We start from the raw sequence: 72,089 nt of genomic DNA, 5'->3' as shown, positions 1-72,089 counted from the left end.
CTCCGGTCATGGATATCAAGAATAACCCCTCAAGTTCAGCAGGATCAATTAAAAAACTTGAAGTGCACCTGTTCCTTCAAGAAAGGAAGAAATTCGCAGCCACTCGACAACTAATAATAACTTAAGGGATATGGCTTGCAAGAGATTAAAACTTCATAAAGGATGCAATTTTAGATGTTTTAAAGCATGTAATCCCAAAGAATTTTATAGATATAAGAATTCTATAACCACATTGAGATGATTAAAAGAACAAGAATAAATTATTATCTTCAGTAAGTGTACCAGTGTAGAAGATGCTCAGTATTCTACACAAATGTTCAAGGGTAAAGTTCTTCAATGGTGGAACACCCTGATTCAAACAGAAAGTAGATAAGTAATATATAATTTGAATTAGGAAACTTTCAAAAGTCTCATTCTACATAAATTTTGTCAAATCCACAAGAAGAAACAAATTTAAACTCAACCATGGAACCAAAAGGTTATTGGTATCAATCTCAAGGAATATAATATGAAGTTCCTTGAATATTTCCAATCAACTCCACATCTAGATGATTTAGAAAACAATAAAGTGATTCAATACATACATGGGATACCAAAAGGAATAAGAGATATAGTAAGATCCCATATGCCCCAAGCAACCTTGTCGGCCATGGAATTGGCCAGATTTTTTCTCAACATTATAATAAGAAAGCTGGAAAAGAAAGAGAAAATTAATGATAAAAAGAAAGGGCAAAAGCAAAGAACATGAAGAAAATCAAGAAGGAGACGGAGAATTCATTTAAATTTACAAAACCAATATATCAGAATTATGATAAAAGACATCTTGGAGAATGTTGGAAATATATCAAAAATAATTCCCCAATCACATGTACCTTCTGTAAGAGAATCAATTATTCTGAAGATGACTACAAAAGGAAAGCAGTTACATGTTTCAAATGTGGAGAGAAAGGACATTTCAAAACATATTGTCCGAAAAAAATGATAGGCAACGAAAGTAAAAGCAGAAATAGAATGCGGATACACTTGAAGTATCAGACAATCAGGAGTAGAAGAAGACAAGAATGTGCCATACGAAGATTCAAAATTTTAAGGCTTTGTGAAACAACTAGTAGTGTAGTTAACTCTTGTAAATAGTTTGTAAACTCGTTTTCAGACGAGATGTTTTGTAAACAGAGAAGGGTATTTAAATCCTTAAGATATATGAAAGAGTATTAGCATATAGATTGTGCCTTTACACAAAAGCGTTTGTATTCTTTGTAGAGAAAACGAGATGGTAAATCTCAAATTCCCACAAATATTTAGAATAATTGTTTGATTATGGCCTATCATCTCAAAGGACGAACAAAAGGAATGATTTTGACATTCATGACAAAACATGATACACCTCAGTATTTACATGCCGAATAAGCGATTAACCATTTATTGCGTATCGCACAAACGAATAACCAAACGGGTCTAGTTATGACCCGGATATCCTGTGGGGAATCAATAAGTGGGATATGCATTTAATATAAGTCAACCTATTGATATTACGACCTTAGTACAATAGCAAACCAGTTAAACGAAAGCATATTGGTTTAACTACCCGCTTTGATTTTAAACGTGAAAGATAGTTACGAAACAAGCATTGTATCATCTATTAAGCTGAAAAAGACTTACAAAACACTTATTTGGGAATTGGGATGTTTAAGTGATCCGTGAAAATATTTTCGATTTTTACAAACAAATAGTATGTTTTTCTAAATTTACAAGACATTGGCCGTAAAACACTTGTTTTCGTGCTGTTCGTCGTACCCGATATATTTTACGCGCCAAAAAAACCAAACCCAAAATAAATTTGGACTTGACATTTCACGTTCGGGCATGCAAAACATGATTAATGGGCCAAAATGGGGCCACCGGAGGGCCACAAAGGGCCGGAATATGAACCACCCCCCCCCCCCCCCACCACAACCTTTCTTTATAAATTTGTTTATACATAGATATTTTGTGAAAAAATTCCAGACCCTTTCCTCCCTTACCTGCTGTTCTTCACATCCCATGGCCAAACCCTAAGGTAAACACTTAATTTTTTATCATTTTGACTAGTTTTACATATGATTTTTACATGAAAATGAAACCTTGATTATTAAAAATCACTTCTAACCATGCATTGTAACATTCGTTATTTTTTAAATGTAAAAACTCGACCTGTTTTAAATTTTAGTTTCATAAATTTTTATCTATTATTTTTTTTTCGTTGCGCGTATGCAAATCTATTTTGTAAGTTCATGAATTGTTTTTATAACGATCAAGCATATGCATTTTAACCAGTCAGGTATATTTCTACCTTCTTTTGGTCACAACTAAACCTCGAGGACTAGTTATGCCAATTGAACAAACTCGCTTTCTTCTCCCTACCCTAACTCGTCACCTACATAGCCCCCCCTTCTTGTGAATTAATCTACAATCAAGCCGGGATATTTGGGATTTGGTATAATTGTTTGACCCTTAACCATCACGCTACGACCTATATGGTAGTATTGAGTAATTGACAGCTACTATTGAACGATTTCATTCAATTTCGTATTAACTCGGACCGCAGCTAAAATTGGTCTAATTCACCTATAAAAACAGGATTAAAATGCAATTAATCTTGCACGCACTTTCACACCAACCTCTCAATCATGAACCCTAACGTAATTTCAGTAAACGAAGTCGTCCAAGTCGGTTATAATAAGGAACTCGAGCCGCAGAACCCTAGGTCAACGTCTGTCTTCAATTCGTTAAGATTTACGGTATTTGTTATATGCTCATAATTCATATTTAATCGACGAACAATAACCCTAACGGAATTTAACCAATCAAAGAACCAATTCGGATTTTTAGGGTTTAATGATGATTTGGGGAAGAACATGAACTATTGTGTATATAATTATTCGTTTGCATCTCTTTCACATGTTAGAAACCTGCCCTAGTGGTAGGTGCATACTCATTTGACACTTTGAACCGGCCTGGGGCGCGGGTCCGAGTACCCAGGCCCGGTTTTTAATTTTTATATTTTTAAAATTCATTTTTAATCAAATTTTGTTTTTATTACATTAGATAATTATTATTTTGATAAACTGTAACAACCTGTTTTTTGGTAAAAGAATAATAAAAAATGTATATGAAACTTATATTTTGTATATAACGAGTAACTGACGAGTAAAAAGGACTATCTGAGACATGAGGTAGTGAGACAAACAATTAGTAATATGAGATATTGTTTAGTAATAATAAAATATATTATATTTGACCTTGCTCCGTTTTTAATGAGAGTTAGGTCGAAACGTAGAGAAAATTAAGCCCATTCTAACGACATAATTGTAATCTTATAAAACGCTATATTTTAAAAGTTATAAAAGAAAAATGAAATTTAAGCTAAACTAATTATAGTAATAACAATATATAATAATACTCTATATGAAAATAAAATGATCCGTTTGAGAAATGGGTGCATGACAGTTGTGAAATAATAATAATATATTATAATAGTAATAACAATATAACATAAAATTTTGAAAATATAACCATAGTACACGTGTGCATTGGTGAGACATGTATTCTTGTTGATATAGATTGATATAGATTGACACATGTGCAAGTTATCATCTGAATAAAGGCGGCCAAAATCTTTGTATAAATAGTTAACTAAATTCAAATTTGTAACTTCACATTCCTACTTCTCCTGTAGAAGAAAACCGGCCATAAGGTATGTTTATTTTCTTTATTTAATAAATTAACTTTATAGTATTTAATTATTATATACTAGGGTAAGTTAACAAATCGGAGTTTACTCGTAGTGATTAAAGTCATACCCCTTTATTATTATTATTATTTTTATTATTATTATACTTTTGTAAATTAAACATGGAGTCTACGTTTATGAAAATAATAATATAATATTATAATCATAATATGATAAAGATTGTGAATATTTACTCTAGTCTTCATAAAAAATTAAACTAACAGTAGAGTCGGTTAGTGGCTCTACAAATACAAAATTGTCTTCAAGTTATAGTTACATATAATCTTTTCAAACATTCTCTAGCAACGCAGTAAGGTATTATTTTCCTCTTACTTTTATTTAATTTTAATTAATTAATAATTTAATAAATATAATAAATACTTGAATATTAATTTATTAGAAATAGTTGAGAGAGTTGGGGTAAACTGTATGAGTAAAACCTACACTCTTTCAATATTTTAACAATAAAATTTCTGACGACTTAAAGAGTAGTAACCCATAAGAGTAGGGCGTATGGTCTAAACATGTCTAGTACGTGCACAACTAGATTTGTGGGGTGATATGACGACTTTGGTCATAAATGGTAAAGATGAACCATGAATTGTAAATTAGTGGGGTATGGTTGTTAAAACCATAGCACTGTCTGGACTTGAATAGTTGTGCACAATAATGACAGTTGTTGTGTGAAGCGCCTCTGAGTACTAGAAATTACTTTCCGGACATGGATAAGTAAACAAATATATTAAATCATAGATTTAAGTTGAATTGGGAAGAGCCAAAGTAACTAAAGAAAGTTTGTTCAGGTGAGTTACTTAAACTACTTTCAAAACTCTGATACATGCTCATAAAACTATTTGGAATGTGATTGATCATGCATTTGAATGTCGCATATGGTGTGGCACCCAAGGTGTTATATATATTATAATGATCATCATATTTTCTCGAGGGGACATGCACTTTATACTGCAGCAGACTTGCGTAAAGTCTGTATGTGCGAATATATAATGCTGACCCGACTTTAACGTGAAGCGGGCGGGTTATAATTATGGCATGACATGCATTGAGCTCATACTTGATCAATAAAATTGTTTTAGTATCAGTTTATTAAATTCGTCTGTTTATGTGACTCACCAGCTGTGTGCTGACATATTTTTATCCCGAGCATGTATTGCAGGTTGACAAGGAAGGGAGGTTAGCTGCTAAGTGTTGGACGAGTTTGAATGTCTTACTTTTTGTTGTATGATAATCGTTAGACATGCAACAAATGTTTTAGTTTTTATATAAGATTATATTTCTGCTGTAAGTCTGTGACAAGTTGGTATCAGAGCCGTAGGTTTTAGCGAATTAGGTATCTAATGGAATACCTAGGCTTTAACCAGAATACCTTAGAGGCAAAAATGATGACTGTGGTATCTAGACTTGGTTATTCTTGAGTATGAATAATGAAACCTACACGGAAGTCAACCTAAGGTTATCCAAGGAAAGAATGTGAAGGTGTGTCAAACTCTCTATGATAGAGGTATAATATGGTAGTTGGGAGTATCATGGGGTGTATCATAGATTGTTTTCATGCCTGGCCAGTATGAAGGTTAATGAATGGCACTGCCATGATCTCGCAAATATTATATTGTACTGAAATCAACAGTTAATAGGCAGGAAAAGGAAAATGCATATATTATTGCCTTAGTTGAAATCCTAGAGTACTTTAACTGGTAGAACGTATAAGGCCTAAATTGAATATCCAAGGCATGTGATTTGGATAACCGAGTGAAAAAAAATAAGCATATCCGATACCCAATAAAGGATCATTGTTAAAAAAAAATTTGGAGATTTGATGTGAAGGTAACCATCTAAGATCAGTGTATCCGCATAACCATGAGAACAATATAAAACTAGTTTTGGATTCGATCCAGAGACAAATTGTAGTAGAAGTAGGAAAGACGTTCGAAGCTAACTTTCTCTTTCTGGCTAGATTATAGAACTCTCTTAGGAGTTTGGACTTAATCAAGAGGCACAAAGGTGTATCTATAAAAAAACGTTGGAAAAGGTCAATGACACATCAAGAATCGATATGATCAACCAAGAGCACACATAGGACTTCTTGTCAAGTAAACCATTGTAGAGTAAGGAAGAAATGGATCCCTTAGAAGGTCAAAGGTAGATTGACACAATGAAACGATGAAGTGGTATTTATAGCTAATAAGTTATGTGATAGAGCTAAAGATTTATGGAAGGTCTTGAAACAACTCCAACCTAAGGAAGTAATCTAGGGAATGTAATTCCTATGAGGAAAATACATTTAGGAGAATGTTCATATTAGACTCTAATTTATGTTAGGTAGGAAAGACTGGACCTACGGTACCATAATATATAAATCCAGTAAGATGTTGCTACAACTTTTAATAACCGGGATACATGAATAAGGAATATCCCGAGTTCAGGAAGCAAGGTGAAAAAGTTGCTTAAAGATTTAAGGACACGAGGAAGTGAAGTGTATCTAGGCTCTGAAACAAATGGCAACAGATTTTCCAACCCTGAATTCTTCGTAAAAGGTAAATTAGCAACTTAAATAGAAGCGAAGGTTGCTAGTGTTAGAAATTTCATAGTAACTAAGATATATCGAAATTGTCGGTTGTTTATCAAATGAGAAACGAATTTTAATTGTGATGTGATCATTCGACACAATCCTTTGGATGGACTGGCTGCTCTCCTATCACATGACAATCCTCTTCAATGGAAAGATTGTGAAAAATTTATTATCCACTAGAAAGAAGATTTGCGGTTATTGAGTGATGAAGAACCAGATTATTCGTTGCTCGATAACAAAGGTAAGAAACCATGTTCCGATGGTGAGATACTTTTCGATTTTTTCTATATCAAAATCCTAGGCATTCCAACCGAGCGAGAGAGAGAGAGAGAGAGAGAGATCTAGTTTAAGATCAACTTAATTCCTAGCTTATCTGATTAAGACTCCGTATTATTTGGCACCAACAGATATTTCATAACTTCAAGAGCTATTATAAGGTAAGGGATTTATATGCCTAAGTGTGTCCTCAAAGGGTGTACACATCCTATTTTTTAAGAATAAATATAATAGTATGCGAATGCGGACAACTACAAAGAGTTCAACAAGATGACCCTCAAGAATAAGTATCCTTGACCTAGAACTGATGAATTGTTCGACCAATTGTGTAACGATTCCGGCAAATTCAGGTATACCCTAGCCGGTATATACTATTTACGTGTTATTTAATACTGAATATATGAATTATAAAGTGTTTATACGAGTATATAAGATTCACAGTACGAATTATACTCGAATGTACAGCTAGTCGTATTGGAATTACGATTAACCGATGAACGGTTATTGAAACCCGAACGAATCGGGGATTACATTATAGACGAAATATATAATGTTTAGTGATGTTTACGAAGTATTAAAGCTTCGGGATAAGTGAATTAAAGCACAGAAAAGAGTTTTCGATTTAATGGTACGTCGGTACGTTAAACGAAACCTTTAATATCAAACCAAGCAAGAGACGATCGATCAAGCCGAAAAAGATGCACAATTACCGACAATATGATGTGTTAAGTCAATAAATGTCATGGTTTAAGTTTTTAAAGTTTTTAAATCGGTTTTATATAAATTTTATTTTTAAGCCGAAAAACGACCGTTTTGGCCTCGTTTTAAGCCGAATTAAACGTTTAACCGAAAAACGAACTGAACCAGATTATCCACAACATTATCCGGATTACACAATCTGAATGTGTGGCTAGTATTGAAGGTGTGGGCCCCACCCCCACACCTTATGTAGTCCGATCGGACCAAGGGCATCCCCCTTGGCTCCCATTTTTCTTTTTTCTATCATCCTACTCTCAAAACTCTCTCCATCCTCCACACATTCAACCAAAAACCCTTGATTTTTAACAAGATTCACAAGGTATAAACATGTTGTTATGATTGAAACTTGGTTTTTATTCCATAATCTTGATAAAATGAGGTTTCAATTGAAAAATGGGTGAGATGAAACCGATTCTTACATGATCAAGGGATGTATACAAGTTATACAAGGGATCTTGGTCCAAGAAAGGAGTTAAAAGAGTCAAAAACGAATTTTTACGGTTAAAATCTTTGTTTTGATGTCTTAACCGAAACCATGAAAGAAATGGCTTGATTGTGGGTGTAACTTGCTTGGTGTGGTGTTATTGTGCTTGTAGGTGTTATATCTAGTTGCTAGCAAAGGCTAGAAAGCAAGATCTTGATACAAGTGATAATTTGGCAGACCTATTCACCAAACCACTTGACAGAACCATGTTCAACTTTCTTCTGAAAGCCATGGGAATGAACAACTCTGATGAGATCTGATTAAGGATGTGTGCCTAGTTGTGTACCTCTATGTGCTAACTGATTATATTGTTAGAGGTTACACATAATGAATGTTAAGTGAATATGCTTGATTATGTTACTTGATATGTTAACTGTTATGTGCTTTAACTGATTATGAGTGCAAAGTTTGACATGATTGATATGCTTACATGTTTATCAGTTGATGTGCATTTGTGATGTTTGAATAAGTGTTCTTGTTATGATTTACTTGTTAGAGTAAGCTTATCTGACACCGTTATCACACCGGCAAGGCTAACGTCGTAGCCGATGCATTGAGTAGGAAGGATCGGGTTAAGCCATTGCGAGTGCGAGCACTGGAAATGATAGTCCAGTCGAACCTTTCGGACCTGGTTCGAGTCGCTCAACGCGAAGCGTTGAAAGAGGAACAATTGGAAAAAGAGGGACTTTACGGTAACGAGAAGAATTTCGAACAGCGCGTGGACGAAATTCTCTATTTCAAAAATCGGATTTGGATCCCGACCCTCCATGACCTTCGAGAATTAATCATGGACGAAGCGCATAAATCGAAATATTCCATACATCCGGGATCGGATAAGATGTACAAGGATGTGAAGGAGTTCTACTGGTGGCCGGGTATGAAAAAGGATATAGCCACATACGTTGGCAAGTGTACGACGTGTGCGAGGGTTAAGGCGGAGCACCAGAAACCCTCGGGGTTGTTACAACAACCGGAAATTCCCGAATGGAAATGGGAGCAAATCACGATGGATTTTGTGACACATCTCCCTAAGACGTCCCGTGGACACGATGCAATTTGGGTAATCGTGGATCGATTAACCAAGTCGGCACATTTTATTCCGATTAGAAATAATTATAACACCGAGAGACTTGCGCAGATTTATATAAATGAAATTGTGTCTCGTCATGGGATACCCATCTCAATCATCTCCGATCGAGATAGCCATTTCACCTCCAATCTTTGGCAAGCTGTACAAGAAGCGCTGGGAACGCGTATTGATCTAAGCACAGCTTACCACCCTCAGACCGACGGTCAGTCTGAGAGGACCATTCAAACACTGGAGGATTTGCTTCGTGCATGCGTACTGGATTTTAAGGGAAATTGGGATCAACATCTCCCACTCGTTGAATTTTCCTATAATAACAGTTACCATAGCAGTATAAAGGCAGCACCTTACGAAGCATTGTATGAAAGGAATTGCCGATCACCACTCTGCTGGACTGAAGTGGGCAACACACAGGTTATTAGATCAGATCTGGTCCAGGAAACGACCAGCAAAATCCTTGAAATTAAAAATAATCTGAAGGCCGCACGGGATCGGCAGAAGAGTTATGCCGATACCCGTAGAAAACCGTTATCATTTGAGAAAGGTGATAAAGTGTATTTGAAAGTATCACCTTGGAAAGGAGTAGTCAGATTTGGAAAGGCGGGGAAGTTAGCCCCTAGATACATTGGACCATTCGACATTACTGCAAAAATCGGTCCTGTAGCATACCGATTAGAACTGCCGGATGAACTGAGTGCAGTTCACAACGTGTTTCACGTATCGAATTTGAAAAGATGTCTGGCGGATGAGACATCGGTGTTACCTTTAGAGGGTGTCCAAATAAATGATAAGCTCAACATCGTAGAGGAGCCCCTAGAAATAGTAGACGGAAAATCAAGCAACTTAGACACAATAAGATTTCATTGGTCAAAGTTAGATGGAATTCGCAACGAGGCCCAGAATATACATGGGAACGAAAGGACGAATTTCGGAAGAAATACCCCCACCTATTTCCTCAAAAGGAAGTAGTGACGCGTAAAATTTCGAGGACGAAATTTTTGTAACGGGGGGAGAATGTAACGATTCCGGCAAATTCAGGTATACCCTAGCCGGTATATACTATTTACGTGTTATTTAATACTGAATATATGAATTATAAAGTGTTTATACGAGTATATAAGTTTCACAGTACGAATTATACTCGAATGTACAGCTAGTCGTATTGGAATTACGATTAACCGATGAACGGTTATTGAAACCCGAACGAATCGGGGATTACATTATAGACGAAATATATAATGTTTAGTGATGTTTACGAAGTATTAAAGCTTCGGGATAAGTGAATTAAAGCACAGAAAAGAGTTTTCGATTTAATGGTACGTCGGTACGTTAAACGAAACCTTTAATATCAAACCAAGCAAGAGACGATCGATCAAGCCGAAAAAGATGCACAATTACCGACAATATGATGTGTTAAGTCAATAAATGTCATGGTTTAAGTTTTTAAAGTTTTTAAATCGGTTTTATATAAATTTTATTTTTAAGCCGAAAAACGACCGTTTTGGCCTCGTTTTAAGCCGAATTAAACGTTTAACCGAAAAACGAACTGAACCAGATTATCCACAACATTATCCGGATTACACAATCTGAATGTGTGGCTAGTATTGAAGGTGTGGGCCCCACCCCCACACCTTATGTAGTCCGATCGGACCAAGGGCATCCCCCTTGGCTCCCATTTTTCTTTTTTCTATCATCCTACTCTCAAAACTCTCTCCATCCTCCACACATTCAACCAAAAACCCTTGATTTTTAACAAGATTCACAAGGTATAAACATGTTGTTATGATTGAAACTTGGTTTTTATTCCATAATCTTGAGAAAATGAGGTTTCAAATGAAAAATGGGTGAGATGAAACCGATTCTTACATGATCAAGGGATGTATACAAGTTATACAAGGGATCTTGGTCCAAGAAAGGAGTTAAAAGAGTCAAAAACGAATTTTTACGGTTAAAATCTTTGTTTTGATGTCTTAACCGAAACCATGAAAGAAATGGCTTGATTGTGGGTGTAACTTGCTTGGTGTGGTGTTATTGTGCTTGTAGGTGTTATATCTAGTTGCTAGCAAAGGCTAGAAAGCAAGATCTTGGCGATCTAAAGCTAGAAACACAAGGTAGTTCGGTTTTTCGTATGATTTTTACGATTTGGACAGATTGTGATAAACTTAGAGTTGAGTCATGAAATTTCACAGAGATGATCTACACATGAAAATATGAGATCTGTGAAAATTTGGTAATTTTTGGTAAAGGATGAATATTTGGTGAATTTAATGCTCGGTTTTGGCTAAAAATGGTGAAAAATATCTAAACATCATGAAAAATTCTGGAAAAATTCAGATAAGCTTTTTATAACATATAAAAGTCACACACAAAATTTCAGGACCATTGGAGAAGTCTAAGAAGGCTTTTCGGTAAAACGAGTTCTAGGGTTTTCTAGCTCGGTTTTGGTGAAAATGGCATGAAAAATGAGACTTTGGTTCTGGGAAAATTACAGGGAACTATGTGGATGGCAGGGGTCATCCCAGAAAAATTTGGGATTTTTCTAAGGTCGTTTGGTATTTTCGACATATTTGGTGTTTAAATGACGGTTAAAAATAGATAAATAAATGTTAAATATAGAAATTAATTCTGGAAATATTTTTATAAAATTCCTTACTGTCAAAAACTGATTTGTGCGAAATTTCAAGATCCGAGACTAAGCGGATATTTATTTGTGCTAAAAAGAACATAAAAACAAATTTTTAAAGCTTAAAACGCGTAAACCGGTAAAGTTCGCCTAAGCGAGCTGACCGGTGTATAAAAACCTTAAAAATGGACTATTTTCATGAAACTAAGTTAATCAAGTAAAAATAAATCATCCGAAAATAATTCGGATGATTTGGGTATTTTTACCCGATTTAGCAGTTTCCGGTGTATTAAAGACGGAAACGGGCCCCGCGGCCAAACGGGGTGTCTAAACCGAGCTCTAATTTCACCACTATAATTAAAATATCAGTAACAACTATTTTCGGGTCGTATGTGACCAAACTCATTTTTGAAAACATAAAGACGGATAACCGTGCTAGGCACGCAAAACGAGAAAACAAACTAATGGTAGTTTTGACTAAAGAACTCTAAGTGATATCACAATCTAAGTCCTGAGAAGTGTTTCGGGGTTAACATTGTTCCCGGATCGTGTACGGCACTGGGTTAACAGTGTCCCCAGACGTACCGGTTAACACGAATTTAAGTTATATTAATAGAAATTGTGTAGTAACGACTTAGGGATCGTATTATAGATCCGGACCGGTAGCCACGCACAGTATTACATCTTTACTCACGAAAAGGTGAGTTTCACGAGCCCCTTTTTACTGAACTGTTTTAAATATTTTCCCGGGGCGGAAAGCATGTTTTTATCAAAGTGTTTAAGTACATGCCGATCGCATGGAAATGAATGTATTTATATAATGTTTATTGTACGGGAATCGTACGGTAATGTATTAAGATGGTAATTGTCTGAGTTGCTAATATTGTAAGGCCCGAAACAGTGTTCTGGGTTAACAGTGTCTCCAGAGGTTATAAAATGTGTTTCTGGGTTAACAGTGTCCCCAGAGGTTATTAAATGTGTTTCTGGGTTAACAGTGTCCCCAGAGGTTATTAAATGTGTTTCTGGGTTAACAGTGTCCCCAGTGGTTATTAAATGTGTTTCTGGGTTAACAGTGTCCCCAGTGGTTATTAGATGTGTTTCTGGGTTAACAGAGGTTTCACTTGTAGGCTCAGCATAATTACATCGCTAAATTATGATTACTATAGTGAATTGTCATGGTTTATTTAAATTAGTGAAACTCACCAACTATTCGTAGTTGACCCGTTTTCTTTACATGCTTTTTAGGTACACCCAAATTGGAATGAGTGATACATGCTTGATGATGTGTGCTATTTTGTGGAAGCTTAAGGGTTTATATTTTGTATTAAACATGTTAACGTACTATCGGTAAAACTTATGTGATAACGCCTAGACGGTAACGAAACTCGGAACAATGTAATACGTTTAAATTAATGTAGTGGTGTTTTCTTTATAAGCAATGCTGTTGATATCAGATGTGTCTGTTGCATCCCGTTTACGTTTCCGCTGCGGTTACGGGGTGTTACAAATTGCAACGTTCTAGTTGATTTTCAAAAAAATCGAATTGAAATCAGGACACCAACAAGTAAAGGTAAAAGAAGAGAAATTCTTACTGCATTGTAAAAAATGATAAGTTATACGCGTTATTTTTTCAAATGTATCTTTGTCTTCGAGAAATGCAAATTTTAGGCCATGTTATAAATATAGAATGCATTCCAAACATTGAAGGGAAGATTGACAAAGACTAGTTCTAACATCACCTGAAGGAGCATAAGAATTTGTAGTATATTTCGATGCCTCAAGACTTGGGTTAGGATGTGTCTTAAGCAAAGGGGAATGGCAGTAGCATATGCCCCAAATTTAGTCTTGACATCTTCACGCTAAAGAATCTAAAACACAAGGTGATAATGAAAGAAGTTCAACTATTGAACTAGAATGACTAAGTAATTAAAAATTACGCTCGATGAATATGGATTTTAAGGACTTGTGAAGTCAAGAAATTGGTTGTTGACGTGACACCCAAGTCAAGGTATTTCGTTTATTTGGGTGCTACGAAAATATGTGACATTACCTATCGAATAATTATTGATGATTTGGCTTGAAAAGAGACATTACAAAGATATGGAAAACTTTATTCATGCCTACAAGTAAAGGCTGAACATCAAGGACCCTATACTAAGTTATAATCATTTAGAATAATCGTATGAAAATAGGAACACGTAACCATGTACTTAGTAACAAAACTAGCAAAAACCATAATAAAGAAATAACGCTAGATGAGTCATAGTAAATAGGTTGAAAAATAGTGTCAATTTTTAGCCATTAAGGAAATGTGTACCTTAAAGAAAATGGATGAGCTATTTATGAATGAGTCTCAAAACACATGGTGCTGGTGTCTATAATATCGAGATACTAAAGTCACTTCAAGATTCCAAAGGAAGTTTCAAGAAAATATATATGTGTATTTATAGGCATTAAGTTGTTAGATGGTACAACTTATCATCCACAACTTGATAATCAAAATAAGAGAACGATTAAGACTCTCGCATATGCTAAGGTCATGTATTATTGACTTAGGAGTAGCATTCCTATCTGCCGCTGGTGTAATTTTATATAACAATGCCCACATGAGGTTGCTACGATATGAAATGCTATATGGACAGAAATATAAAGCACCCATATGTTGTGATAGGATTGGTCCGAAAGAACTCAATAGTAACGAGATTGTTAAAGTTGCTATAGAAAAGATCAAACAAATAAGGGCTATTGTAGAACAAATCACTTGGGACAGACAAAAGTTGTACACTAATAACGAAGAAGACAAATCGAATTTCAGGTGAGAGATTCCGTGTTGTTAAAGGTGTCTCCATAAAAGGGCATAATCAGATTCAGGAAGTAAGACAACTTAAACTCACGATACACTAACCCGTTTTAAGAACATCAGATTAATAGTAGTAGCATATTGTTAGACCTACTAGATGAATTAAAGTTTATGTAAGCCTAAAATGGTCTTGAAGGACAAGATAGGGGAATTACAACTTGTTGATGTCTACCTTTTATTAAACAAGAAATTTCGAGGACGAAATTTTTATAAGGTGAAAAGATTTGTAACAACCTGTTTTATGGTAAAAAAATAATAAAAATGTATATGAAACTTATATTTTATATATATTAAACGAGTAACAGACAAGTAAAAAGGACTATCTGAGACATGAGGTATAGAGAAAAACAATTAGTAATATGAGATATTGTTTAGTAATAATAAAATATATTATATTTGACCTTGCTCCGTTTTTAATGAAAGTTTGGTCGAAACATAGAGAAAATTAAGCCCGTTGTAACGACATAATTGTAATCTTATAAAACGCTATATTTTAAAAGTTATAAAAGAAAAATGAAATTTGAGCTAAACTAATTATAGTAATAACAATGTATAATAATACTCTATATGAAAATAAAATGATCCGTTTGAGAAATGGGCGCATGCCAGTTGTGAAATAATAATAATAAAAATAATATATTATAATAGTAATAACAATATAACATAAAATTTTGAAATTAAAACCATAGTACATGTGTGCATTGGTGAGACATGTATTCTTGTTGATATAGATTGAGATATGCTTTTTTTTTTAATCCAACCTTTATGTGCAAGTTATCATCTGAATAAAGGCGGCCAAAATCTTTGTATAAATAGTTAACTAAATTCAAATTTGTAACTTCACATTCCTACTTCTCCTGTAGAAGAAATCCGGCCATAAGGTATGTTTATTTTATTTGTTTAATAAATTAACTTTATAGTATTTAATTATTATATACTAGGGGTAAGTTAACAAATCGGAGTTTACTCGTAGAAATAAAAGTCATACCCCTTTATTATTATTATTATTATTATTATTATTATTATTATTATTATTATATACTTTTGTAAATTAAACATGGAGTCTACGTTTATAAAAATAATAATATAATATTATAATCATAATATGATAAAGATTGTGAATATTTACTCTAGTCTTCATAAAAATTGAACCAACAGTAGAGTTGGTTAGTGGCTCTACAAGTAAAAAATTGTCTTCAAGTTATAGTTACATATAATCTTTTCAAACATTCTCTAGCAATGCAGTAAGGTACTATTTTCCTCTTATTTTTATTTTATTTTAATTAATTAATAATTAAATAAATATAATAAATACTTGAATAATAATATATTAGAAATAGTTGAGAGACTTGGGGTAAACTATACGAGTAAACCTACACTCTTTCAATATTTTAACAATAAAATTTCCAACGACTTAAAGAGTAGTAACCCATAAGAGTAGGGCGTATGGTCTAAACATGTCTAGTTCGTGCACAACTAGATTTGTGGTGTGATGTGACCATTTTGGTCATGAATGGTTAAGATGAACCATGAATTGTAAATTAGTGGGTATGGTTGTTAAAACCATAGCAGTTGTGCACAATAATGACAGTTGTTGTGTGAAGCACCTCTGAGTACTAGAAATTACTCTCCGGACATGGATAAGTAAACTAGTATATTAAATCATAGATTTAAGTTGAATTGGGAAGAGCCAAAGTAACTAAAGAAAGTTTGTTCAGGTGAGTTACTTAAACTTTTTTGAAAACTTTAATACATGCTTATAAAACTATTTGGACTGTGATTGATCATGTATTTGCATGGCGCATATGGTGTGACACCCAAGGTGTTATATATATTATAATGATCATTATATATTCCCGAGGGGACATGCACTTTATACAGTAGCAGACGTGCGTAAAGTCTGTATGTGCAAATATATAATGCTGACCTGGCTTTAACGTGAAGCGGGTGGGTAATAATTAGGGTATGACATGCAATGAGCTCATACTTGATCAATAAAATTGTTTAGTATCAGTTTATTAAATGCGTCAGTTTATGTGACTCACCAGCTGTGTGCTGACGTATTTTTATCCTGAGCATGTATTGCACGTTGCCAAGGAGGGGAGGTTAGCTGCTAAGTGTTGGGCAAGTTTGAATGTTTTACTTTTTGTTGTATGATAATCGTTAGACATGCAACAAATGTTTCAGTTTTTATATAAGATTATATTTCCGATATAAGTCTGTGCTGACTGGTTACAGTAAGTGCCCCATCCTGGTTGGGGTGTGACAAGTTGGTATATCAGAGCCGTAGGTTTTAGCGAATTAGGTATCTAATGGAATACCTAGGCTTTAACCAGAATACCTTGGAGTCAAAAATGATGACTTTGGTATCTAGACTTGTTTATCCTTGATTATGAATAAGGAAACCTACACGGAAGTCAACCTAAGGTTATCTAAAGAAAGAATGTGAAAGGTGTGTCGAACTCTGTATGATAGAGGTATAATACGGTAGTTGGGAGTATCATGGGGTGTAACATTATTGCTTTCATGCTTGGCCAGTGTGAAGGTTAAAGAATGGCACAGCCATGATCTCGCAAATATTATATTGTACTGAAATCGATAGTTAATAGGCAGGAAAAGAAAAATGCATAGATAATTATGCATATATTATTGCCTTAGTTGAAATCCTAGAGTACTTTAACTGGTAGAACGGTATAAGGCCTAAATTGAATATCCAAAGCATGTGATTTGGATAACCGAGTGAAACAAATAAGCATATCCGATACCCAATAAAGGATCATTGTTAAAAAGAAAATTTGGAGATTTGATGTGAAGGTAAACATCTAAGATCAGTGTCTCCGCATAACCATGAGAACAATATAAAACTAGTTTCGGATTTGATCCAGAGACAAATTGTAGTAAAAGTAGGAAAAATGTTCGAAGCTAACATTCCCTTTCTGGCTAGATTATAGAACTCTCTTAGGAGTTTGGACTTAATCGAGAGGCACAAAGGTGTATCTATAAAAAAAACGTTGGAAAAGGTCAGTGATACATCAAGAATCGATATGATCAACCAAGTGCACACATAAGGACTTCTTGTCAAGTAAACCATTGTAGTGTAAGGAAGAAATGGATCCCTTAGAAGGTCAAAGGTAGATAGACACAACGGAGACTATCTTTGATACGTGCCTTTGCAATGAAACGATGAAGTGGTATTTACAGCTAATAAGTTATGTAATAGAGCTAAAGATTTATGGAAGGTCTAGAAACAACTCCAACCTAAGGAAGTAATCTAGGGAATGTAATTCCTATGAGGAAAATACGTTTAGGAGAATGTTCATATTAGACTCTGTTTTACGTTAAGTAGGAAAGACTGGACCTATGGTACCACAATATGTAAATCCCGTAAGATGTTGCTACAACTATTAATAACCGGGATATATGAATAAGGAATATCCCGAGTTCAGGAAGCAAGGTGAAGAAGTTGCTTAAAGATTTAAGGACATGAGGAAGTGAAGTTTATCTAGTCTCTAAAACAAATGCAACATATTTTCCAACCCTGAATTCTTCGTAATAGGTAAATTAGCAACTTAAATAGAAGCGAAGGTTGCTAGTGTTAGAAATTTTATAGTAACTAAGATATATCGAAATTGTCGTGTCAGGACCGTGAATCGGGTGAAACCTTCGAAAAGGTTGAAAAGAACACACCGACTCTGTTACTCAAAGGCCTGTTGAATATCCCGGCGGAATCAGGATATCCAACGAGTGGAAACGAAAGAGTGAAAATAACAAACATGAAACAATAATAGGTAATCCATAAAAGCACATTCAAAGACAAAGATTCACTGTATTAAATGAGTCATTAATGAAACAGTGAAAGGAATGTCTAGGGTTTCGTGTATGACGGCGGCGGCGGCGGTGGCTGTACGAGGAAACAAATAGAATATTCCTTTAGAATGTTTCTCGTATTCCGTGTGTGCCAACGTTATCCGAATCCGTGCCCGAAATGGAAACTTAGGACCCCTATTTATAGACCCTGACCTTCCTTTTAGAAGTTACTAATCATTACATAATGAAATACAAAATAATACAAGTGTTGAGTCCTCGAGCAAGGTAACAATCTTGCTCGAGCAAACTCACTATGCTAGGTATGCTTGATGAATGTCCTCGAGCATACTTTACTTAGAATATTTTTAGTGAAGATATTCCCTTCTAGCAGGCTTTATTCCTCTTGACTAATCCATGCATTGTTAGAACTAGTCCATTGAGCAAGCTCATTCTCCTTGATGTCTCCAGTCTTCTTATTTAGCAATCTTTAGCATGCTCGGATGTAAATCCTGCTAAAGTACTGAACTGTGCTTGAAGTCCATGCCTTGATCACGTGACATCTTCTTATTGCATCCATACTTGTCCCCATGTGCTCGATCATCCTGTGCTCGTAACACTTGGTTAAAACTTGTATGATCAAGCTATTTGCTCGATTGGCAATCCATGCTCGATAGAAGAATACTCTTGCTCGTTGAAGTGTAGCTTGCTCGAAGCCTTAACACTTAGCAGAATCAACCATTTAAGGTTCTGAAGACCTTGCTCATAGTAGTCAAACCATGCTCGATCGTCTAGGCTTGCTAGAAGTCCATACTTAGCCATTTTCTGAGGAGGTTGAGAAGATTCCAATCTTCCTTATCAAAAATCCGACTCAACAATCTCCCCCTAGATTGGAACAAGCTTAGATGCACCAAAACATACCTGCATAGAGTTACATAAATATCAGACATCAAAGATATATCATTTATGAACATGTCATTTCATTACATAAGTAGGAATTCTGCCTCTTGGGCATTACACATTAAAGTCTTTACATCAAGTACAACTTTAAACAAAAATTACAAGATAAATAGAAGCAAAAACTAATCATCATTTATCCCTGTTCTGCTATCTTCTCCTCCTGCTCCCTGTATCAGATCTTTCTTTCATTCTTTTGACAAGGGCCGCCCTCTATTTAAACATGTCGAGCTCTACGGCATCAGAGAAGTCATGTGGAAATCTGGCATCAATCAAGTCTTGAAGGTCCTGAGAATGCATAAATTTAAGATCTTCATCATGTCTTATCACTGCAATGGGTATGCCAGACTCATTTCTCAATGAAATTGAATCATTGTGCTAATTGTAAGTTATATACGTGATTCTCCCATATTGTTGCACCAATTAGTTTGGTTCTTGCATCACTTCTCTCATAGCTAAGCATTCTTTTAAAGTCTTTCTTTTATTATGTGAGTTGCTTGCTTGAGACTTTTGTTTCTTTGTATCAAAGAGGGAGAGTTCTGAGATATGCACTTCATTAATCCTTTTGTTTCTTTTCTCCCTCTCTGCCTGGCTTCTTCTCTCTCTTCTTCTGTTGCAAGAATGGGAATCCCCTTTCTGCTTCTTTTATAAATTTTGAGAGATCATTTCTTTGTTGACTAGATGGCTGACTTCTGATTTGATTGTCATGCAATGTCAATTCAGCCATCTTTGTTAATTGTTCTCTTGTAAAATTTCTCAGATCATCTCTGAAGATGATGAGAGTTTCCTCTTGATCTTCTGTTACAACCCTCAAGGTCTTTGACCTTTTATTTTAAGAAGAGATGTGTGGGCAGATTCAAATTTCTTGGTTGCTCGTGCCTCACACTCTCAGATCTTAATGGAGCTCGGCTAGTGCTTATTTGTTGAGTTTTCTTTACTTTATCGAGCCCTTCCTCTACATACCACCTTTTGATTGTTTCATCAGTCTGAGAAATCAATCTTCCCATATATACTCCCTTCTTCTGTAGAGCACTCATCATTTCTGCTTAAACTAATTCATCCCACTTTCTTCTGTCCTCCTCCAATTTTCTTTCTGTCTCCATATACATTCTTTGCTCCCTTTTGTATATCTCAAGAATTTGAGCATGGGGCATTCTATTAAATTCCTCTTCAGTCATACCCTTGTCCATTACTAGTTCCTTTAAGGTTTGGACTCTCTGATGGTCTTGAAACCATTATTTTACCTCAGCTTCTTTCTTCTCAGACTCTTTTCTCTCCTTTTCCATTTGTGCATTCTAATTCTTTTCTCTTTCTTGATCTGCAGGAACCTTTTGACTTTTGTAGGAGTCTTTCACACTTTGAACTTTCTTTTTCAATTCTTCCAGACTAAGTTTGATTAGTGAGCTGTATTCAAAACCGTGAATTTGTAGGAATTGAATATCTTTATGTTTCTCCTTCATGGATTCATATTCCTTGTCATCGTTTGTCTTTCTTCTTTTGTTCACTCTTTCAACCATGCTTGCCATGTCATCTACCAGGGCCCTTTTGTACAATTTATCAATGGAGTCAAAAGATTGTAAATTTAAAAATGCAGGCTTATACCCAGCCTTTATCAGAAATTCTCTTCTTGTTTCCCTTTGTCTCCAACCTTCAGCTTCTTTGGCCATAGCTTCGACAGTCTTTGGAGATATTTCACATCATATTCAAGACTTATCAAGTAAGCTCTATCTTCATTTTCTTGTTTAGCATCCTTTGACCCCTCATCATCTTCATTTTCATCTTCTAAGTCAATTGTTTCTTCGAGATTATGGAGGGCCTCAATCATTGGTTCTTCATTTCTTGCAGATTGAGCCCTTTTCCTTTCTTCAAGCTTCTCCAATCTCCTTCTGTATACCATCATCTTTACTGATTTTTGTCTTTTTGATCTTGGTGTTTCAATCTCACCTGTTTCTTTTCTCTTCAAAGATGATTGAGATGGAGTGGATGTGTCAGGTTGTGTCACTTCAGCTTCTGGCCCTTTAAGTATTACTTCTTCATCAACTGATTTAGATGTCTTAGATTCTTCTGACTCAAGGTCATCTTTATCACAAACTTCATCTATAATTGGTTCAAATGTGTCTGTTAGCAAGAGTTGGCTTTTCTTCCAATGTTCTTGTCTTTGTTCTTCATGAACTCTCCTGGCTGCAGCCACAGTTTCTGGTATGAACTCTTCAGGATGTAAGAGGATGTCAAAATTTGTTCTGAGCATAACTAATTGAGCAATGAATTTGACATAAACATTCCATGGCATCCTTGGTGCCTCATCCTTCTCAGGTTCTTCTCTTAATCCCAGACCAGTTTCTTGTTCATTATCTTTTTCCATCTCAGTATTAACTGGTTCATATTCAGGTTGTTCAAGCTCAGTTTCCAAGGGTTCTTCAGTCTTAGTTGTCACTGGCTCTTCAGCTTGTGTACTTTCTTGTCCATCAACATTCATATTTGCTCTTAGAGCATCCAGTGTGGCCTTTATCGCCTCATCTGCCTCCTTCAACCTCCTCTCATCCTCCTTTTTCTTTTTCCTTCATGTTTATTAGTGCTTCAAGCACTTCTTGAGGTATCTCCTCCTCATCTTCTCTCTCCAAAGACTCCAAATCTTCATTCATTAACTTTATGGCAGTCTTGACAGATTCAGCTTCTTCAACATCAGGATCAATCACATTCTTCTTGTGCAGTAAATCATCAGATTGAACTTTATGTTGGGGTAATGAATGTAAATCATCATCAGTAAGTGCAATCCCCTTTCCCTTTTCTTTTCTTTTAAACATTTCTTCTTCAGTTTCTTCTTCTTCCTTATTCTCCCATTCATCACCAGATTCTCCATCATCATATGCTTGATTTATCATGTTTAAAGCATCAGATGGTCCAACCTCCAAAGCTTCTTCATCAGAACATTCATACATTTCTCCAATCACTTTTAGACTATCTGCACCTTCAGGTTTCTCCCCCTGTTTTGGTGCATCTAAGGTCTTCTTAACCTTAGACTACCCCTCAAGGGTTCGAATTTGTTTTAGAGCTTTAGTCAAAGCAGCCTCCAATGCCGAATTCCTTGTAGCTAATATGGCATTCTGTTCTCTCAACTGGATGTTCTCAAATTCATGCTTGGCATTCTCACAAACGACGTCATAAAGATTAGGGATTAAGGTAGGAGTCTCTTGGGCTGGTTTGAAGTCTGGTTCTGAAAAAGGTTCGGAATCATCGGTTTCTAAAGATGGAACTTGATAAGGTTCAGGTTCTGTGGGAAGTGGTTGTGTTGGATGAGTAGTGGTGGTGGGATGTGTTTCTTTTAATGGAGAGGATGGGGAGGTTTGAAGAGGTATATCTTTAACAGGTTGAGAAACAAGTGTTGTGATGATAGGCTCAGTAAGTGGTGAAGGAATATGAGGGTCAATGACTAGTTCAGAGTCTGAGATGGCTGGTTCAGTGGTAGCTGGTGAGGAAGGGACATCGTCATTTACATCATCTATCTCAATAGAGTCCGTTTCATCGTGGTAAACTTCAGGTGGTGGTGAGTCTGGTGGAGTTATCTTTTCAATGGTATCCACAACATCGGATATAACATTTGCTACAAAAACATCATCATCCATTGGCTCTGTAGCTTCACCCTCAACTGGTTCATTGATTTCTTCACCTATCTCCAAACCTAAAGCATCTCCTGTCTGAGTAGATTGTTCAATCATTTGCACATTTCCCTCAATAACTTCGTGTTCATCATCATTAATACCCAAAACCATGGCATTTCCACCTTCTAGACCATCGTCCCCATCATTGTTTTAATCATTGTCATCATCCTCTTCATCATCACTATTCCCTGGTGTTCTGGGCACATCAATTGCTCCTAGAGCAGGCACAAGCAACCATGGGAGTACATCCCAATCATCATTATCAACAAAGCTGCCTTGAGCATCTTTCATTCTTTTGCATATATTGGGGTCCTGTAGTCTCAAAACTTCTCCCGTTCTCTGAAGATCAGGTAAAGCTCGGTTATTAGGATTTGTAGAAACCTTGGGTACATTAGGAATCTTTGACCATCGTCCTTCTCCGCATCTGCCACTAACCCTTGAAAAATAAGTCTTGAACCGTTAAAGGGTTGCTGATAGAGTATTGCTATTGTGAGAGTCCCAAGCTCTCTACTCAATAAAGTCCAAGTCCCTCTCCTAGGAGATAAGGACTGGATCACAAGATGGATCAAGAACCGGTAGATCAATGGAAAACTCCCTTTTTGAAACTGTCTCTCCTTTATTCCTCCTTGGTAGCCCATAGTCTCTTGAAAGACTCTCAATAACCTTGGGACCAGGTAAAGTGGCCGAGCCTCAAAATTGTCATTAAGGTCTAATGCAGCTCTGATGGAGGCTTCTGTTACCTCAATGTCATGATTTAGAACCGATGCTTCAACTCTCTTCCCGTTTACATCATTGACATATGTTGCAGACCCCCAAAAGTCCGAAATATGGTTCCTGTAGGTTGTGGGGTTTTCAGTTAATTCTACCCTCAGGTTGGAGTTACTCAAAATATTTATCATTTGCTCCAATTCTCGGTTGTCATCATCGATCTCCAACTGAGCGCACATATTATGCCTATTTTCGAATTTGAAAGCCATCAGTTCTGCAAAACAAGAAGATATGTCAGTACACAAATTTGTAGAGCTAATATAGTTGAAGATGAGTAGATGAGTACGGCATCTTCAATAACCTTTTCCGTAGTAATATGCGTACCTGCAAAGACAAGTAAACAATTAGTTCGTAAATCAATTAGAAACCCTAATTTCGAAATCGGTGTGACGATTATCGAATAACGATGTCTTAGCGAAGTCGAAACAGAGCTAATGGCTATATTCGAAGTGTGATCGAGTAAAAATTAGAGTAATCAAGTAAGCGGGAAGTAACACGAGCAAAGGGGTTTGGCAATTAGGTTTAATAGAGGGAAAAAAGTGTGAAAAATTTTCTAAGTCCCCCTTTTATACCTAACGTTTGGGTGGTACAGTACCTCCTTTTGTCGTCTAGTGCACGACAGTTGTCATTTAATTCAAATTTAATGTACCTACCTTGCTCGAGCATACAGCCAAATGAATAGCTGTCTCCCACTGTACTTGAGTACACAGTACAATCCTTGCTCGACATATTTGGAATATAATGCTCTTGAGCACTAGTATACTCGAGACAGTGTGCTCGAATAGACGTGCTCTATGCCTTAGCCAAATGATTAATGATCATTAGATTACATGCTCGAGAATTGAGTCATACTCGAGGTGCAGTATGCTTGAATGTACTTAGCAAAATTTTCTCAATGCATATGCCTGAGACACATAGGTAAGCTATCCCTACTCGACTCTGCAGCATGCTCAGGATACTTAGAAATCTATCAAGACAATGCCTTATGCTCGAATGCCTGAATGCCTGAGGCTGTAGCCTTTGCTCGACTTACTTAGATTTCTACAACTCAATGTGGTCGATTTACCCTGATGCTCGAAAGCCTTAGCATATTAAATCTTTGTGCCTGTACTCGAGCGCACAATCCTAACTCACAAGTTTGCTCGAACTACTTAACAAAATGACCCATTTACTTAAGCTCGAACTTTCATGCCGAAGAACCTAGTACATTTCTATACTCGAAACACTTAAAATGTTTCCTATCCATTAATTCTCTGTACTCGAAGACTTAGATCTTACCACATATTATGCAAACATGCTCGAAACACTTAAATGATTTTGCATATCATAGCAGATGCTCGAAAGTAAGATGCACGCTCGAAACACATAGTCAATTCACACAAGTCACATAGTGTACTCGAAGCAGTGGAACACAAGCAAGCACAGTTTCTTTGCTCGAAACACTTAATTGATTCTTCAATTCAGTTTGAGAATCACAACTATTAAGCCGCCAATCTCAAACATGATCATTCATGTTTTGTGCTCATAATTACAACTTTTCATTAAGGATGATCATTTCAAAACATTGAGTTAAATTGAGCAATTTATTTAAGGTGAAATAAGAGATCAAATTCCAGTAGAACATTCTATTGAAAACAATTTCATAGAAAGATCTCAACATGTGATCAGACTATTTAAGACAAGAGCACACCACTTTATGGTTAGTGTTATTATGACTGATTCAGGATGACAGCAGGTATACTTAGCATAATGGTCATTGCTTTCTGCGATATTTTAAGATTCAATTAGAGCATAAGCTAGGAATGGTAATCACTTTATTTTCAGGTTGCTTCTAATCTCTTCTCAAAGCTTATTTAGCTTTCTCCAAGTCACCCCGAATTGACTTCGACCACCTGATGCCCTGGTCAAAATTGCTTTTTGTATAATTGAGCAGTAATTTATTTATATATTTGTCTTAGATAACAGACTGTAAGGTTGAACGTTGGACTTACATGCCATCCAGACTTACATGCCTTACATTCAGGGTGTTTAGGACTTATTTGGATGCCCCACCCCTGTAGTTCTCTTAGTGCCCCTTAAGTCATGATATCCGTTAACTTATTTCTTTATAGCATTTTCGAGCTTTTTATGCTTTTCAATAACTCAGTTTTTCTTTTCTTTTGAGAAATTTACCCTATAGCAACAATTTATTTCTGCTCAAATACTCAGTAAATATTTTGATAGATCAGAAACACTAACAGGCTCGTGTATGATCGGATAATAACCTTTCTGCCTATCATTCGGAGAGATATGCTAGACAACATACCTTATCTTCCAATGTTTCACCACATCATACTTAGCATATTTAGATTTACATCACATATGACAACTACAGACTATGGAAAGCTACCATACTTTGCCAATGACTGAACTCAAAGCCTTTTGAACATATAATCCATGGGTTAGTTATCTTAAACAGTTTTCTATCATTTCCCAAAGGTTTGATACTATTTCTATCCAAAAGCTTTGAACCTTCTTTAAGGTTTATAACTAGATAATCTTATCATATCTCTTATGGGATTTCACCGAAAATAGTGTGGCTTAATCAAAATTGTTTCACAATTTCAAAAATCATTTCATCTGAAAATTCATTTTAAGGATTGATTTTGAAAGACAGTGATGTCACTTAAGTATATTTAACAAACACACACTTACCTAATGTTAAACACAATCATTCAGATAGCGTAGATCCAATAAATCAACACATAAGTTTGTCGAGCAAGCTCAGAAATTCATCGAGCATGCTCGAAAGTCTACCGAGCAACTTTAAAATACATCATTTTAGTGCTTGTGCTCGAAAGACTTAGCTTTGTACTCGAGCAGAAGACTTGTGCTCGGAATACTTCAAAAGTTTTCCACAACACATGTCCATGCTCGACCATAAGTAACACATCATTTGTGCTCGAGTTACTTGAGAAACCACAAGTATGGTTTGTTTGTGCTCGAAGAACATCAAACACTCCATAAAACACAGAATCATGCTCGAAGGACTTAAATGATTTTCCAATGCAGGTTTCTATGCTCCAGCAACTGAGCTATGATATCTGTGCTCGAAAGACTTAGAATAGTCTAACAAGATCCTTTGCTTGTGCTCAAGGAGCAACAAGCACAATATCAGGCACAGAATCATGCTCGAAGTACTTAGAATCACATAAATACATCATGCAAGCACATATCTAAGTACTAAAAGCTGTAATTAGCAGTTTTAACAAAATTTTCACACAAAGACACTCACATACATGATTTATGCAATTAGAGTAATCAGTTAAGCATAGCAAATCATCATGCAAAATTCAAAGTGAGTAACACAGATAATCAGTAAGCTCATCACTTAAGCACACATCCTAAATCAAACTTCATCAACATTTATCATTCCTAGGCATTTAAATAGAAAATGAAACCTGGTTTTATCTAAGGGATTGTTGAATAAATAAGCCAAATTATCATATGTGTCTACCCTTTTTATTTCCATTAAACCATTTTCCTGACAGTCCCTAATGAAATGATGTTTAATTTTGTTTTTCCCGATAAGGATCGATGAACTTGATATTGATCTACGAAACCGAAAATTCACGGTGAATGTTTCGGTGCGTTTCAGTACTAATCGATGAATGAAAACGACCGAGCACGTACACAAGATGTAAATATTAACTCGTTGAAGCTCGTATATAAATTTCGGCAGAGGTTCGTTACTATTTGTATCTCTTAATAATGAATGAACTCGTTGGAACTTGTCTAACTATGTGTAACTTGTAACTGTCACTATATATACTACAAGCTCATTCGTTAAAACTAACATCCCATTCGTTACATATTATGCAGCCCATTCGTAGTCAACATGCACCCTCATTCGTTAAGTCTACATGATCCCATTCGTTAATCATGTAGTCTTCAGCATCTCATTCGTTGACTTGAGCACTTCAATCATTCCTCATTTACTAGCCATGCATGCATGTACATTCGTTAATCATACATGACATTCACACTCGTTAAGATTTCTTCCATTCATTACCTATTGCATCGACAAAGCGACTTGTCGGTTTAACTCCCAGCACTTGTCACATTTCATGTACTAACAAACTCCCCCTTGAAAATTGCTGGAGTTCATTTAACATTTTGTCTTTGTCGCTTTCAGCTAGTCTTCACGTGTGTCTTTATACATATAATGCCATGAAGAAAATGCACTAACAAACTCCCCCTTGGCTTTAGCTGTACGTCTCCAATCTTTATCAGCAACAAGCTTGTACACACGATCAGCATCTTCACTCCCCCTTAACTAGAAAACTCTGCCATACCATAAATTCACTATCTTGAGAAGATTCAAGGATTGAATAATCATCACTCTCATCATAACTGCAGTCAATCAACACATTCCATCAATAAACTGTAAAGTTTTATCTTGATTTAGCATTTGAACACAAAATAGTATGAACAAGAATGTGTAATGGTGAAAACATTTTTTTAACACGGCAAAAACATTTGAAAATGTATATCGCTTGTCGGAAGATCAAAAATTAATTGGAAAGAAAATCTTTTTGGTTTTACAAAATTTAAGCTAAAACACACAAAATATTTTTAATTTTTCAAAATTTATATCAAAACGCACCTAAAATCTTTTTGCATTTTTCTCAAAATAACGAAAAGAAAATAAAGTAGTAAATGTAAGCAGTACATATTTTTGTGAGAAAGATCGTGACATAGGATCATATTGACTAGTAACGTCCTAGACTACACTTCAATTTCGACATTATTATGCACATAACCCAAAGATGATTGCAAATATAATTATCCACTTTAAAATTTATACAGATCCTTTAGTAACTTTACAATACGTATTAAGGTTCAATTAAGCACAAATCTTATGTATATCCCACCTATCAGACACAATTTTTATATCTCTTATACAGTGAATTACACATGTACGTGTTTCATTTTTCTTTAAATTGATTAGCTGTGACTCATGCAAAAATAATAAAAAGAAAATAAAGCAGTAAGTTAAAAATTTTCCCTTAAGATCGGTATTAATACACACAGATAAGGTTCCATTTTAACAAAATAAAAGGATAAAAATAAATTGAAGTTGCATAAAATCTTAACTCTGAATTCGGATAATCCCGTTTTATCGCGCGGAGAAAGTCCAAGATTTTATACGAAACACCAAGAAAATAAAGCAGAATATTCAAATATTAACCCTCAGGTCGGATAATCTTATCGCGTAGGAGAGGATCCAATATTTGAACAAAAATAAAGAAAAAAATAAGTTGAATTTCTTTGCAAAATTAAAGATAAAACAAAGCAGAATTTTCTTCAAAAATGAACGCATGCACACACAGTAATCTTAAAACCTTTTGATACTTAATACAGATATTAACTATGCATCAAGATGTAACACCACTAGATTTGGTAGGCTTTTAAGTTTATATCTTTTCAGCACTTATACGATCTGTTAAGCCTATCAAACTCATCATGCAATGTAAGGCCCCGAACCCTAGGAACCATAGTTGGTAATCATTCAAAACACTTGTAAAATAGTTAAACTTAAAAACAATCCTTTTCATTAAAATAAGCATCACAGAGTATAATTCGACGGAAAACGTAAATAAGTAAATGAGTACCCAAAACCCAGGAATTTTGCCCAAAATCAACATAATTATCTTTAAATAAAACTTTTAAAAATAAATGTTTAATAATACAATATTCAATTCCCGTATGCCCTTCAACGTCCAAGTAGCTTCGTGCACGTCCAAGAGATAAGGCATCCTCTTCCTAACCTGAAACTCACACTAACATGCACACAAAGTCAGCTTAAGCTGAGTGAGTTCAAGTTTTAAGTAAATGATAGTAGTAGTAATAATTATGATAGTCATACCAAATGTTTAAAAAGTAAAAGGGTGCATCCATCAAATCATCATTACCGAGAACTAAACATCCTCATACATACATATACAAAATGTATATGTAAGCATCCTTTCAATTACATCCCTATATAGATAACAGTTTATATATATATATATATATAATATCCACGTATAACATCAGGGTCGAGCAAATGTACAACCCAAACACGTAACATCAGTGCATGCAAACACAAAGTAGGCATACACAACATTAGTAGTCGAAACGACTACAACATCGCCAAATATAGGCCAAGCAATAATGTATATATATATATATATATATATATATACATATATAACATCCCAAGGCCTACGATATACTAGCAAGCCTATATAAATTCGTTTAAAACATTTCATCGTGTAAGAAAACACTTAGGTGTGCATGCTAGCCCAAAAGTAAAAAGAGTAAAAAGGGCATCATGAACTCACTTGAAGTCAATCAAACAACTGCAATGAGCTAGGAAATCCCTAAGTTCACAATCACAAGCAAGGGCCTGTAAATTATAAACAACGCGTTACTAAACTAGACCGTAAGAACACTCTTGCCTAATGGGCCGTTCAAGCCCAACACTTTGGCCCAAGGCCCAGCAACTTGACCCAAGGCCCAACACTTGGCCCAAGGCCCAACAACTTGGCCCAAGGCCCAACACTTGGCCCAAGGACCAAGGGTAATCAAATCGGGTCGAATACGCGTGTAACAAACCTTAAAACCATTTGTTAAACGAATCAGTCCTAAATTGACCAAATTCCATTTTAAGTCTTTTCATTCATCAAGATTATGTCACCCGAGTTGATAGGGTTGACGGTTCCTTTTTACAACTTTCACTTTAACATTTAAACGAAAATTCGCACACCGCCGACTCGATTGATGAAGCACTAACCAAAACAGCCCCGAGCCTCAAAAAAATAATATTTCCATAGCCCTTAAACCCCCCTATGGCTGTACAAACTGATTCGGTCGGTCACCCGATCAATTAACGCATCAAACTCAACAATTTGCAAATCTACACCCGATAAACCCTAGTTTTCGAACTAAAATCGATTGACCGATCTAAACACCTCCAATGACCACGAAATTTTAATATGATGTAAATTCCATACCTGGGGATCTTTCTATATTGGAAACTAATTTTTATCCATGGGAAGTGGCTCAATTACACCTTGGCCGAAAATCTGTCCAACGAAAAGTTTCGGCAAAATTGAGCACCAAAACGATTAGGGGTGAACAAAAAGAGTGTTGGGGCTTGTAGTACATACCTTGAACTACTTCTAGGAGCTTGGAATTGATCAAAAAGTCATAGCAAAGAAGGGAGGGGGCTGTGCTCTGGGTCCGATCGCTGCTGCTGCTGCATCTAGGGTTTAGGTTTTTTGTTTAGTGTTATATTATAAAAATTTTTCATTCTAGCCCCAGGAAAATAATAATAATGCAACTTGGAAGAAATGTTAAGCGATGAGACGTACTGGGATGACGTAAAGGCTTCTGAGGAACGTCGGATAAATCCCGAGAATTATACATACTCTACAATCCTTAATTCATGAAACTGGAATTAACGGGCGTTACAAGTCCACCCCCCTTACAATGGGATTCGTCCCTGAATCCCGATGCGACAGAAACAACTGCGGATAATGCTTCATCATATCGTCTTCGGACTCCCAAGTGGCCTCAGAACCCCTACGGTGTTTCCACTGCACCTTCACCTGTCTAACCACCTTATTTCTCAAACGCCTCTCCTGACGGTCAAGAATGGCAATCAGTTGTTCAACGTAGTTCAGCTTACTATCGAGTTCGATATCATCAAGGGCACATGGGCCTCTTCATCCGCTAGGAATTTCCTCAGATGGGACACGTGAAACGTAGGATGAATCCCCGCGAGCTCCTCGGGCAATTCCAGCTTATATGCTACCTCACCGACTGGAGTCCTACACCTCCTACCATACAACATCTCAAACGGTGGCATCCCAATCGTGGCGTGATAACTGTTATAATACGAGAACTCTACCAACGGTAAGTGATGGTCCCAACTACCACCAAAGCCGATAACACAAGCCCGCAACATATCCTCGAGAGTCTGAATGGTCCTCTCGGACTGACCATCCGTCTGCTGGTGATAAGCAGTACTGATGAGGAGTTTGGTGCCCATCTCCTCGTGAAACCTTTTCCAAAAACTGGAGGTGAAACACGTATCTCTATCCGAAACAATAGATACCGGCACCCCGTGCCTAGAGACAATCTCACGAATAAACACATCGGCCAGCTGCTCAGAATTAAAAGTATCTTGAATCGGCAATAAATGAGCGCTCTTGGTCAATCTATCCACGATTACCCAAATGGTTTCATAATTACCCCTAGGAGTACGAGGCAATTTAGTCACGAAATCCATAGTAAGATGCTCTCATTTCCACTCAGGTATTTCCAACGACTGAAGTTTCCCAAATGGCTTCTGATGCTCGGCCTTAACTTGTAGACACGTCAAACACTTACTCACGTACTGAGCTACCTCAAATTTCATCGCAGGCCACCAATAATTTGTTTCAAAATGTCAGGTTTGAGAATAAGTTGGTAGGATTTCACACGAATCGGCTTCGATCTCTCCTTCCGGCTTAACGCGTCGGCCACCACGTTAGCCTTACCGGGGTGGTACATAATTTCAAAATCATAATCCTTAATCAACTCCAACCATCGACGTTGGCGCATATTCAGTTCCTTTTGTTCAAAGAAGTATTTTAAACTCTTATGGTCGGTGTAAATAACGCAAGGAACGCCGTACAAATAATGTCTCTACAACTTAAGCGCAAACACCACCGCCGCCAGCTCCAAATCGTGGGTATGATAATTCGCCTCATGAGGCTTCAACTGCCGTGAGGCATAAGCGATAACTCGACCTTGTTGCATCAAAACATACCCTAGCCCCTGATAAGAGGCATCAGAATACACCAACAAATTATCAGTGCCATCAGGTAAAGCTAAGATCGGGGCATGCGTCAATCTGTTCTTCAACTCGAGAAAAGCCTCCTCCTGTTCCGTACCCCAAATGAACTTAACACACTTCTTAGTCAGCTTGGTCAGTGAAGAAGCAATTTTTGAAAAATCGGGAATAAAGCGGCGGTAATACCCCGCTAAACCAAGAAAACTACGGATTTCAGTTGGAGACTTAGGAGACTCCCATTCATTCACGGCTTCCACCTTTGCAGGGTCAACCAGAATACCACTAGGATTAATAACATGGCCCAAGAATTGAACCTGACGTAACCAGAAGGAACACTTAGAAAATTTCGCATACAATTTGTTCTTCCGCAGAGCCTCCAACACTTCCCTGAGATGACCAGCGCGATCGGATTCACTTTTAGAGTACACAAGAATGTCGCCGATGAACACAATAATCGAACGATCGAGCATCGGTCTACACACCCGGTTCATAAGATCCATGAACGCAGCCGGTGCGTTGGTCAAACCGAAAGACATCACCAGAAATTCGTAATGTCCATAACGAGTGCGGAAGGCAGTCTTAGGAATATCTTCCTCCCGAATCTTCAGCTAATGATTCCCGGACCTAAGGTCGATCTTCGAGAACCAATTAGCCCCTTGGAGTTGATCAAATAAGTCGTCGATCCTCGGGAGCGGGTACCGATTTTTAATAGTGAGCTTGTTTAATTCGCGATAGTAAATACACATCCGCATGCTACCGTCCTTCTTTTTAACGAACAGGACCGGGGCACCCCAAGGTGAGATGCTCGGTCGAATAAAGCCCTTATCGAGCAAGTCTTCCAACTGAACCATAAGCTCCTTCATTTCATTAGGCGCTAGGCGGTAGGGAGCTCGGGCAATGGGTTTGGCGCTCGGTACAAGGTCTATCTGGAACTCGACCTCGCGATCCGGCGGCACATCTGACAAATTTTCTTGAAATACATCCGGGAAATCCCGAACAATAGGAACATCACCGACGGTAGGCACCTCGGTATTCACATTCATAGCATAAGCCAGATACGCCCCGCACCCTCGCTGCATCAACTTTCCCGCCTTAAGCATGGATATAATATGTGGCGTCGCAACATTCCGATCACCAAAGACCGTAATTCGAGTCGCATCCGGGGCCCTTAGACGAACGAGTTTCTGACGACAAATGATCTGAGCATCAACATTCGCGAGCCAATCCATCCCGAGCACCAAATCGAAACAACCAAGCGGCATCAAATACAATCGCACCAGAAATCTATAACCAGACAACTCGATGGAACAACCCTGAATAGCCCTAGACACGGACACGGATTTTCCTACAGCAACCTCAACCTCACACACATCGACTACGTGCTCGGATGATTTATTCAACGAGGAACAAAAAGCGGTAGACACAAAAATCCTACTGGCACCCGAGTCAAATAAAACTGACGCCTGTAACTCATCAAGTAGAAAAGTACCTGGAACGATATTATACTACTGCTTAGCTACACGGTCAACACATACGATTTCAAAGGAACAAGAAGTTATAACGGTGGAATGAAAGCTAAATAAGAAAAAGTACCTGAAACGACATCCGCATCCTCTTTCGTTTCCTTCTTGGAGATGTTGAAGGCCCTCGCCCTGGCCTTCGACTTCTCATCTATCTTCCCCCTCGAGGAAGTCCCCTCCCCGGACCCCCCCCCCCCCGCCTTATTGGAAGGACAGTTTGATGCCAAGTGACCCGAACCCTTACAGCGAAAACAGGTCAATGTCGGACACTCGAAATGGGGGTGTCCTACCTTATCATAACGAAAACAAGTGACAGACCCAATCCTACATTCCCCCTTGTGCGGCTTCCCGCACTTCTTGCAATTACCGAACGCCGCACCCCTTTTAAACTCAGAAGTCTCAGTCTTTACCCTTTTCTCATAGGGATTAAAATTGCTTCCCCCGGGCCACTTAACGTAAAAATTTGAGTTCCATGCCTTCCTATTCTCGGGCAGCGGTAACTTCTCCCTCTGATCATACAGTGTACCTGCTAGAGTGACCACCGAGTGAAAAGAGTTCATGTCGGTAGTCAACACACCCCTACGAATATCCACCGGAAGCCCCTTCACGTACTTCTTAATCCTCTTGGTTTCAGGAGTAACCAAATCGGGACATAAACGAGCCATCTTGTTAAACTTGGTGGTATACTCCCGATGCGACATAGTACCAGCCTCCAAGGTCAAGAATTCCTATTCTATCTTATCCAATTCATGCGGAGGAAAAAACTGATTGAGAACCAATTTCTTTAACTCATCCCACGTCATCCTCCTAATCGAACGATCACCCATAGCTTGCGCCAAGTTATCCCACCAACATAGTGCCTCGGAACGAAATGAGGCAGTAGCATAAGTCACCATGTCATCCCCCATGCATTTACTAACCCTCAGAACAGCCTCCATCTCTCTCACCTACTGATGTGTTGCCAATGCATCTTTAGTATCATCGAAAGAAGGGGGGTCACACTTCTTAAAGTCACCATACGAGCAACCCCGAGTAGATACACTAATAGTCCGCACATCATCTTCATCCCCACTCGGCACATACACTTCCTCTTCCTCTTCTACCTGCACCTCCTTACTCTTCCCTCCCTTATCCGAACCTTTACCAACCAGCGACTCCTCCATGGCCCTAACGGCCTTAGCAACGATCTCGGGAATGGCACTATGGAGCACCTGGTATACCTCATCCGCGATAGCCGCGCATAGCACGATCTAAGGCGGGGTTATCCCCCTCCTCATGAATCGGGGTGTCCTGGTGGGAAGTAGGAATCTCACTCTCGGCTTCGGCACATGGCTTACGACCACGACCACGAACACTATAACCACCTCTCTTAGCTGCTCGAGTATTAACCATGACTTATCTCTACAAAGACAGAATTTTAACACGGTCAAGTACAAGTGGTAATTAGAACATGTAAGGTAAGGGTAAACTGCTAATGACGTTGATCAAGTGTAATTAGTTGTTTACTTTACCCGCCGGTCCTAACCACCCCCTGCCCTTAACCTAGTTAGCTTCCATCTAACACTTAAACAGTTAATCACATACCGGGAATTTTTAAATTTAAAGGAATGACTAAATAATTAAAAGTTACCTCTTAGCGTGCAGCTACTCGCGGTGGGCATACTAGTCTCTTTTCTTACAGTTCAAGTCCAAGCATTCGGGGATGCTCGGATCCCTCGAACCAAGGCTCTGATACCAACTTGTAAGGCCTCGAACCCCGGGAACCCCACAGTTGGTAATCATTCAAAACACTTGTAAAATAGTTAAACTTAAAAACAATTCTTTTCATTAAAATAAGCATCACAGAGTATAATTCGGCAGAAAACGTAAATAAGTAAATGAGTACCCAAAACCCGGGAATTTTTCCCAAAATCAACATAATTATCTTTAAATAAAAACTTTTAAAAATAAATGTTTAAAAATATAATCTTCAATTCCCGTATGCCCTTCACCGTCCAAGTAGCTTCGTGCACGTCCAAGCGATAAGGCATCCTCTTCCTAACCTGAAACTCACACTAACATGCACACAAAGTCAGCATGAGCTGAGTGAGTTCAAGTTTTAAGTAAATGATATCAGTAGTAATAATTGTGATAGTCATACCAAAAGTTTAAAAAGTAAAAGGGTGCATCCATCAAATCATCATTACCGAAAACTAAACATTCTCATACATACATATACAAAATGTATATGTAAACATACTTTCAATTACATCCATATATATATAACAGTATATATATATATAACATCCACGTATAACATCAGGGTCGAGCAAATGTACAACCCAAACACGTAACATTAGTGCATGCAAACACAAAGTAGGCATACACAACATCAGTAGTCGAAACGACTACAACATCGCCGACCAAGCAATATTGTATATATATATATATATCCCAAGGCCTACCATATACTAGCAAGCCTATATAAATTCGTTTAAAACATTTCATCGTGTAAGAAAACACTTAGGTGTGCATGCTAGCCCAAAAGTAAAAAGAGTAAAAAGGGCATCATGAACTCACCTGAAATCAATCGAACACCTGCAACGAGCTAGGAAATCCCTATGTGCACAATCACAAGTAAGGGCCTGTAAATTATAAACAACTCGTTACTAAACTAGACCGTAAGAACACTCTTGCCTAATGGGCCGTTCAAGCCCAACACTTTGGCCCAAGGCCCAAAAACTTGGCCCAAGGCCTAACACCTTGGCCCAAGGCCCAAGGGTAATCAAATCGGGTCGAATACGCGTGTAATAAACCTTAAAACCATTTTTTAAACGAATCAGTCCCAAATGGACCAAATTCCATTTAAACTTTTCATTCATCAAGATTACGTCACCTGAGTTGATAGGGTTGACGGCTCCTTTTTACAACTCTCACTTTAACATTTAAATGAAAATTCGCGCACCGCCGACTCGATTGACGAAGCACTAACCAAAACAGCTCCGAGCATCAAAAAAATAATTTTTCCACAGCCCTTAATCCCCCCTAGGGCTGTACAAACTGATTCGATCAGTCCCCCGATCAATTAATGCATCAAACTCAACAATTTGCAAATCTACACCCGATAAACCCTTGTTTTTGAACTAAAATCGATTGACCGACCTAAACACCTCCAATGACCACGAAATTTTAATATGATGTAAATGCCATACCTAGGGATCTTTCTACACTGGAAACTCTAATTTTTATCCACGGGAAGTGGGTCAATTACACCTTGGCCAAAAATCTGTCCAACGAAAAGTTTTGGCAAAATTGAGCATCAAAACGATTAGGGGTGAACAAAAAGAGTGTTGGGGGTTGTAGTAGATACCTTGAACTACTTCTAGGAGCTTGGAATTGATCAAAAAGTCGAAGAAAAGAAGGGAGGGGGGCTGTGCTCTGGTCACATGTCTTTGGTGTAACAACCAATTTTGGTTTACCAGTTTTTGATTTCTCTAAAGTTTGTGGTTCACAAAGAATATGATTTTCAACAGGTATATTTTCATTTTTGTGAATCACCACTGGTTCAACCACATCTTCAACAGTCCGATCGCTGCTGCTGCTGCATCTAGGGTTTAGGTTTTTTGTTTAGTGTTATATTATAAAACTTTTAAATTCTAGCCCCCGGAAAATAACAATAATGCAACTTGAAAGAAATGTTAAGCGATGAGACGTACTGGGATGACGTAAAGGCTTCTGAGGAACGTCGAATAAATCCCGAGAATTATACATACTCTACAATCCTTAATTCTTGAAACTAGAATTAACGGGCGTTACATGCAATTGATCTTACGGCACTTTTTAGTCTAGTTTATTCATGTTTTAGGTCCGCTAAGTCAATGTACTATCCTTTCCCATATATGTCGGATTACATTTTTCTCAAATTTTATATTTTTCAAAATTAACAACATATTTTTGTATTTTTTTTCATACAGAAAAACAATATTTTTGGATTTTTCTAATTTTCTCCCCCTTAAAAATATAAACAATAACAAAAATTTGCAAAAAAATAACAAAAAAATGAAAAATGATCTTCCAACATGGATAAATCTTTTGAAGATCTTGTTCACCAAAAAAGAAATCTTGTATTTTAAAAATATGAATGGTGAACAAGTTTGCCTATTGAAAGTTTTATGAATTTTAAATCTTTGCAAGTATCAATCAAATCAAACTAAACAAAAACACCTATCATGTGACCAGATAATTCACTATCAACAAATTTGATTTAGCAACAATCCATATGACGTTGATAGATCTTCTTGGATATTTCCTGCACAAAAACTAAATAATTTAATGAGAAACTTGAACCCAGACCATAGTCTTAGGTCGAATAGTATCCTCAACATGATCAGCAACAGCTGATGGAATCTTTGGTTTCCAAGCTGGTAATGGTTTATCAGCTTGTTGTCTCAAAAATTTAACATTATCAGAATGGTGAGACGTTTCTGGAGATTTTAACAATGAATTAACATAAAGTCTTTGTTGTTTAGCTTTTCGTTCAAGTGTCTCAAATTGCCCAAAAGTTAAAGAAACCTTGTTTAAAGCATCAGGCAATTTGAGATTTCTCCTGTAAGGACAATCAACAATCAAATGTCCTTTAACAATGCAGTAAAAACATTTTCTCAATTCAACCCACGTCGAAGATGATTTTGTTACAAGCTTAGACGCGGAGGGTTGAATTTTCTCACTTTTCTTCTTTTGGAAAATTCAAGATTTGAACACTATGCAAAATTTTCCAATACATCAGAACCAGTAGATTTGACAAATTTGTTTTGTTGAAATAAAACTAGTTTGGATTCCTTTTGGAGTTTTGATTTTAACTTTGTCGTTTCCCCAATAGGCATCACTGATGCATCACAATTATGAAAATCTGAGTGATCACAGTTATAAACTTTTTCAACACACTCAGGTTTAACAAGAGCTATTGGAAAGAGCTGATCAGCAAACATTTTGTCAACACCTTTTATTTTATAAACTTTCCAGTTTTTACCCTTTACACTCGGTTTTGAAAATGATTTTGATATCTTTTCATAAATAACTTTCTTATCACATGTCTTTGGTGTAACAACCAATTTTGGTTTACCAGTTTTTGATTTCTCTAAAGTTTCTGGTTCACAAAGAATATGATTTTCAACAGGTATATTTTCATTTTTGTGAATCACCACTGGTTCAACCACATATTCAACAAGAATATCATCATTAGTCTGACAGAAAATCAGATTGCTTTGAATATGAGATTTTGGAGTTAAAAACTTTGTTTCTTTCTTAACAGCCGTTTTTGGATCAGCTGGTTTAACTTTCTCTTCATTGATTATATTAACCTTACTAACAGTCATAGGAGGATCTATTGTCAGTGGATAGTCAATGTCCACTTCTTTTAGATCTACCGTGTCTGGTCGCATGGTATAATCATTTTGAAAAGGAGGAGGGATTTCAACAAACCCTAAACCAGCTTTACCACCCTTTTGGTGATTGCTGTTAACTTCAATGAGTTCATTGAGTAGAAAAGATGAATTTCTAAATTTATCCAGTTTATTCTTTAACTCAAACACCTCATTTTCAAGCTCAGTTATTTTGGTTCTCAATTCCAAAATTTTTTGAAACTGCATTTCGATGATTTTTAATTTACATCCAAAATTTGCTTTCAAGTCATGATTACTAATCGACAAGGCATCAATCTTATCTTTAGATTTTTTATTACTTTCAGCCACTTGTCGATAGTTATCACGAATACATGCTAATTCAAAAACTAATTGCTCATTATGGTGACAAATTGATTCAAGTTTAGACTTGTATTCACCACATTGAGAACAATCAATTTTCTGAGGTTCATCAACAATAGATGAATGTACATTATTAGCACAAGTTTCACAAACAAATGATGGTTTAGAAGATACCTCAGGTGATGTTGGCACGGAATCATAAGATTCATAAGATTATCAGGAAGAATCACCTGGGTAGGCATGATAATGTCCGTTGCATTTGGATCTTTATCAACATTCATTGATGAGGTGGTCTTGGATATTTCATCTGCAAGCAGAGACCAACCCATCATCAACATGAGCTTTTTTCAAATCCATTAACCACCCTTCATCCATTTCAAAATCAAAAGATTCCACTGATGAAATCACATCAGATAATGAAGGCTCTTGATTAGCTTTAGATGAGCTTTGACATTCTAGTTCACACTTCTTCAATTTTTCTACAAAATCTATACATTTGAGATCTGATGTTTTGAAATACCCATTTTCTGTGAGACCCATCAAGTAAGTTGAGTAGAAAGGAGGTAATGCATTCTTTAATTTGTCAATTTGATCACATTCACTCGGCTCCATTTTTATATTGGACATTTCAGCAATCAATTGACAGAACCGATTCAGCATATCTTCCACAGTATCATTTTTAAGCAGTGAATAGTTTCTGAATCGAAACTTCAACATGGTTTTCTTGCTTTCAAGTGTGTTTCCCAAACTTGCTTCCTTTAGTTGAGCAAACAGAGTAGCACACTTTTTGATATGGTTAAACTAATGAAAAATGTTTTCAGATAATGCCATAGTAAGAGAGGAATATGCCTTCGTCTAATTTTCAAGATTCTTTTTCTCATCAATATCATAAAAGTTGAACTCCTTTTCAGTAATTCCTGTAGTATCACAGCCAACAGTTGGATTTATATAAAGATCTTTCAAATTGCGAACACACTCTGGATAAAGAGAACCCAAATGAGCTTTAAATCTCGGTTCCCATTTTGAAAAATCATCCAACCTAAAAAGCTTCGGGCACTTAGTATGAGGACCAATCTCATAATAATTTGTCATCTTGGAGTTTAAAAATAACGAACTAAATACCGAAACGAGAATCGAAACCGAAATATTTTCTTGATCTGAACTCAAAAAATAACACGTTAACAGCAAACCGCAGCTCGTTAACAGTATTTCAGCAAATTTCAGCCCTAAAAATGGTACGTTTCAGCACGTTTTCAGTAAGTTCAGCACGTTAAAGAGCAACTTCAGTGCCTTTTCAGCACGTTTTAACAGAAAATCAGCAAATATCAGCTCGTTTTGACAGCAAATCAGCAACTTTCAGCAAGTTAACGGTGCGTTTCAGCACGTTACAGCAACAAAACAGTGTATTTAAGCTTGTTTAAAACACGTTTCAGCACTTAAAATTGCTCGTTTCAGCACGTTTTCAGCAACGAATCAGCCAAATTCAGCACGTAAACAGTGAGTTTTGGACCGTTTGAGCACTTAAAACAGTTCGTTTACCAGCGGACAGCAAATATTTTGGACGAAAATGCCCTCACGAATATACTTTTCCAAATCTGCCCCTGGCGTTCAATACGAATATCTAACCCAAACTTCGATTCGAACTTTACTCGTTTAAACTTTTTGAATCTGAAAACGCCAAAACTACCCTTGAAGACAAAACTTCAAAAGTACTCCTTTTGTGAAAAAAAAAAAACTTTCCTGATCGTATTCAAGCTCACATCCATGGCAGTCAATGACGTCATCATCATCTCAAATTTTTTATAACGAAATCTGACTTGTGAGGACCTGCACTAATTTGTGATCGGAAAAGTTAATTGAGACAAGTGTCACCGAAACGATCGGTTAGCCGCTGCTAGAATTTTCTGTTACACGTCGGACAACCTGGCCGGAAAAACAAATTCAGCCGGATATAACAGTAATGATAGCCAGAATACCGTGGGTTGCTGGAAAATTATATTACACCAGAATACCGATCGTTACTGAATTAGTTTCTAATCAATCAACCGTAAACAATGAACATTACACAAAAACTGATTTGTGTCAGAAATAAACTCGTTGGAATATTCTGTTAGACACTGCCGGAATAACGCAATTGATCGGAAAATACGGTTATATGGCCAGAAAAACGGTTATTAGGCCGGAATGTCGCCGGAAAAACCAAAACCTTCACCAAACATCAAATTGATCATCAATTCAGCCATGAAATCGATCGTGTGTGAATCCTAAGCAATCAAATACGTAAAATATCAACCAATTTTGATCCGATTCAACCGAAAATTAATCCGAAGAACACGAATACTCGGAATCAAAATCGAACACGTTAAAAGCAACGGTTTAACATGATATTCAGCGATTAGATGTAGAATCGAGCACCGAAAGCTGATACCACTTGTTTTTCCCGATAAGGATCGATGAACTCGATATTGATCTACGAAACCGAAAATGCACGGTGAATGTTTCGGTGCGTTTCGGTACTAATCGATGAATGAAAACAACCGAGCACGTACACAAGATGTAAATATTAACTCGTTGAAGCTCGTATATAAATTTCGGCAGAGGTTCGTTACAATATGTATCTCGTAAGAATGAATGAACTCGTTGGAACTTGTCTAACTATGTGTAACTCGTAACTGTCACTATATATACTACAAGCTCTTTCGTTAAAACTAACATCCCATTCGTTACATATTATGCAGCCCATTCGTTAAGTTTACATGCACCCTCATTCGTTAAGTCTACATGATCCCATTCGTTAATCATGTAGTCTTCAGCATCTCATTCGTTGACTGGAGCACTTCAATCATTCCTCATTCACTAGCCATGCATGCATGTACATTCGTTAATCATACATGACATCCACACTCGTTAAGCTTGCTTCCATTCATTAACTTTTGCATCGACAAAGCGACTCGTCGGTTTAACTCCCAGCACTTGTCACATTTCATGTACTAACAAATTTCAATGTGCTAAGTCTTAGAACGTTGGACTGGATTCTTAACAATAAACATAAAAGTAGTATTATCAATTAAAATAGGTGTAAGTAAGAAATTCAGACAATAATCCAGCAGTTGATTTTGAATCCACAGAACCTGTGCATAGCAGGCAAAAGCAGCAATATACTCAGCTTCAGCAGTAGAGATTGACACTGTAGTTTGCTTCTTGCATTGCCAAGACACCAGCCTGTTCCCTAGAAATTGGCATCCTCCAGAGGTTGATTTTCTACTCATATTACAACCATCATAGTCACTATCTGTGTAGGCCATCAAATAAAAGGAAGAGTTCTTTGGATACCAAATCCCCAAATCTGGTTTACCTTTAAATATCTAAAGATCCTCTTAACTGCTAGCATATGTGAAACCTTGGGGTTAGTTTGAAATTTGGCATAGACACACACAGCAAACATAATATCTGGCCTAGATGCTGTGAGATACATCAGTGATCCTATCTTGGCCCTATATTCATGCCGGTCCACTGGCTCCCCCTATTCATTAGGTACCATTTTCTCATGTATGTCCATTGGTGTAGACACTGTCTTGAAGTCTTGGAACTTGAATTTGTTAAGAATATCTTGTACATATTTTGATTGATTTATGAAGATTCAACAGCTTTCTGCTGCACCTGAAGTCCAAGGAAGAAATTCATTTTCCCCATTGAGCTCATCTTGTACTTGGATTTCATTATTTGCTCAGACTCCTTGCAAATTTGTTCATTTGTAGAGCCAAAGATAATGTCATCCACATACACTTGCAGCAGCAGATCCTTGTTCCTCCTTTTGTAGAACAAAGTTTTGTCAATAGCTCCTCTGCAGAAGCCATTTTCCAACAAATGGTTTGACAGTTCATCATACCAGGCTCTTGGAGCTTGATGCAGTCTATACGAAGCTTTGCTGAGTTTATAAACCTTGTTGGGATTAACTGGGTCTTCAAATCCTGGAGGTTGAGTGACATAAACTTCTTCATCAATCTTTCAATTCATGATTGCAGATTATACATCAAGTTGGTAGACTTTAATGTTCATTGATGCTGCATATGCCAGAAAGATTCTGATAGCTTCTAGTTGTGTAACTGGAGCAAAAACCTCTTCAAAGTCTACTCCTTCTTCCTGTAAGCATCCTAGAGCCACCAATATAGCTTTGTTCTTGATCACTATCCCCCTTTTATCTTTCTTATTTCTGAATACCCATTTTGTTCCAATAGCATACTTGCCTCTGGGCTTATCCACCAAGTCCCATACATGTAAGTCTCTGAATTGGGCTACCTCTTCCTGCATCGCTTCTACCCAGATGTTGTCTTTCAATGCTTGATTGATATTCTTTGGTTCAACTTGGGATAAGAAGCAGACATACAGACAGATGTTTGCCTTTTCAGAAGAGCTTCTAGTCACTCTTTCGTGCAAGTCTCCTATTATTCTGCAGGGTGATTTCTTTCAACAGAGGTGGTCTGCACAACTTGTTGTGCAGACACTTATGTCTCAAGATTGGTCATATTTAACTCAACAGATTCATTTTCAATTCTCTCTTGAGCTGCATCAGTTGCTTGACCTTGATTAATCTCTGATGAAGATGCTTCATTTGACCCAAATTGTAGAGTGTCAAAAAAAGACTGAAACCTTTCTTCAAATTGATTTATCCTTTCAGACTGAACAAGTTGTTGACTTTGAATAGGTTCACTCTCTACTTCACTTGGTCCTTCATTAGAGACTTCCACTGCATCATCTTGTCCATTCATATTAACTTGAGCAGCTTGTTGGTTGCTTCTTTCAAAGTTAAATCCATTTGTTTCAGGAGCAACATATGACAATAGCTTGTCCAGATCAACTTGTTTTTGTTTTCCTTTATTTTCAAAGCTGGTTCTGTACATGTTGTCATCCATATCTTCATTGTAGATTTTGAAAGATTTGATCATTTTCTCCAAGTCCAAAGGCCATTTGGGACCTTCAACATCATTAAAGTGGTTTTTATTGAATATTATATATGATGACACAATGACCACCATGTGCTCCTTCACATAGACTCCGTAAGCCTTTGAATGAGATGAGTAGCCCACAAAGAAGCATTCCAAAGATTTTGACTGGAATTTGTTGTCACACCCCGACTAGCACAATGCGGAAGCGTAAAACGGGAATGTAACAGACACCTCTGGTATCAACAACTTTGTTTATAAAGAAACATTACAAACTAATTTGCATTATATTACATTGATATATCTTTGTATTCAAACTAGGTGTTACAACAAAATACGTTGGTTAAACTAATCTATTCGTACTGATAACCTTGCATCTATTCACATAGCATCGAGCAAGTTCCACAATAGATAGCACGACATCACTCTATTCTGATTTTGATAATCCTGAAAAGCAGTTTAAAACGGGTCAACTACTGGAGTTGGTGAGTGTCACGAGTTTCAACAAAACAGTTATGAATATTCACAAGTTAACACTTGTAATCATGATATAAGAATGTATGTATGTAAATGATGTAATTATGCTAAGCTACAGTGAAGTCTTGACTTTATGTGCTGCGTGCATCCATTTCCCACGCTCAATCAACCACTGTGGCTCCCCTTCCGGCCACAACATGCCCCGGTAGCTATGTCTAACACTACATAGCCTGTATATATAAACATGGTCATATGCAAATGGCGCTATGTGACACGGCAACCAGGCCGATTCCGTTTGGGTTTGTCAAACCAATAGTACTATTCACAAGCCACCGGCTCGAATTTAATCACTGTGATCATGGGGACTTTCGTGTATTAGCACTTAGATAATTTACATCATTACAGATTTCAGATATGTATACATAATTAAACATGTTTTTCACCCAAAAGTTCGTAAAACTGTTAAAAGAGTGGGGTCATGAAACTCACTGTTTAGTAGATAATCAGTAGCACGTCGGTTCGAGGTTTGTGTAACTTGTAATCACGGTTTCCTATTATCAATATTATAATAATATTAATATTTTAATATTATTATAATCTCAATACTAAACTAGGCTGTATAACTAATCTGGGAATGCTGGAATGCCCTGAAAGTGGCAATAGGCTTAGGTTGTGATGTTGTTCAATGTCTAATATTTAAACCGAACTTGGCTCAGATTCCCGTTTTCCCAGCTGGGCTAAGTTGTTCGTTTACGCGTTCAAAAAACAGTTATAGGGAAATAAGCTTGGGTAAATGTATTGGTTAATAAAATGATTAAGTTATAAAGAAGGATCACATACAAGGGTACCGGATTAGCCACGGGGCCCGTTTCCGTTTATTCAGTTTGATTTAAGAAGAAACGCGCACAATCTATCCGGATTGTCCAGGTTTCTCATAGAAAAGTTTATTTTTACTTAATTAATCCAAAAATATGTTTTTTGATCACTCTTGGTATTTTGATATTCCCGCAGGTTCGTTAGTCGCGAACTTGCCGGTTTTTATGAAAACTGAATTTGTTTAATCTTCAAATTAGCATAATTAATTAACTTTTAATCATTAAATTATGAAAATTTAGCCACTTATCAATTAAAATATGTAGATTTTTATAAAAATATTTCTGGAATTATTTACTGATTTATTAATTTATAAAAATTCATTTTATCAGTTATATTTTGCCTGAAAATCATCCGTTTATCCCAAACAATTTCACAAAAATTCCTGAATACTCAAATTATGTCTCAAAACATCCTGTATCAACTCCAGAATGTAAAAATTCACACGAACGCATACGCGCAAAACACCTTTTGACTTCTCCAAATGATCCCAAAATTCATATGTCATCAAAATACATTAAATCTGAGTTCCCAGAAAAATTTCATAATTTTTGAAGCATTTTAACTATTTTTCCCCATTAAACGTCCCAATTTGGTAATAAATTCGCCAAATATTCTTGGATGGTCGAAAAATTACCAAATTTGAACAGGGACTCAATGATATGGTCCCTGATGTCCCTGCAAAATTTCAAATCCTAATAATATGCACATCACAACCTTAACCTAAACAGCCCGTAAGCGAGTGTTTCGGAATTACCTTAGCGGTTTTGGTTCGTTTCCGCCTTTCTAATCAACTTTTCAACCTCTTGTGCTCCTATGTAGGCTAGATACAAGTCCTATATCACAAACCAAGCAAGTGTCATCAATATAACAGCCCTTTAACTTAGGGTTTCAGCTAGGGTATAAAAACTAACTTTTGAACCGTAAAAATGCCGTTTCAACCCTTTAATCCGTGTTTATGGCCAAAAAAAACAATCAAAACAGGTTCCTTACCATGTGTACGATCAAAACATGTTTATGGACCATTTTTAGGATTTTTACATGGTTAGGAATGATTTTTAGTAATTAAGACATGTTTTTATGGTATTAATCAAGGTTAAACAAGTATAAAAGTTGCTTATTTAAGTTGTTACCTTAGGGTTTTGGAAAAAAATTTGTAGATTTTGATTGCAGCTGCTTGGACCAACTCTTTATCAAATAGAATGAATAAACAAGCTTAAGGAGTAAGTTTTATAAAAAAATGGGGGTGGGGTGTGGATTGCGACCGGAAGGATGGTTTGGGCCCCCTTGGGCCCATTTTGGCCCAACAATCTGTTTTTACAAGCCCAAATACAAAAATCCCAGTCCAAATTTAGTTCGGGTTCGGTTTTTGGCATGAAAAATTTATCGGGTGCGTTAAACAGGGCGAAAACGAGTGTTTTTCGGCTAGTTTTGAGTAAAATTATAAAAACATACTATATATTTGTAAAAATCAAAAATATTTTCACGGATCGCTTAAAACATTTAAAATAAGTGATTGGTAAGTCTTTTTCGGCTTAACGGATGATACAATGCTTGGTTTGTAACTATCTTTCGCGTTTAAATCTATAGGGGGTAGTTAACCAAGCATGTTTTCGTTTAACTTGTTTGCTATCAAACTAAGACCATATTACTAATATTTTAGCTTATATTAAACGTATATCACTTATAGATGGCCCCTCGGGATTTCTTGGTCATAACCTGACCCGTTCGGTTAATCGTTCGTTTGTTACGCAAAAGGCATTTATTTGCTTAATCGGTGAATACATACTGAGGTGTACCTTGTTTTGGCTCAAATGTCACATTCTTCCCCCGTTAGAAAATTTCGTCCCCGAAATTTGATTATTCAACTTTGTCTTTATTTGAAAACAAGTGCGGGTATTTCTTTTTGAATTCGGATTTCCGCTCCCACGTGAATTCGGGTCCCCGTTCTGAATTCCACCAAACTTTGACTAGAGAGATTTTGTTGTGTCTTAATTGTTTTATTTTTCCCTCTAATATTTCCACCGGTTCTTCAATGAAATTTAGTTTTTCGTTTATGTTCAAGTCTTTTAATGGCACAATTTCGGTTTCGTCAGTAAGACACTTTTTCAGGTTTGATACGTGAAAGACATCGTGAATAGAACTCAACTCCAAATGTAACTTCAGTCGGTAGGCTACAGGACCGATCTTAGAAATTACCACATACGGTCCAATGTATCGCGGAGCTAGTTTACTGGTTTTACCGAATCGAATGACGCCTTTCCACAGGGATACCTTGAGGAATACTTTATCGCCTAATTCAAAAGACAACGGTTTCCTACGAACATCAGCGTAGCTTCTTTGTCGATCTCGGGCGATTTTCAATTTATTAGAAATTTTACGGATTTTATCGGTGGTTTCTTGAATCAAGTCAGATCGAGTAATTTGGGCGTCTCCAACCTCAGTCCAGCACAAGGCTGATCTACATTTCCGCCCGTACAGCGCTTCATATGGTGCCGCTTGAATGCTACTATGATAGCTATTATTATACGAAAATTCAACCAGTGGGAGATGTTGATCCCAGTTCCCACCGAAGTCTAGTACACAAGCGCAAAGCAAATCTTCTAAGGTTGGAATGGTTCGCTCAGATTGACCGTTGGTTTGGGGATGGTAGGCGGTGTTTAGGTCAATTCGGGTTCCCAAAGCTTCTTGTATGGCTTGCCAGAAACGAGAGGTGAAATGGCTATCATGATCAGAGATGATTGAAACGGGTACACTGTGTCAGGATACGACTTCATTTATGTAAATGTGAGCAAGTTTTTCGGTTATGTAAGTGGTTCGGATTGGAAAGAAGTGTGTGGATTTAGTTAGTCGGTCAACTATCACCCATATTGCGTCGTTTCCCCGGGAAGTTTTAGGGAGGTGTGTTACAAAATCCATGGTAATTTGTTCCCATTTCCATTGTGGTATTTCCGGTTGGTGCAACATTCCCGAAGGTTTTTGATATTCGGCCTTAACCCTCGCACAAGTTAAACATTTACCGACATACGTGGCTATATCCTTCTTCATACCGGGCCACCAATAATACTTCTTCAAGTCCTTGTACATCTTATCTGTTCCACGGTGAATGGAATATTTGGACTTATGGGCTTCGTCCAAGATCAAGTCACGCAGATTGCTGAAAGTGGGAATCTAAACTCGGTTTTTGTAATATAATATTTCGTCAATTCTTTCTTCAAAGGTCTGTTCGGTCCCATGTAAGCCTTCATTTTCCAAGTGATCTCCTTTTAGGGCTTCGTTTTGAGCAATACGGATTTGTTCGGTGAGACTAGTTTGGATAATCATTCCAAGTGCTCGGACCCGTAGTGGTTTGATCCTGTCTTTTCTGCTCAAAGCATCTGCTACTATATTAGCCTTTCACGGATGGTATCGATTCTCACAGTCATAATTGTTCAATAGCTCTACCCATCTCCTTTGCCTCCTGTTTAGCTCTTTCTGGTCGAAAATATGCTGTAGGCTCATGTGGTCAGTGTATACTATACATTTGGTGCCATACAAATAGTGCCTCCAGATCTTAAGTGCGAAAATAACCGCGCCCAGTTCCAAATCATGGGTAGTATAATTCTTCTCGTGCACCTTTAATTTTTGAGAAGCGTATGTTATGACTTTATTTCTTTGCATAAGTACGCATCCCAAAACTTTCCAGGACGCGTCGCAATAAACTACCAGATCATCAGTTCCCTCTGGAAGACTCAATATCGAGGTATCGAGGCTTGGCATAGTTTCTGTCTCAGCAATTGAAAAGCCGCTTCTTGTTCTTCTCCCCAAACATAAGCACGATCTTTTTGAGTGAAAAGAGTTAAAGGTTAGGCTATGCTGGAAAAATTAGCAATAAAGCGCCGATAATACCCAGCTAAACCCAAAAATTGGCGGATCTCTTTCGGTGACTTTGGGACTTGCCAATTTTTAATGGCTTCAATTTTGCTCGGGTCTACATGAATTCCGGGTCGATTAACAACGTGCCCTAGAAATTGTACCTCTTGTAGCCAGAATTCACATTTTGACATCTTGGCATACAACTTTTCCTGCCTCAACAGCTCCAAGATAGTTCGTAAATGCTGCTCGTGTTCCTCCTTGGTTTTCGAATATATCAAAATGTCATCAATAAACATGATAACGAATTTGTCGAGGTACGGTTTACAAACTCGATTCATAAGATCCATGAAAACTGTGGGAGCATTAGTCAGTCTGAACGGCAAACTAAGAATTCGTAGTGGCCATAACGAGTTCGGAACGCCGTTTTAGACACGTCTTTCTCTTGAATTTTAACTTGATGGTAACCGGATCGAAGGTCAATTTTCGAGAAATAGTTTGCCCCTAGAAGTTGATCAAATAAGTCGTCTATTTGTGGAAGAGGATTGGTTTTTGATGGTAACTTTGTTTAATTCCCGGTAATTGATACGCATTCTAAAACTTCCATCTTTCTTCTTTACAAACAATACCGGTACTCCCCAAGGAGAATAACTACGACGAATGAAACCCTTATCTAACAACTCCTGTAACTGGTTGAATAATTCTTGCATTTCAGAGGGTGCCAGCCGGTAAGGTGCCTTAGCAATAGGGGCTGATCCAGGGATTAAGTCAATACGGAATTCCACCTGTCGGTTCGGTGGTACTCCAGGCAGATCATCGGGAAAGACATCGGGGTATTCACGTACAACGGGAATCTCTTCTATGCATTTCTCATCTGGGTTCTTTATAGTCACGTTTGCCAAAAATGCCATGCAACCTTGGCGTAAACATTTCAACACTTTGAGATGAGACACGAGAGGTAATATCGAACCAGACTTCTCTCCTTGTACCACAATCATCTCACCATTCTAAAAGGGAATTTTAAATGTCTTGTCGTTACACACAATCTCTGCCTTATTCTTGGTTAACCAGTCCATGCCGACAATGACATCAAAACTTCCTAACTCTACCGGGAGTAGGTCAATAAAGAACGGGTGGTCATTAAGAATAATGGAACAGTTTTGGATTATTTGGTTGACAATTATAGAATTACCGTTAGAGAGTTCTATAGTATAGGGATTTGTTAGTTCACTAACTGGCATATTTCCGAAGGATACAAAACTAGTGGAAACAAAGCTTCTATCAGCACCTGTGTCAAATAATACTGAAGCATATTGATCAGAGACTATAAATGTACCTGTCACCACATTCGGGTCCTTCGTGCTTCTCCAGACCCAATTACAAACGTGCTTCCGCTAGGCGCATTTGAAGTCGATGCTTGGTTCGGTCTAGAAATTGCTCTTGGATTCAACTTGGGGCAATTCCTTCTAATATGATATGTACTGCCGCATTCATAACAGGCACGGTAGGTTGTTGTGGCTGAAGTCTATTGGATAGGTTGTTAGCGGATTAGTTGAGGTCTAGGTAGTTGTGGACGAAGAGGTTGAGTTGCTTAGGTTGGTCGGCTCACAATTTCTGCACCTGCTCTGCAATTAGGGGCATAATGCCTAGTTCTTCCACATTTCTGACATACCGACAGTCTGCATTCTCCCACATGATGGTAATTACATTTATCGCACTTGGGCAAGGGTCCCTTATACCTGTCTTCTTTCGTATCTGAACCAGTTATAGCATAATTTCTTATTGTTGGACGTACACGTTTGCTTGATTGTCCTCCTTGTGATCTCGTCCCGTAATCGGTTCCTTTCATACCCACTGATTCTCCAGCCTTTCTCAATACTCTGCTTCTTACCAAATCAAAAGTCACAATTCCGGCTTGAGTCACAGCATTTTCAAACGATGTGTGACCCACGGAGTTCACCAAACTCCTCACTTCTGGGGCTAAACCCCAAATATAACGTTTAACTCGTTTGTCTTCAGGAGTTACTAACCAGAGTACTAAACGAGTCAGTTCATTGAAGCGGTTTGTATACCCAAATGATCCGCTCCTTTCATTTCTAAGCTACAAAGTTCATGTTCTAACCTTTGTATTTCATTCTTTGGGCAAATATGTTTTAGCATCAATGTTTTGAGTTCAGCCCATATCATGCGATTAACTGTATCTTGTCCTTTTATTTGCACCGTAGTATTCCACCACATTAATGCGTGATCAGTAAACGTAGAGGCAACATACTTGACAATGCTTTCCGGTGGACAATTGCTGATATTGAGGACAGATTCCGTCTTTTTGATCCATTTGATTAACCCGTTTGGCCCTTCAGTGCCCTTAAAGTCAATTGGTTTATAGGCCATGAAGTTCTTAATTGAATATTCTCTCCGAGGGGGATTAGGGTTGTTATTGTTATTGTTTGGATTCGGTGGGGGATTATTGTTGACATTATTTACATCAGGTGGCGGATTATTTACATTGGGAGGGGCGTTTGTATTAAGTGGGGGAATGCTATTTGTGACAGTTTCCGTATTGTTTGGGGGAACATTATTGATAGTTGTTGGTTTGTTTGCATATTTGCGTTTACACCGGCAGTCACCTGTGTTACAATAAGTGGGATTACTACCAGCATTTGCCGAGCAATCATCTCGGCTATTTCTGCCTCAGTCATAGGATTTGCTTTCTTTGGGCAATTCTATAATTATAAACAAATATAAGCCAATTAATACTAATTCCAGTATTCGGCACATTGTAACCATAATCACAATAAATGTTGTACAAATAAATAAAACAGCACACTTGTATTTCACAAACTGTTCTATGCATTGATAACAAAAAGTACATTGACTTAGCCTGATAAAGGCCAGTGCTTGCCTGTATATATCAAAATCTGTCACTAAGTGACTGCTAGACTTAACCCTGTAAGGGTCAGTGCTTGTAATAATGTACAAAATTGTGCCCCATGTTAACATAACATACTACTATATACATACATTGAGTATCAAAGATTACGTACACATATTTGTAATATTCCGCATCTATCCATACAAACGATAGGCTAGACACAAACATAAAAACAACACCGTAATCATCCAGTAACAGGTGGTAGGCATCTGACTCCTGCAAGTTCAGTACTATCTGCTGTAACGTCGATAAGCATTGGGTCACTTCTCTCCTTTCTTGGTTAATGTTAGCTATGGCTATCGAGTGGTCTATCACACGGTCAGTCAGGACAGCCATCCAAGAGTTATTTCCTACGTTTGGGAGATCAGGGCGAGGAGTAGGTATACTCAACGAACGGGAAGATGAAATATCCGCCCTAAGACGTGAAGGTCCTCCCCGGTAGTGGGTAGATCTGAATGGAATCGAGGTAGGGTCAATTGGGGTTATCCGAATACGGGCAGTCTGTCGGACTCGCGCAGTAGCTGAAGTCGTCGGCGACAGGTGAATAGGTGAAGTGGGTAATCTGGCTACTCTAGCAGGTGTACGATACTAACTGTTAACTTCGTTTTGATCCCTGCGTGGTGACCTGGGTGGATAACTATCGGATCTGTAGCCGGACAGATCAGGCACATTTTGGGTAGCTCTCTACAAATAACCTCTTCTTCCACCTCTTCCTCATCCTCCTCCGGTTCCTATTCTGTGTCCTCCTCCTCTGGATCCTCCTCTGATTCCTCCTCTGGATCCTCCTTCGGTTCCTCCTCTGGGTCCTCCTCCTCAGCAGAGATTACCGCTTCTTCTTCCGGTATATAATCGTTATTCCTTGACATGACTCTGCACAAAGGTTAGTTATAAGAATAATATTTATTGCTAGCGCTAACTATTGTCGAAGAGATTAATTAATTAAGCCAAATTTAATATTAATTATATTAGAATATAATATTAGTTTTATTAAAATTTTTAATTTTAATTATTATTAGAATTAATAAAACCTACTCACAAAAACCCTCTTGCTCTTTGCTTCAATACCTGATTAATTTTACTTCGATTACAGCCATTAGCTCTATTTCAACTTTGGTAAGGCATCGTTATTAGATAATCGTCACACCGATTTCGAAAGTAGGGTTTCTAATTGAACTATTTACTAACTATTTACTTGTTCTGACAGGTACGCATATTACTATGGAACAGGTTAATTGAAGACGTCATTAATCATCTATCAATCCTCATATATTAGTTTTGCAACTTTGTGTACTGACATTATTTCATCTTTGCAGAACTTATGGCGTTTAAATTCGAAAAACGGCACAATATGTGCACTCAGTTGGAGATAGATGATGAAAACCGCGAGTTGGAAGCGATGATAAATTTCTTAAGCAACTCTAATCTGTGGGTAACATTGACTGAAAATCCCATAATCTACAGGAATCATATTTCGGATTTTTGGGGTTCTGCAACTTATGTTAACGATGTCAACGGAGAGAGAATTGAGGCGTCGGTTCTGAATCACGACATTGAGATAACAGAAGCCTCAATCAGAGCTGCACTAGACCTAAAAGACAACTTTGGGGCTTGGCTGTCTTACTATGTCCCAAGGCTATTGAGAGTCTTTCAAGAGACGATGGGCTACCAGGGAGGAGTGACGGAGGGGCAGTTTCAAAAGGGGAGTTTTCCGTTGATCTACAGGTTCTTAATTCACCATGTGATCCAGTCCTTATCTCCTAGGAGAGGGACTTGGACTTTATTAAGCAGAGAGCTTGGGACTCTCACTGTGGCAATACTCTACAGGCAACCCTTTAACGCTTCAAGACTTATCTTTCATGGGTTGGTTTCCAATGCAGAGAAAGCAGAAGGACAAAGATTCCTCATGTATCTGAGGTTTCTACAGATTTTGATAAACAGGGTTTTTCCTGATCTTCAACGGTCTGGTGAAGTTTTGGGATTGCAGAATCCAAACATTTGCAAGGGATTGAAAGATGCTAAAAGCAAGTTTGTTGATAATGATGAATGGGATTTACTACCATGGTTGCTCGTACTAGCATTAGAAGCTATTAATGTACCAAGGACTCCAGGGAATAGTGATGATGAAGATAGTGATGGTGCAAATGATGATGGTAATAGTAATGATGGTGATGATGGTGTGGAAGGCGGAAATGACATGATGATTGGTAATGATGATGCTGCACAGGAGGCAATTGAGGTAAATGTTCTTTGATTGAGCAGGCTGCATATGAGGCAGGTAATACTGAAGTTGAGGTGCAGGAGGAGGCAGTTGCACAAGGTGAGAGTGTAGTTAACCGAGCTGCTGAGCAAATGAATGATGATACTTTTGTAACTCAAGATGTAACAGAAGTTGCAGAAACAGTCAACAAGATAACTCCACTAGCCTCAACACCACCTACAGTCTATCATGATGGCACAGATTCCATTGAGGTGAATGATGAAAATGACAATGTTATCTCTTCACTAGCCACCACTGAACCTATTTTCTCTAAAAATGAGCCAACAGATAACATTCCTTCACCACCTCAGTCAACCCAACCCATTCAAGATCAACCTGCTTCTGAACCTACCCCACCAACTCAACCAATCCCATCCTCTAAACCCGTTCCAGAGCCAATTCAAGAAACCCCACCATGAAGCCCTAATCTTTATGACATTGTCTGTGAGAATGCAAGACTTGAGTTTGAGAAAATCATGTTAAAAGAACATAATGCCATTTGCGTTGCAAGGAACTCGTCATTGGAAGATGCACAAAATGAAGCTTTATTGAAGATTCGGACCCTCGAGGAGCATTTTGAGGTTGAGAAGACCTCAGATTCACCAAAACAGGGGGAGAAAACTGAAGGTGCAGAAGGCTTAAATTTAATTGGTGAATTATATGAAAGTTCAGAAGAGAAGGATATGGAGATTGAACCATCAAATACCTTAAACATGATCAATCAAGCATATGATGAGGGGGAATCGGAGGATGATGGGGAGGATAAAGAAGAAGAAGAAACTGAAGAAAAATTATGAAAAGAAAAGCAAAGGGAAAAGGGTTGCACTTACTGAAGATAATCTACATCTCCTGCCCCAGCATACAGTTCAGTCTGATGATATTTTGTACAAAGAAAAGGTAGTTGATCCAGATGTGGCAGAAGCTGATTCTGTGAAAACTGCAATAGAATAAATGAATGAAGAGTTGGAGGCTATGGAGAATGAAGAAAAGGAGGAAATCCCTCAGGAAGTCATTGAAGCCTTAATAAACATGAAAGAAAAGGAGGATGAGGATGAAAGGATGATGAAAGAGGCAGATGATGCCTTTAAAGCTACAATTAAAGCTCTTAAAACAAACTTGAATGAAGTTGAACAACAAACTACACAGACTAAAGAGCCAATAACCAATGAACCAGAACAATCAGTGACTGAAACTGAAAATCCTGAAAAGGAACAAGAACTTGGCTTGGGACCAGTTATCCATGAAGAAGATGAAACCATTGAAGTCTCAGCAAGTACTTGGTTAAATTGGTTATAATGAAGGATATTACACTCATTCTGAATAACCCAGAGAGACATCATCCAGAGATAGTGATAGCATCAACAAAGGCTCAACAAGACTTCATTAATTGGAGTAAAGAAGGAGAACCAAGAGTTGAAGAGCATGTTGAACCAAATGAGCCCATTATTCAAGAAGTTACTGAAGAATCTGAAGAGACTCATATAGATGAACCTGTTATTGAAAAATATGAGTCAGTGGATGAGGAAATCATAATTGAAGAACCAGAAACTGAAGTAGAGCAACCTGATACATCCACTCCATCTCAATCAAATTTGAAAAGAAAAGATAAAGATGAAATAGAAACACCAAGGTCTAAATGACAGAAATCCGTGAAGAAAATGGTGTACAAATTAAGGTTAGACAAGCTTGAAGAGAGAAGGATAGCTTAATCTGAAAGAAATGAAGAACCAATGATTGAGGCTCTCCATGATCTTGAAGAAATAGTGGATTTGGAGGATGTGAAAGAAGATGATGAGGGATCAAAGAATGTTGAAATTGAAAATGAATACAAAGATTATCTGATCAGCTTGGGATGCGATCCATTATATCTTCAAAGACTATCTGAAGAAGAAATAGCAGAGGAAGCTGAAGGGTGAAGAATAAGAAAAACGAAAAGAGAATTGCTGATGAAGGTTGGTCACAAGCCTGCGTTCCTTAACTTGCAACCATTTAATAAGATTGACAGAATGTACAAAAGGGCACTAGTAGATGATATATCTGACTATGTGAAGAAGGTATCAAAGAAGGTAAAGGGAGAAAAGGTATTGAAAGAGTCTGACAGTAGTAAGAAAAGAAGTGAAAAGAAAGCAACTGATGAAGCAGACTATGAAATTTTGAAGACTAAACTTAAAGATATCAAATTTCTTCAACTGTACGGCTATAGTTATAACTATTTGATAAATCTTTCTCATAAAGAATTGAAAGGAAGAATTCAAAAGATAAAGGACTCTCACAAGGATCAGGCAAGTAGAGAAAAATTTGAGAGAGAACAGGAGTTAAAGATGAGGTTACAAAAGGAAAAAGATGAAGCTGAAAAGAAAAATCAAGAAGTGAAGAGATGGTTTGAAGACCCTCAGAGGGTAGATATGTTAAAGAAGATTGTGATTGAGAAAGGTGACGGAAGAACAGTTTCAGAACATGCCTCTTGAACAATTAATTGAAATATATAATAGAGAGCATAAACTGTATATTGAAACACAAAGAAAATTGCAGGAAGATAGGATGAGAGTTGAAGAAGAAGTACGAGCTGAAATGATGAGTGCTCTCCACAAGAATGGAGTAAGAATGTCAAGGTTGTTGGTGTAAACAGACGAAACAATTAAAAGATGGTATGAGGAAGAAGGGCTTGGTGCACAAAAGAAAACTCAGCAAGGAAGCACAAGCCGCACTCAATGGTCAGAGGTTGTGAGGCCTGAACTACCATGTGATGTAAATTTGTCCACACATCTCTTCTTCGATAGACAATCAAAGACCTTGAGAGTCATTACTGAAGATAAGGAAGAACATCTCATCATCTTTAGGGATGATTTGAGAAATTTCACGAAAGAACAACTAACCAGGATGGCTAAATTGACCTTGTATGACAATCAAATCAGAAGTCAGCCATCTGGTCAGCAAAGAAATAATCTCTCAAGATTTTTAAAGGAACAGGAAAAAAGGGGGTTCCCATTTTTGCAACAGAAGAAAAGGGAGATACGAAGCCAGGCAGAGAGGGAGAAAATAAACAAACAGATAAATGAAGTGCATACCTCAGAGCTCTCCTTCTTTGATGCCAAGAAACAAAAGACTCAAGCAAGCAACTCACATTATAAAAGGAAGACTTTGAAAGAGTGCTTGGCGATGAGGGAATTATTGAAGGAACCAAACTCGATGGTACAACAATTTTGGAGAATCACATACATAACGTACAATCAGCACAATGATTCAATCATTTTGAGAAACGAGTCTGGAATTCCCATTGCAGTGATACAACATGATGAGGATCTCAAGTTCATGCATCCTCAAGATCTTCAAGACTTAATTGATGCAAAGTTTCCAAATGACTCCTCAGATGCTGTGGAACTGGATATGATAAAACAAAGAGCTGCCTATGTCAAGAAATTAAAGGGAAGATCTGATCAAGGAGCAGAGAAAGAAGTTGACAGAATGGAGCTAATGGATGATGGATTTTATTTCTGTTTATCTTTGTATTTTTGTTTAATTTGTAATGCCCATGAGCAGAATTCCTAATTATGTAATGAAATGACATGTTCTTGAATGATATATATTCTATATCTGATGCATGTGTAACTCTATGCAGGTATGTTTTGGTGCATCTGAGCTTGTTCGAAACTAGGGGGAGATTGTTGGGTCGGATTTATGATAAGGAAGATTGGAATCTTCTCAACCTCTTCAGAAAAATGGCTAACTATGGACTTCGAGCAAGCCTAGACGATCGAGCATGGTTTTACTACTTCGAGAAAGGTCTTCAGAACCTTAAATGGTTAATTCTTCGAAGTAGTAAGGCTTCGAGCAAGCTACACTTCAACGAGCAAGAGTATTCTACTATCGAGCATGGATTGCAGATCGAGCAAACAGCTTGATCATACAAGTTTTAACCAAGTGTTATGAGCACAGGATGATCGAGCACATGGGGATAATCATGGATGCAATAAGAAGATGTCAAGTGATCAAAGCAAGGACTTTGAGCACAGTTCAGTTCCTGAGCAAGTTTTACATCCGAGCATGATAAAGATTGCTGAATAAGAAAAGCTGAAGACATCAAGAAGAATGAGCTTGCTCGATGGATTGGTTCGAGCAAAGCATGGACTAGTCTAGAAGAATGAAGTCTACTAGAAGGAATATCTTCACTGAAGATATTATAAGTAAAGTATGCTCGAGGACAGTCAACGAGCATACCTAGCATAGTGAGCTTGCTCGAGCAAGATTGTTATCTTGCTCGAGGACTCGACACTTGTATTATTTTGTATTTCATTATGTAATGATTAGGAACTTCTAGAAGGAATGTTAGGGTCTATAAATAGGGGTCCTAGGATACCTTTTAGGACATGGTTTTTCACGCGGTTTCGGTATGCACTGAATACGAAAAACATTCCAAAGAATATTCTATTTGTTTTCTTGTACAATCGCCGCCGCCGTCACACAAAACCCTAGACATTCCTTTCACTGTTCCATTGATGATGTATTTATTACAGTGAATCTTTGTCTATTGAATGAGCTTTGATTGACCATTTATTACTGTTTTGTGTTTATTATTCACACCTCTTCTTTCCCATTCGTTGGATATCCTAATTCCACCGGGATATTCAACAGGCCTTTTTGGGTAATCGAGTCGGTGTGTTCTTGTCAACCTTTCTAAGGTTTCACCCGACTCACGGTCCTGACAAATCACATGTCTTCATTATATTGATCTCTTGATGGCATCCGTGCCGGTTCTTATATCTAAACAAGTTTTGCTTCATATCTTAAATCTTGATGATTATATTATCAGGGTAAATATTGTAAAAATTTCTTTGCGGAATTAGGATATTACAGTTGACTCTGGTAGATGCATCAAAAGATTTTGAGAATGAAGCACATATATCATATCTTTATTAAAGTAAATCGTCTCCTTTGGAATTTAGGCATGAGTAGGATATTTCTATTTGCCAAACTCGAGGATGACACTACGCACAAATGCGTCAGCTTTTTAAAAAATCCTAATGACTGCTCCGTTTAATATTCTTATTTGACACTTCTTTATACATCCCTTGTATCAAAATTGGCATCGTGTTTGTACATATGCGACAACCAAATGTTGTGTATAGACTAAATTAGAGACAAGTAGGCATCGTAGCTCTTGTCAAAAGTCTAATACATACATTCTAAACACGCAACCTGAAGTCCTTTGATGTTACACTAATCGTGTAATTTCTTAATAATCACTAAGCCGCATTTAAGACTAGATACACTTTGTAGATTCTAAGTGGTCTGATTAATTATGTCTCCTATATTTATGACTACCCACTAAGCCTAAGATTGTCAAGTTTGCGCAAATTATTATTGACCCCACTCGTTTCAAATTCCCTTCTAATGGACAAGAGATAAATCATCGCCAACCAATCATTTGCTCATAAAGACTAAATGACGATCATGTTATTCTCACCAAAAAGAGTAAATTATCGGCTTCAAAATATTTTTTCTGAAATCAAGTTAAGTGTGATTTTATTAAATCAGTAGGCCCCTCACTACTGATAATGATGATGAATATAATCACATAATTAATAATTAAAACTCTAGAACTTGTTAGTGCACAGATTTGGTGTCCGCAGCTGTTCGAATAGAGTATGGGTAATTTAGTCCTTACCCTTAATTTAAAATGGCTCATTCGCTAAGCATGTTTAGCTAATGAGGTCCATTCGTTAAGGACCATTCATTAAGTTAGGAGTCCATTTGTTACTACGGTGTAACGAATGAATGCTCATTCGTTAAAGTATACCCATTCGCTAAGGGTGTTTAGCGAATAGGCAATGGAAAGACCTCATTCGTTAGTACAGTTCGTTAATACAGTTCTAACGAATGTGGCATGCTTATATATAGGCCTTCCATAGTGAAATGCATTAAGATCCGTGCCATATTTACGACTAAAGTAATGTTACCATGCCGGATTCTCTATAGACCTCCATTAACATATTCCTTCATCATGTAATGCATTGATCATCAATAAAGTATTCCTTTAATGTATTGATTGACACGATCTTTAACGTACCGGTATTGCGACTGGATTCCTAGGCTCAAATAGCGTTTTGCAGAACCTAAGATCAAAATCTTGAGATCAGCATCTTGTAAAAGTTTACAACTTAGTTCTCATAATGAAACGTCGACTCTAATTCGATGTAAAATAATGATTTTGTGATATTAAGTCTTCAAGAAAGATGTATCCATACTCGATTTTTGTTGAAAAGGAGTTTCGATGCATTGATACTATTAAGGCTAAATAAAAAGTTATTAGGTTTACAGAACCTAGTTACTTGAATAATGCCTATTTTTTAAAAAGCCTACAATAACAATCTTGTAAGATCATTATTATATTACGTTTCCTACTACCTGACTTTAGAATGACACGTGGTCATTTGATAAATCTTTGGTAGTAATATATATATCAAACTCTTGCTGACCCTATACTTCTAGACTTTACTGCAAATTGAAAGTTCAGTCGATTTATCAATTGCCCAGAGCAATAAATATATGATCTTTCGTCTGGAATTAATCACCTATGATTATTAGTAACTTCAAATTCGATCATTAGTTACGTGACATGCATCATGCGCACTCATACTAATGCTCAGTCATATCTGTATAATACACTAACTCTGTATTGTTTAAAGAATATAACCACTCGTCAACTTCTTATCCTTTAATGAAAAGGCTTGTCTAATATACATAGAACCCACCCTTGTTACTATTAGGCTCCATCGAAACCACTATTTCAGTTGCATTGCGTATATACACAAATTTCATCATTCCTTCACATAACGTCATATTGTTGCCCCTTCAACGTCTTATTTTGTCAATGCTTCCTTGCAATTAAAAATTGATTATAGTCTCGTAAGACTTAGGCTCGAACACAAAAATAAATGTGATTTACTAACGTTCTATGCTAGGTCGATCTATTCCTTAGCAAGAGAAACGTTAAGTAATCTGACACGAATGTGTTATCGATACAATGTTCATAGTATATTGTGACTTCTAATCATTAGGAATTTGCATAATTGAAGAATCAGACATCGGATTATTTTGTATTAGCAGATATTCATTGTGAAAATTTAAGCATTTTAATGAAAAAGTGTGCTTGGTGTGCTTAGATGAAATTATTATATATGTATAAGCACACCCAATCATATGTTAAAAGGTATTACATAATACTTTTAACACTAGAGATTAAATCTTAATTGGATGCTTGATTCGTGAAGTCATATTAAGGTACAATACTTATACTATAACAAAGTGTGATGGTAGTTCACACACAGCTCCATGTAATCAGTAGATCACGTATATCATCTTCTAGTAAAGTATTTATACGAACCATGTTCTTAAACACAGTCATGGCAAACTATATATAGTCACGCAGAATTGTATATAGTGATGTCGAACCACACACATTCCCTAATCGATTCCGATTGCATTCTTGAAAAACGGTAATGAGTTGAAATCTCCTTATTCATCGAAGATAGTAGTAAGGCGCTATCCTTTGTATATTTTTCAACTGCATTGCTCTTCGAATACTGTGCAGCGTTTGCAACCACAATATTCTAAGATCTTTAAGTATCATTGTGGCTTCGTCTACAAATTTAGTGATCCCTTTGTGAATTCATTATTGTCATTCTATTTGATTCAAGCCTATGCCATGTACCCACCTTTCATGGTAAAGAAATATTAAAGCTTTAGGTCCTTCTGTATGATGAAGTTAGCGTTTATGTAATACCGAATGCATGTTTGTGCTTAATGTTTAATAGATCCCTTAGACTCAAAGAGATAATCCTAGGAGAATATCCTTTACGACTCGTCATAGAAAGAAGCAATATAAAGAGACGTCGTTGGCTTAAATCTCTTTTAAAGAATCGAATTGAACAGAATTTTAGTAGTCCGTCTAAAGACCGACTAGTTTTGTTGCATAAAAGACTAGCTTAGAAGGATGGCAAATATGAATGCAGGAATCGACAAGATAAATTCCTCTCATATCAGAAACAAGATTAACTTCAGAGAACCAGTGTTTAAACTAGAGGCGAGGTCTAGTAGTTTACTTTGATAACCTTATCAAAGTTTGGGTGTGTGCTTAGATAATGAAGTAGAGTGTGTTGGCGCAGCACAGTGGCACTCATAAAGGTACCTACTTTATTTATGATCTAGAGTTAATTAAGGATCTTGATAGAGAAACTGATACCATGAGAAGTAGCTAAGGCTATCGTCTCAAGGAAGATTACCAGGCCATCAAGGAAAGATGTTGTTAATATCGACTAAAGATTTTATTCAGATCAGAAACGTGCACTTGGTGACGATAAAGAATCTGAAAATTTATACGAAGATAAGCTATTGGAAAGATAGGAATTTATAGCAAAACATTAGGATGTTACCCCCTACACTCAGTCGAATCTCGGGGACGAGATTCAAATAAGGTGGGAAGAATATGATACCCAGTAAAATAAAAAGTATTATCATATTCCTTAATCGAGATTAAGACATGTTTAGGCCGGTTTAAGTGAGAAATTAAGACCGTAAATTAAGATATTATTTTATACTAAGAATGAAGATAATATATAAAGGAATGCACATGAGAAGTCAGACCGAATAAGGAAATTTTGGTGATAAGTTAGAAGAAACGAACGTTTTCGGTAAAACGTGCGAATATTCAACCCGATATTTGAGAAAATATCTATGGGTGGATTCAATTGAGTATTGTAGAGGATTTAAAACCGAGAACGAAGGCGAAAACATGACTAAATTCTAAGTTATAACTAAGCGGGAAAACGCAAATTAGTAATTTTCGAACACGGGCGTTAGAGCACCTGTACCGATAAGTTTGCAAAAGTTAATACCGTCGTTATATTTTGAGGTTTACTATGTGGATAAAGTATTTCTAAAGAAACCATAAGCTTGGATGGGTTGTTTTCGGGAAAAACAACGAAACTAGTTTTATTAAGTTGGAGTAACACGGAACCGTCACCGACACTAGAAAATGATCGATAATAACTTATTAGTGGAAATAATAAGTTACCGAAACAAATTTAAGTTGCGAACGGAATAAATATTTTGACGAAAGGTATATACAACACCACTTGAAGTAGCGGGATCATGGAAGCGAGGAACCGAAACGCGATCGTGAAACTCGTTTAAAACCGCACCTATATAAGTGGGCTACCCCCACTTTTTCATTCATTAGGTAACAAACTTTTGCATTATTAGAGAGAGAGAGAGGGTAGAGAGAGGTTAGAGAATTCCGGCAAGGTAGTCGGAGGCCGGCGGCGGTCCGGCTGTGGTGCGTGGTGGCCGGTGGTGGTCCAGCACGGTGGTCCGGTGGCGGCCGAAGCACGTCTTCTACCCGGAACCATTTTTCGACATCCCGAACGCGATGGTAAGCTCCGATCGTCCTAATTTTGAGCTTAAGTTTGTTAAAAACGCGTTTTAAAATCTGGACAGATTGTATAAGTTTTGCATGTCTGTGAAGATCGTACCATAACTGAAGATCTAACGGTCCGATCATCTTGATTTTATTACAGAGGATTCATAATCCATAGATAATCAATTTGAATGGTGAAGATGAGAATCGGAGAAGTTTAAGTTGGGTTTCTAGGCTTGTTTTTTGACTTAGTTCGCTAGGCGGATTTTGAAAACGCAGCTTTAAAGAAAGGCAGATTCCCGGAGATCTGTCCGTTGGATCGAGCTGAAATTTCGGTGCACCTTCCTAACACATGGATCTTAGATTCCAACAAAGGAATCGATGATCAGATTTACGGGTGGTGAGTTATAAGCTTCGTAAATTACTGATCAGATTTCATAACGAAAATAGTTTATTAAATCGAGTTGCAAGTAGGTTTTGAGGTGTCGTATGGACAATCCGAGTCCGGAGAAACGTTCGTGACGCAAAATCGAACGCTTTGGTGTATCCGGATCGCATTGCATTCGGGTTTTGAGTAGATTTTTAGACTTGAACCGTACGCGAGGAGGTATATATTTTATATCTTTAAGTGTTGAAAACAAGAGATTAATATAAATATTGTTATCGGAAATAACTTAGACAATGAAAAGGTTGTTAATAATCAACTAGAAAACCGTGATTTAATATCGAGGGTTAAAAATAGTACAATCGAGACTTGGACGATTTCGTGTAAATATATAATATAAATATATAAATACACTCACACACACACACACATATATATAGGATATTTGGACAGAATAAATTATTTAGATAACCGGTTAATAAAAGATTATTATAATTTTACAATAAATATATATATACTTTTTATTAAATAACATCTGATTCGGTTACGATTTTCTAAAATGATAGAACTTCGTAATTTAATCACTACAATTATGATAAATAAGACATGCGAGGATAAACGAGATAAGTTAGGATACGTTTCTACTTGTGTATGTCTTATGTGTTAATATATTTTGTATTAAACATAGGAAATACAGTTATCATTGGTTGACTGTTACTAAGATCTTGCATCAACTGGTTGTGTACATCTCGTATGTGTTAATTTTGCTGAGACAAAGGTGAGTTTTCACAATCCCCACTTTTTAAATGTTTTAATTAATTATAAATGTTTTGGGGGAAGAACAGGTTTCGTGGATTGCATTTTATTTTTACAAACGTATTAAATGGGATGAGTTAAATTAGACTGGCGTGAAATACTTAGGTAAGGAAACAACTGCCTAAATACAGTATGAACGCGAAGGTGAGGAAACAACCGCCCGGTCGTTATAACCGTTAACCTTGGTCTAGGGCACATAAATATTGATAGATCTATCGGGGTGACGCCCTGCCTGCCTACCAGTCACTCTTGTTAAATGTTGGGGGTAAATACTTTGAGTATGGTATGCTTCGGGTTATTGATTTAATAGTCATACATGTGTCATATTCTTAGCTAGCTTTTGACTAATATGGTTTGTTTAAAGAAATAAAATGTTTGCATTATAAACTTTGAGAAAGTTGTGATTAAAGGTTACCTTCGTAAGAATTCGAAGAGAATTTTATGTGAATACGAATTGTCATACCTCGGATTAAAATGTTATATTCATAAGCTTTCGCAATTAAAACGAAATTTGACTTCGGTCCATATGGACGAAGTGGTAATTAAGGAAATAATTAAACAAAGAAAAGCTTTGTTTCAATGAAATAAAAATGAATTAAAATGCAAGATTAAAGTTAAAAAATGATATTCTCATTGATTAAAATGAAGAAATAATTGATGTAAAAGTCGAAAGCCATTACATCATAGTTTTTAAATTGAGAACTCACCAACCTTTGTGTTGACAAACTTTTTAAACGTGTTTTTCAGGTAAATGAAAAGTGAACGCGTTGTGAAGATGATGTGGGAAAAACAGGTGGGTAATACTTGAGCGTTGGACTTCTATTTTAAACAAAACATATACTCTGACACGTGTATTCATGACATTTTGTAATGAATAAAAGTCCAACTTGTATGTTAATACGTTGTACTTAAATACTGATGGCTAATCGGTGTTTGTCACCGCCCAAATTAGTTGATTAAGTCTTCCGCTGTTAAATTAAGATTTTTGGGGTGTGACATTCCATTTCTTGGAGCCAACATCATGATCATCTCAGTTGGAATCACAAACTCAGGCTTCAAAATCAGGCAGTGTTCATCATTGAAGGCTACCTTGTACCTTTTATCACAAATTTGAGAAATGCTGAGTAGATTGTATTGTAGTCCTTCAACATGCAGCACATTCTCAAAGGATACTTTGCCATTGATGAGTGTTCCTCTTCTAACAATCTTCCCTCCATTTTCATCACTCCCAAAGGCAACTGGACCTTCATATTTTCTTTCATAGTTGATCATTACACTTTTGTCACAAGTCATGTGCCTGGAACATCCACTGTCCATGTACCATAAGTCATTTCTGTTGAAGGACTGTTCCTGCACATACATACAAAACAGAGTTAGTTTGATTCTGATTCACAAACTGCATCAGTTTGTAATTCAGTGTCAGTTAAAGATTCATCAGGAGTTGGAACTGGAACTGGAAGTGGGTCTTCATACACAACTTCACATTCTTCTTCTGAGTCTGAATCTGACCCAGCTTTCACAACTTGTGACTTGATTAATTTTTCAGTTTGCTTAATCACATAGTTCTGCTTTTCAGTCACCTCCTTCTTTGTCTTCCATTGGAACCCTTTTGGTTCATACCCCTGTTTTAACAAAAAATTTTCATCACCGTTAAGAACTCCTGGTCTTATCTTTGCTTTTTCCTTATCAGTTGACCTTTTGTTTTTCTCAGCTTTATGTGAAACTTTCTCATTCTCCTTAATTTTCAAAATTGTCTTGAGTTTCTTTTCAATAATCTGCTTTTGTTCCTTGCTATCAGATGGACTTCTATTTCCACTCAATTTCTCATACATTTCTTTGTAACTCTTCATATCAAATCCACTCACCACATCAGAAATTTCAAAGGTGTCCTCAAGAATCCAGCAAGAATCAGTGTGATGTCCATAGGCATCACATTTCTTGCACCAGACCTTGGCAAAACATCCCATATCTTCAAGCAATTGCTAGACTTTAATTTTGTCACTGGGTTTGGGAAAGTCAAAGCCTAAAGAGGTCTTTGGACACAAAGCGTTGGAAAAATCCATCTTGATTGGCTCACTGATGTCAATTGTTTGTGGATACCTTTCTTTGACAAAACCATTTTAATCAGCTTGGATGGAGTTCTTGATGAGCTTCCTTCTTGTTCTCTTGAGTGTCTTCTCATTGGCACATACTCCACATCCCTAATGTCAAATAATTCATGGTTTGAGAAGTAGATAGATTGGAGGATTTGACTGATCATAAGAAGATTTCATTGAAGCTTCATCTCTTTTCTTGCTCTCAGACTGTGGTCTAGCACAAATATCAAACACTACATGTTCTTTTCTCATTCTTTCATAGTGATTCTTCAACTTGGGAGTCATCTTTGGTAGAAGAGGAATCGTTTCACTTTTCTTTTTACTTGACCCCTTTTTCTTCTTGCCCTTTGATGACTTTGTGCTTCCACAACTGCAGTTACTATCTTCGCTTGAGTATTCACTTTTTTTTTCTCAATTTTGAAGTCTCCATTCTTTTTCATTTCTGACTCCTCACTCTGTCTAACTGCAAACTCTCCATTCTTATCCACAAACACATCATCATATTGCTTCACAAACTCAGCTTTATCATCAAACACATTCTTGAATTGTTTGAGATATTCACTTCTGCTCTCCTTGTCTACTTTCAGTGGATAGCTATCACAGAAAGGTGGTGGCACCTTTTTGTACTTTTTTTCTTCTGTCATCTTATCCACTTACCCAACTATGTTTCCTGTAGAGACAAGATTCTTCAAGAATTCCATTTGAATCAGCAAGTCATCATTCTTCAATTTCTTTTTAGCATACATCTTTTTCAAACCTTCAATTTCAATTGTCATTTTTGATTGGGTTCGGTATGCCTGCATACAATCCTCTTCAAGCCCCTTGATTTGACTTTCATAAGTTGCTTCACTTGCTTCATAGACATTCAGAAAGGCTTCCTTTCTCCCACACTCAGTTTTCCACTTTCCAATCTCCTGATTTAATTCATCAATGGTAATAAGAAGATCTGAAATTGAAATATCATATTGTACTTGAGTATTTGAAGATTCAGGATTGTCATGCACTTTGGCCATAAAAGCAACGTTGGCCTTTTCCATCTCGGCTGCATGGTTGCTTCAATCAAATTCTCCATCCTGTGGCACCCTGGTTACTGCAACATTTCCTTGATCCCTTAACTGGTTCACATTGTTCTGATTAGTTCTATTCTGATTGGTGTGAACTTGCATCTGATTGTTTATTTGGTGTTGAAAGGTTTGTTGCTGGGTTATGTTTGGATTTTGATAGGGATTTTGGTTGGTGATCTGATTTCTTTGTTGCTAGAAGTTCTGATTCTGGTTTTGATAGAATTGGTTCTGATTCACTTGATTGCCAACTTACTTCGGCATGTTACACTCTCTAGAAAAATGTCCTAGTTGTTGACAGTTATAACAGATGGCTTTTGATTTGTCAAATCCGATTCTTTCATTAGGGCCATTAAAGCTTGTTCTTCCAGTTCTGTTATACAACCTTTTGCTTCTCACAGCTAACATAGCTACCTGCCACTTTATGTCCATGTCTTCTAAGTCATCAGCATCAATTTGCTCAAGATCTTCCTGCATAATACTTGTGTTGATCAGGTTCTTGGCGACAAAGGCATGATATGACTTAGTAAACATAGAGAAGAATGCTTGATAGTCAGTTCCTTGATAATTATTGTTCTGCATAAATGTTGACTGCCCATTTGCTGTAGAAGGAGTATCATCTTCAATCAGCTGAACATTAAATCTTGATTGGCCACTGCAAGTTGAGCTTGTTTCTTATGGCTCTTCAATAATAGGCTGCTGGTTCTTGATTGAGAGGTTGCCCATTGGTGCTACAAGAGCATTGTTCACTTGAAAACTTGGCTTGTCCTCTCAAATCATATGATTTTCAATCATCTCATGTTCTGCAGCCTTGAGAAAGGCAATCACATCATCCAACATAAAGTTGAGAAAACTGTCTTTTTCTTTGATAAACTTGCTGGCAGTGTACCATTCACCGGACAAGGATGATAAAAGCTTTTTGTTCATCTCAAAGTCAGAGATCTACAAATCAGTCGTTCTTATGTCGTTTACAATCGTCATAAAGCTCTGCAAAACCGATTTGAATCTTCCTCCGTCTTTAAACTTGAACCTGTCTAGTTGTTGCTTCCGCCTGTCTTTCTTGATGTCTCTTAATTTAGTATTTCCTTCAAACATTTCGATAACTGCATCATACATACCCTTTTGCGTTCTTATGATGATTGATAGTTGTCAAAATTTCCCAAGAAAGCCCTAACTTCAGCATAGACAAAGCCTTATCGTCCCGTTTCTTCATCTTTAGCTCAACAGTGGCATTGTTGTTTGAAGCTTTTGAAGGAACATAGTTTCCTTCAGTGATGGAAGTCCAAAACTCTGGGTCGTTGTAGTTCACTGCTGCTTCGAAGAGCATCTTCCATTTGATGAAGTTTTCATGTCCAAGCAATCTTGGAATCTTGTTGGTAGAGACTTCTTGGTCTTCCATTTCAGCAGATCTGGAATTTGCAGTGGTGAAACAGAGTAAAGCTTCAAGCTTTTTCACAAACCTTCTGTCCCGTGGCCTTCAGCAAGTTCCAAAGCTCTAATACCACTTGTCAGGACTGTGAAACGGGTGAAACCTTCGAAAAGGTTTACAAGAACACACCGACTCTGTTACCCAAAGGCCTGTTGAATATCCCGGCGAAATCAGGATATCCAACGAGTGGAAATGAAGGAGTGAAAATAACAAACACGAAACAATAATAGGTAATCAATAAAAGCCCATTCAAAGACAAAGATTCACTTTATTAAATGACTCATTAATGAAACAGTGAAAGGAATGTCTAGGTTTCGTGTATGACGGCGGCGGCGGCTGTACGAGGAAACAAATAGAATATTCCTTTAGAATGTTTCTCGTATTCCGTGTGTGCCAACGTTATCCGAATCCGTGCCTGAAATGGAAACCTAGGACCCCTATTTATAGACCCTGACATTCCTTCTAGAAGTTCCTAACCATTACATAATGAAATACAAAATAATACAAGTGCTGAGTCATCGAGCAAGGTAACAATCTTGCTTGAGCAAACTCACTATGCTAGGTATGCTCGATGAATGTCCCCGAGCATAATTTACTTAGAATATCTTCAGTGAAGATATTCCCTTCTAGAAGGCTTCATTCCTCCTGCCTAATCCATGCTTTGCTTGAACTAGTCCATCGAGCAAGCTCATTCTCCTTGATGTCTTCGGTCTTCTTATTCAGCAATCTTTAGCATGCTCGGATGTAAATCTTGCTCGGGTACTGAACTATGATTGAAGTCCTTGCTTTGATTACGTGACATCTTCTTATTGCATCCATGCTTGTCCCCATGAGCTCGATCATCCTGTGCTCGTAACACTTGGTTAAAACTTGTATGATCAAGCTGTTTGTTCGATTGGCAATCCATGCTCGATAGAATAATACTCTTTCTCGTTGAAGTGTAACTTGCTTGAAGCCTTAACACTTTGAAGAATCAACCATTTAAGGTTCTGAAGACCTTGCTCAAAGTAGTAAAACCATACTCGATCGTCTAGGCTTGCTCGAAGTCCATACTTAGCCATTTTCTAAGGAGGTTGAGAAGATTCCAATCTTCCATATCAAAAATCCGACTCAACATGTCAGTTGTTTATCAAATGAGAAACGGATTTTAATTGTGATGTGATAATTCAACGTAATCCTTTGGTTGGCTGCTCTCCTATCACACGACAATCCTCTTCAATGGAAAGATTGTGAAAAATTTATTATCCACTGGAAAGAAGATTTGCGGTTATAGAGTGATGAAGAAGCAGATTATTCGTTGCTCGATAACAAAGGTAAGAAACCATGTTCCGATGGTGAGATACTTTTCGATTGGTTCTATTTCAAAATCCTAGGCATTCCAACTAAGAGAGAGAGAGAGAGAGAGATCTAGTTTAAGATCAACTTAATTCCTAGAGCTTATCTGATTAAAACTCCGTATTATTTGGCACCAACAGATATTTCATAACTTCAAGAGCTAAGTGCGTCCTCAAAGGGTGTACACATCCTATTTGTCAAGAATAAAGATAATAGTATGCGAATGCGGACAACTACAAAGAGTTCAACAAGATGACCCTCAAGAATAAGTATCATTGACCTTGAACTGATGATTTGTTCGACCAATTGCAAGGTTCTAGTTGATTTTCAAAAAATCGAATTGAAATCAGGACACCATCAAGTAAAGGTACAAGAAGAGACTGTACCTAAGATGACTTTTCGAACTCACTAGGGACATTACGAGTTTGTGATAGTGCGTTTGGACTTGACCAATGTGCTAG

Source organism: Bidens hawaiensis, unplaced genomic scaffold (genome assembly GCF_021521415.1).
Source record: "Bidens hawaiensis isolate Kalapana, Puna unplaced genomic scaffold, B.hawaiensis_p1.1 tig00000864_1, whole genome shotgun sequence".
Lineage (NCBI taxonomy): Eukaryota > Viridiplantae > Streptophyta > Magnoliopsida > Asterales > Asteraceae > Bidens > Bidens hawaiensis.
The sequence above is the reverse complement of the archived record's forward strand: the minus strand, read 5'-3'. Positions refer to the sequence as shown.